Source organism: Mangifera indica, chromosome 17 (assembly GCF_011075055.1).
Source record: "Mangifera indica cultivar Alphonso chromosome 17, CATAS_Mindica_2.1, whole genome shotgun sequence".
In the NCBI taxonomy this organism is placed as follows: domain Eukaryota; kingdom Viridiplantae; phylum Streptophyta; class Magnoliopsida; order Sapindales; family Anacardiaceae; genus Mangifera; species Mangifera indica.
The window spans coordinates 9,814,500-9,886,588 of NC_058153.1; the positions used below are offsets into that span (position 1 = coordinate 9,814,500).

Here is a 72,089-nt window from a genome sequence, read left to right on the forward strand (position 1 = left end):
AAAAAACCGTAAAATTAAAAAAAAAATCTATTTCCTCCTATTATATATGATATGAATAATATTATACTTAAAAAATAAAATTTAGATTAATAAATATATATTAAGTAATAATAAATAATATAAATCTTTATAAATATATTAATACTTATTGATACTAAGAGTTTGTTACTTTGTAACACCGTGTAAGAGTAAAAAGTTGCGTGTTGCTTAGTTGAGTAAGTATAGGGTTAGAGCTCAAGTTAACTTGATTAGTTTGAATGTTACCAATTCAAGTTCAAACTTAATAATATCAGTGAATAATTGAATTATGTCTTGATAAATATTGGCTTAACATTTGAACTAAAATTCTATAGTTTATGTTATTTTATCTTTATCCCATGATGAAATTTGAAGCAGAAAAAGAATAAGTGAGCGACAATTAGAATTTCACTCTTTTTTGGTATCTATTAATATGTGAATAATTATGTTTTATATATATGTATAGGTGTTTGAGCTTCATTAGAATTTTAAACATGTAGAATATTTTTCAACACATACATGCATAGTTGGCATGTAAACATGCACAACCAACATGTTTCAAGCATTGCATGAGTGGACAGTCTTCTGTCCAACTGTGCATTCCTTTATTTATTATTTTTTTCTTTACATGGTGTTAGTCATGCCATGCATTTGCATGGCCATCACTATGACCACTAAGTGCATGGCTAACATATTAAGGTGCATGGGTGTGCACTTTTGTCAAGGCATAGTTAAATTGAGTCCTTTCAACTTGTTGGACAAACCTAATCCATTCACAATCTTTCTCTCTTTCCTAAGCATTGGGATTATCAATAAACAATTCAATTCTCTTAGTTCGCTTTAACTCTTATATGTATGTGACCTATAAGCTCTCTACCGACCAGTAGTATCCGAATTTGAGGCAAATTTAGACATAGACTAATATTTGACTCTAGCAAAGGATCATGACTATCTGAATAACAAAGTGTCAGCGAACATCTTTTAATCTTTTACAACATCACAGTTATATGCAATTCAATCATTTCGTAAACCAATATCTCTCGATGCTAAGATATAGAAATGTGTCTATTTCAATAATTTTTTGGTATGAATTGATATGCATCAATGACTAACATTCTTGTTAGAATATGCCCTAAAAACCAATCGCTTTGTTGGTTTTAAGGGTTGTATATCTTGCATATACATTATTAATAAATAAAGAGTTCTATCATACTTCACATGTTTTCTAAGTCACTTTTATATCTATGTTGTAGTTGTATATTACATCCATATTAGTTACATGCATACGACATATGAAAAGTCCCGATGAGTTTTAATAAACGTTATCAAATCGTTCCTTGCATAGACAATCTGTTTGGGCAATAGTATTGCATAGTGGGTGTGTGATAATCACCACAGTTTATCAATGGATGATATTAGACATGATAGATATACACATGGGTAAACAATGTAACCATTTGATGGTTAGAGAACTGATCAAAGGTTATTATATTATATTATTTATCGAACGTGACTACTGAATGATGATCACATGCACATTAATATATAGTCAATGATACATTGTAAATCATACTAGTATATAGATCCTTTGACTTGAGATATCACAGTTATGCTTTATTTTGGAACGTATGGTTCATACGGTGTATACCACGAGGCTAACCATGTCTCGTTCAGAAGTCGTTTTGATCATATGTTGCTTGAGCGAAAGGACAAATGATGATCATACAAGGATTCGTCAGCTCGACTGCTCCCAAGTTCTCATACGAATATCAAGAAACATGAAAATCTATAACACTGGTCAATGTAGATAAAAGACCACATAAAAAGATTTTCGATGTGACGCATTATAATGTATTACTAGATATTCGAAAAGATTAAATATTGGATTTTGACATTCTATGAATCCAAGTTTAATCGGGATGTAATAACAGAGGGAATGGACTATATGGTAAGTGTGAGTAAGAAAGGTTCATTTGACATTATGTGAAGTTTGTACTTCATTGTGATATAGGGGTCATGGGACATTGCTAGATGACACCACAATGATCAGTGGGAGCTTCGTTTTGTAACGAAAAATGAAGTATATCAGTTAACGACAATTTTAGGTTATATAGTGATATAATGAAACGTATTGTCTGGTATGAGGCTCACAATTACGTCACTATGGACCTTGAAGGTCACACCCATATTTCAAGGAAGAAAATGGTGTTATGAAGCTGAAAATATTTATCCATGGTTGGCTAGCACTTTCCGAGAATAAAATTGTACTTTTCGAATAAGATTCGAAAAAGGGGCAAAATTGTGATTTTGCACCTTTTAAATTGTTTAGAAAGTTGCATGAATAATTTTAGATACAAATTATTCAACATGTGTCAAATTATGACTTACTCTTAATTATCAACCAATGAGAATTAGACATATGAGTTAACTTGATAAATATCAAGTTTTAATGAAATAAATGTGAGAAAAAAATGAAGAAAAATATAGATTTTCTCTTCTTCTTCTTCTTTTGCAGGGAAAAGCACTATTTTTCTTCCATTTTTCTTCCTTAAAGGGTGCAAGTCAAGAGATCACTTATTTTAGTGATTCAAGCTTCAAAACTTCAAATCAACTTACAAGGTATAAGATAGTTTACATGTTTCTATGTTTTATTTCTTGAAACAACATGTAAATTTTATATTACCATTATTACATATGATGTGAACATGATCTAAAAATTCCAATTTTCTTGCCAAAATCCTTCAAATGGTATCAGAGCAAGAGTTTGATCCTTGAATGATAAGAACATGCCATAATTTTAGGTGTTTGGAAATGTTAGTGATCAAAACCTAAGATATAAATTTTGTTATGTGTGATTGGTTCAAACCAAGTGTACATATGTTATTAGGAATGTCTTAATAGCATTTGAGAAGCTTTAAATTGTTGAAATTGTGTTGGATAACTTTTGACATCATTAAAAAAAAAAAACCCTAATTTTAGAAATTTGGGTATTTTTGAAATTAATGGTTTAATCATGATTTATACATGATTGTCATGATATACATATGAATTTTAATCTTGACTTTACATGGGAATGTGTTTTTAAGAAACTTAGTTTGTGTGACTTGGTGAAGGGCATGAATTTTAATCTTGACTTTACATGGGAATGTGTTTGGTTGATGGAAATAACATTCAATGTTGATTGAATTGTTACTAGTTCATTAAACTAGTGTTTGACTTGGTTTGATTGAGAATTGAATTCTTGATAGCTTGGATTGGATAAATTACTTTATGAGTAACCATATTCATGCTTGAATAATTATTGCATGGTGAAATGGATTATGTTTGAGTGATGAATGATTCATATATGTCATGATTTGGTGAAATGCATGACACTTGTGAATTTGGCTCATATTAGGCATGTGTTATGTATTTATTTTACAACTTATCATTCTAAAATCTATTCATGTTTAAGTATGAATTGAAACATATTTAGTGAGATTTTGGTGAACTTGGTATGTGTTTTGGAAACATCAAGAGTTAGGGTTTCATAGTTGGTTTCAAGAAAAATACAATATAAAATTTTGGTTTAATTACTTTGTATACTTATTATGGTTTGATCTTGTAGACACCAAACATTGGATGTGTTTGTGTTTTAACAAATTTGAATAAAAAGTATAAAGTATGGTAAATTATTTGTTAAGTTTACCAAATTACAGATTTAATTTCTATGTTTGAATGTTTGACTATGGTGTTACAAATATTAATATGATGTCAAAATGTCATGTTATTATAGGTATATGTGATAGTATTAATGTGTGACATGTGTATGCTATATATAAGACATTGTGATATGATAAACATCATGCATCTAAATGCTTAATATTATGTATGCTAGATTGAAATGGACTTAACATATTGGATATGTTTGTTGTCTTAGATACATAAATAAAAACTCAAGTTTGCTAGTCTAGGATTAAGTTATAAGATATTGGATGTCTTATATGCAAGATCAACCTAATGTACATTTTAGATATGTGATATGCTAAGTTGTATGAAAATATGATTTCTTTTGATTATTGAATAATATAGTTGATATGTGTTCAATAGCATGCCTAAGTTTTATGTTTTATGTTATTATGTAATTTATTTATGGCATATAACACATAGTTTTGTGTTTTAGAGAACTAAAACTTTTAGGCATGAAATATTTTTACAATACCATTTAGGATATTAGAAAAGTTTTCAATGGCATAAATTGTAAGAATATGGTTTGGTAAAATGTCTTGGGTGATAAATACGTATCCAAAGATACATACTAGACTACCCAAGATATAAAATGAACCTAATTAATAATAATAAAATCTTTCCCAAATTTTCAATATCAAATTCGAGCCTTCCATTATAGGTTGATTAGGGTTATGTCATAAGGCTAGAAATTTTAGATTTCTATTATATGACGGATACTATGTCATATGACATAAAATTAGTCAATTGGTGTCTAGAGTACTATTTATGTCATTCCCTATATTCTATTATGTGTGGGAGTGATGGGGTATTATATCTGAAAAACACGATGAGTTGAATTTGACTAGTTTAGAGTGCTTAGATCTATTATGTGCGGTGCTCAAAGCCAGAGGCTCACATGAATCATAGCTTGCATTTAAAATGTAAAGGGAAATCGATTCCTACTTATTAAGCTTGACAGACTTAGATTTATTATGTGCAGTTTGTCAGGTTTGATAAGAACTTCATTCTCCACTAGAAAAGTGATCAAATGAACTTTTTGAATCTTATTCGAGGAAGTATAAGATTTGAATAAAATAGTGAGAGCTAATAAGATTAGGTTTATTGGTAATTTCTAATGAATTTGTTATTTCTTGCAGCATTCTTTCTTGTGATCTAGAATCTCAAAATGTCAACGACAAATAATATACTTCTGAAATTGATGGACTCGCATGTGCTTATTGGTCCCAATTTTAAAGTTTGGCTAAGAAATCTGACCATTGTTCTTAATCTTGAAAAGTTAGCTTATGTCTTGGAGGCACCTTTTATCAGCAATAGTAGACCCTAATGCCCTTGAGGAAGAGCAAAGGGCTTATGCTGAATGGGTAGATGCTGACTTAAGAGTTCGTAGTTATATGTTGGCATTAATGAACTCTGAACTTCAAACTCGGTTTGGGAATCTGAAGAGTGAGTATTAAATTATCACTACTTTAAGACAATTATATAGTGAAAATGCTGGAGTGAAGGAATATAATTTGATGACTTCACTATTCAGCATATAGCTTAAAGAAGGCATTTCCCCAGATGATCATGTTATTAAAATGATTAACAAGACTGAAGAGTTACAAATTATGGGCATAGATTTGCCGTATAATGTTTGGGTGAATTTGATTCTCCATTCACTCCCTCTAACTTTTAAGTCATTTATTACAAATTATAATCTCAATAGGATTGAGCGCACTCTCCCTGAGCTTCTCAATGATATTCAAGAATTTTACAATAATGAGAAGAAAGGGAAAACACCAGCTGAGTTGCTAGATACTTTTGCCACGAGAGGCAAACTCAAAAGCCTTGGTAGAGAGGTTCACAGATGGAATCTGGTGGACCAAAAGTACAAAGAAAGGGTTTTAATAAAACCAGTACCAAGCCTTTAAGAAAACCACTACCAGGCCTTCTAGAATGAAGTGTTCTGGCATCGGGGCATCATGTTCTTAGCCTTCACGACCATCTGTTCCACAGAAAGAAAAGAAGCAGGAGAAGAGCAATTGTTTTTATTACAATCAAGAGGGGTTTTGGAAGAGGAACTGCCCTCTATACCTTGATGATCTGAGAAAAAGCAAAGCAGATACGTATCAATGTTATGTAATTGAATTTGAATTAAATATTAATTCAAACATTGATTCCTAGATATTAGATTCGATTGCAACTTCGCATGTTTGTGCTTGTTTATAGCATTTGCAGAATAGTTCTGCCTTAAGACGTGATAAATCACACTAAGACTGGCTGATGGGACACGAGTTTTCGTAGAGGCTGTAGGTGTATGTAGTGTACAGTTACCTATTAGATATGTAATAACTTTGTATAAAACTTTGTATTTTGCTAATGCCACCAAGAATATCATCTCTATTCCAGTTTTGTGTAAAAATGGTTATCAATTTACATTTACTGGAAATGAATGTCTAATTTATTTTGGGAATAAATTAGCAGGAAATGCTATCAATACAAATGGTTTGTATATGATAGGACTTGATTTACATAGCACCATGTATTCCAAATCATCTAAAAGAACTAGAGAACATATAAATCCAATAGTTCTATGACATCACAGATTTGGTCATATTGGAGAGGATCAGATTCGACAATTAGGAGAAAATAGACTTTTAGGTTCATTAGGTTTAGAACCTTATCCTACTTGTGAATCTTGTCTTCGAGGAAAAATGATCAAGCTTCCATTTAAGAATAAAGGGGAGCGAGCTAAAACTATATTAGAGTTGATACACACTGATGTGTGTGGCCCCTTTAATGAAATGGCTCGAAGAGGTTTTTCATACTTCATTACCTTTATCAATGATTATTCTCGATATGGATATTTGTATTTAATGAAATACAAGTCTAAAGCTTTTGAAAAGTTCAGAGAGTTCCAAAAGGAAGTAGAAAACCAAACTGAAAAAAATATTAAAGCTTTACGTTCAGATTGTGAAGGTGAATACTTGAGTACAAAATTCCAAGAGTTCCTAAGAGACAAAAGAATACTATCTTAGTTGACTCCGCCATTCACACCACAGTATAATAGTGTGTTTGAACGAAGAAATCGTACTTTGTTAGATATGGTATGATCTATGATGAGTTTTACTGATTTGTCAATTTATTTATAGGGATATGCTATTCAAACAACACTACATGTGCTAAATAAAGCGCCATCAAAGTCCATTCGAAAGACACCATACCAATTATGGTATGACAAACTTTCAAGTGTAAACTACCTGTAAATCTGGGGATGTCCAGTATTTGTCAAAGTGGTTAGAACTGATAAACTGGAGTCTCAAGTAGAAAAGGGTCAGTTTATTGGGTATCCAAAAGAAAGTTTAGGATATTATTTCTACTTTCACTCTAATCAAAGAATTATGGTTAGTAGAAATGCATATTTTCTTAAGAAAGAGTTCTAAGAAGAAAGTGGTGCAGGAAGGAAAATTATGCTCGAAGAAGAGTTTAGACCGCTAGTAACCGAGCCTATTTAGGTAAATCCTCTAGGTATACAATCACCTATACCAACTACAACGACTCAAATAAAGTCTGCTAGAGTGTCTCGACCTCCCGAGAGATATGAATTTCTAACAGAAGGAGATTTTGAATCTCTTCTTATAGGAGAAACTGAGCATCTAGAGGATCCAAAAACTTATCAAGAGGCAATATTAGATATTGACTTCGACAGATGGCTAGAGGTAATGAATTCAGAAATTGAATCAATGAATGCTAATCAAGTGTAGACACTCATTGATCTACCTGATGGAATAGTTTCGATTGGATGTAAATGGATCTTCAAGGGGAAAATTGCTAAGGATGAAAAAGTTGAAACTTATAAAGTTCAATTGATAGCTAAAGGTTATACTCAAAAACAAGGGTTGGATTATAAGGAGACTTTTTCACCAGTCGCAATGCTTAAATCCATCAAAATCCTGCTAGCTATCGCAGTACACTATGATTATGAGATATGGCAGATGGATGTCAAAACTGTTTTTCTCAATGGGTATATTGAGAAAAATATCTATATGGAGCAACCAATCAGTTTTGTATCCACTACCGAGAGGCATAAAGTGTGCAAACTACATCGATCTATATATAGATTGAAACAAGCTTTAAGAAACTGAAATATCCAGTTTGATGAAACGATCCAAGTATTCAGTTTCATTAAAAATCTGGATGAGCCGTGTGTTTATAAATTGGATAGGGATAAAATTATCTTTTTCCTAGTCTTGTATGCAGATGACATATTATTAATAGGAAACGACATTGGCACTATGACTGAGGTTAAGCTATAGCTAGCGAAATCTTTCTCCATGAAGGATCTAGGAGAAGCAACTTATATTCTAGGTATTCGTATTTATAGAGATAGAGCGAAAGGATTAATAGGTTTATCTCAAAAGTTATACATAGAGAAAGTGTTAAAACGTTTTCATATGCAAAACTCTAAGAGAGGTCTTCTACCATTTCCTCATGGAACACATCTATCAAAAGATATGTGTCCAAAGACTAATAAGGAACGACAGTAAATGTGTGAGGTGTCATATGCTTCGGCAGTAAGTAGTCTCATGTATGCCATGTTATATTCACGATTAGACATTGCTTTTGCAGTTAGTGCAGTAAGCAAATATTAGTCAAATCCTAGAGAAAGATACTAGACGACAGTAAAAGCCATCCTGAAGTATTTAAGAAGGACCAAGAAGTTGATACTGGGTTATGGGGGTTCAGAGTTGATGCTCAAAGGATACTCAGATTCTGATTTTCAGTTAGATATAGATGATAGAAAGTCTACTTCTGCATTTATTTTTGTTTGTAATAGAGGCACAGTCAGTTGGAAAAATGCCAAATAGTCAACTAGTACAAACTCTACTACAAAAGCTGAGTATATTGTCACTTCAGAAGCTATGAAAGAGGTCGATTAGATGCATAAATTCGCCATGGAGTTGGGCGTGGTTCTGTAGATGAGTTAGCCAGTAATTATATTCTATGACAATACTAGTGCCATTACATAGGCAAAGGAACTAAGAGCGCATCAAAAGCAAAACATGCTTAACGAAAATATCACATCTTGAGAGAATTCGTTGGAGCTGGAGATATTGTCATTCAAAAGATTGCTTTATAAGACAATCTTGTAGATCTACTAACTAAAACACTGACGCCAAGACTGTTGGACCAACATCTAGAGAGGATGGGCATTAGGTACTACAACAATTGGCTTTAGTGCAAGTGGGAGTTCTTGTTAGAATATGCCCTAAAAACCAATCGCTTTGTTGGTTTTAAGAGTTGTATATCTTGCATATACATTATTAATAAAAGAAGAGTTATGTCATACTTCACATGTTTTCTGCATCACTTTTATATCTATGTTATAGTTGTATATTATATCCATATTAGCTACATGCATATGACATGTGAAAGGTCCCGATGAGTTTTAATAAACATCATTAATTCGTTCCCTGTATAGGCAATCTATTTGGGCAATAGTATTGCATAGTGGGTGTGTGCTATATCATTACAGTATATTAATTGATGATATTAGACATGATGGATATACACATAGGTAAACAATGAAACCATTTGATGGTTAGAGAACTGATTAAAGATTATTATATTATAATGTTTATCAAACATGACCGTTGAACGATGATCACATGGGCATTAATATGTAGTCAATGATACATCGTAAATCATACTAGTGTATAGATCATTTGACTTGAGATATTACAGTTATGCTTTGTTCCGAAATATATGATTCATACGGTATATACCACGAGGCTAACCATGTCTCGTTCAGAAGCCATTTTAATCATATGTTGCTTGAGTGAAAGGACAAGTGATGATCATACAGGGATCTGTCAGTCGACTGTTTCTGAGTTTCTATACGAATATCGAGAAACATGAAAATCTATGATACTGGTTAGTGTAGATAAAAGACCACATGAAGAGAGTTTCGATGTGACGCATTATGATGTATTACTAGATATTCAAAAAGATTAAATATTGGATTTTAAAATTCCATGAATCCAAGTTTAATCGGGATGTAATGACGGAGAGATTAGACTACATGGTAAGTGTGAGTAAGAAAGGTTCATTTGACATTATGTGAAACTTGTACTTCATTGTGATGTAGGGGTCATAGGACATTGTGAGATGACACCACATGATCAGTGAATGCTTCGTTTTGTAGCGAAAAATGAAGTATATCAGTTAACGACAGTTTTAGGTTATATAGTGTTATAATGAAACGTATCGTCTGGTATGATGCCCATAGTTACATCACTATGAACCTTGAAAGTCACACCCATATTTCAAGGAAGAAAATTGTGTTATAAAGCTGAAAATATTTATCCATGGTTGGCTAGTACTTTCCGAGGATAAAAATTGTGTTTTTTGAATAAGATTCGAAAAAGGGGCAAAATTATCATTTTGCACCTTTTAAATTGTTTAAAAAGTTGCATGAATAATTTTAGACACAAATTATTCAACATGTGTTAAATTATGACTTACTCTTAATTATCAACCAATGAGAATTAGAAATATGAGTTAACTTGATAAATATCAAGTTTTAATGAAATAAATATGAGAAAAAAATGAAGAAAAATATAGATTTTCTCTTCTTCTTCTTCTTTTGCCGGGAAAAGCACCATTTTTCTTCCTTGAAGGTGCAAGTCAAAAGATCACTTATTTTAGTGATTCAAGCTTCCAAACTTCAAATCAACTTACAAGATACAAGGTAATTTACATGTTTCTATATTTTATTTCTTGAAACAATATGTAAATTTTATATTACCATTGTTACATATGATGTGAAAATGATCTAAAAATTCCAATTTTTTTGTCAAAATCCTTAATGTTACAATCTTATCCCATTGTGGCCACATATTTAAGCTGTCATAAATATCATTCAATATTTTTATATGAGAAATCTTTCCTTGTGCGTAGGAGTGATAAATCTTTCATCAATTTATCTCATGATATAACTTATTACTATCTTTATAGTTACCCCAATTACAATAATATGATAGATAGCGTCAAATCATATATATCCTTACAAAAGACAGTGTGGTAATCTCAAGTCAAATTATCACATACACCCATGATGTTCAGAGGATTTATTTCATAGACACTAGAGTAATCATCCATATGAATATCCTTTGGTTGGGTCAGTCTAATGAATACATCTATAACGTACACCTATGAGTTGTATAAGACTATCTACAATAACTTTGACACATGAGAACTGTCGCCACTTTTGGTAGAGTTGCTTAACACTGTGATAATCTTATTATCATTACATATGTCCTCGTTTATTGTAATGTCAGAATTACAGACATTTCTAGAATGACCGATAAAAATGTACCTAGAGTTCTCACGATCAGTCATCTAATCCCCTTGTCACAATTCTATTATTTTAAGGATATGCTATTCATATGATTATATAAATAGACAACATATAAATTGAATAATAATAAATTTTTTTTAATTATTAATATAAAATTATATATACAAATATCAAATTTGATTGGTCCTAGAACACTGGCTGAGAGGGAGAAAGAAAAGAAAGAGGGTATGGAGGAAGAAGAGGAATAGTGTTTAGTTTGGGCGAGGGTGAGGATTGTGAGAGGAATGAATTATATTTTAGGAAGACTGTTTGATTTACAGCTTAAAAGTAGAGAAAAAAGAATTATATTTTATAAATCTTTGTCTGACCTTTTTACATATCAGTTTTCATTAAAACAAATGACGAACGTAAAATTAGATTTTTCATACTTTAAAAAATGGAAAATAATCATTTACCCATTTGAAGAGGACATTCTTTCCCCACTCAGCTTTATCTGTATAATATTTGCAATTCTTCGTATTGTGTTAATAAACTTCATGGCAAAAATATTCCTTACAGTAATAATGATAGAATAGGCACAATTTATTTAGGGTTAAATGGATATGTATTTGCATCAATTCAATTGTAATAGTGTTTCCTTAATCACAAGCACGATCTTTTAGTGGTGGCATTTTATTTTGATGATTTTAGGTAGAATTATTATGTTTTTAAGTGGATGATTTGACACATAAATAAATTAGTAATAAAAATTCGAAATTCGAAATTTGTTTTTTGGTATTTTTACATTCTTTATTTTTAAAAATTAAAATTTAATGGATTTATTATATTATTCAAATTTAAGCAAATCATTACCTTATTCATAAACTTTTTTCGTATTTTCAATAAGTTTTGACTCAAAGGAAGTGAATTTCATCAATTTGTTCATAATTTATTGAAAAAATATGAAAAAAATGACCAACAAATAATTTTAAAAAATTATATTTTGATGCTCAAATCAAACAAATATAATTAAAACATTGAGTTTAGTAAAAATAAACAAATAAAAAATAAAAAAAAGGACAAAGAGACATAAGAAAACCCTAGTGTTGATTGCATGTGCATGTGAAGTAGCTATCTAAGGTGGGCTCCATTTGGGAGATATGGGCCCAAACCACAACCCCTTCACGTGCAAGCACTATCTTGTCTCATGTGGGTCCACTTTACATGGTCAACTGGTCAGGTCCCTCTCTCTGTAACTTGAGGTCACAAATTTTCTTCACCTTAGAGCAAGATGGCATGAGAGAGGCACCGTTTACTGGTGATGGCAACTTGATTGCCTTGCCCATCCCCCTCCATCCATGTTGTTGTACTTGCCAAGCAAACGTATCCAATTGGGTGACTATAAATGGGTATCTTAAAGGTGTATTTAGTTTGACAAAATAAAAAATTATTTTGATAATATATTTTTTACATATTAATATTAGTTTGTTGGATTAATTAGATATCAATAAATTATGATAATTTTGTAATATTAATATGACAAAACAAATAATATATAAAAGATAATATCACCTTCTCATTATCTTGGTATTATGTACAAATTTCATTGATATATAATCCACATGATGTGTTGTGTCATATTCTCGCTACATTTAGTATAAGTGGACATGAATGCTCTCTGATTGAACGATTTACCGTAAAAAAACAATATTTATCAGATAGGTCATGAAATTGACCTACTTGGGGTTTGATTAAAAAAAAAATCTTTTTTAAGAGTTATGAAAGAAGAAAAAAACCCTTATCAGATATGAGTTAACGAAAATTTATCTAATTACCTACCAGTGATATTATAACTCTGAAGACTTATTAAGATTTGATATAATCCAGGGTGAATTTAAGCAAAATTCAGCTCAAATTCAATTTAAAATAATTAACTTTAGATTTAATTTGAGAAAGTTAAATTTAAATATTTAGATAATTTTAAAATAGATTGGTTTATAAAAACAAATTTAATCTTTAAACATAAACTTGATTCATTCAATTCAATCTCAAATTCAAATTAAAGTAACTTGAATCGAATCTAACCCTTCTTAACTTAATATGGATAAGATAAGAATCTCCATTAAGAGTTTTGAAATTAAAAAAATAATAAAATCATGTGTATCTGTTTTGAGTACATACTTGATGTATTTTAGTAAGTGATTGCGTGATTTTAAATTTAATAAAATTATACGTACCCACTTTGAGTACACAAATAGGTATACACTGAATGTGTGTTATTAAACAATTAGATGATTTTGAATTAATGATAAAATAACATTCAATCATATGAAAACATATCAGGTATGTACTCATTTTTATATTAAAAAACGTGTATACATAACATTACTCTTTTGAATTAAAGATAAAATAATATTAAATCATATGATGACATATCATATATGTATTTATTTATATACTTAAAAATAGATACGTATAATATTGTTAATAAGAAAATCATCTTCCAACTTTTATAACTCTTAGAATGAGAAGGTGAGCAAAAGACCCAACAAGAATTTGAACCACTCAACACTTGACCTTCAGTTTTTGTTTCTATCTGGCCAACCACGAGTACATTTTGCCTCCAATTTTTGTGAAATTGACCGACTCTAATTACTATATTAGACTCGGAAATCAGATCTAGATCAAAGATAAGATACCCAATCATTTATTTAGCTGAATATATTTTTTTAATTAATAAAACTATAGTTATATATTTTTGTATACAATTTAGATATTTAGGTAATGTATTATTATGTAATTGGATAACTTTTAATTAAAAATAAAATAATATCTAATTATAAAACAAATTATGCATTAAAAAAGGTGCACAAATATCACTGCTCTTTTTTAATATACAAAAGATAAAAAAAACCTTTTATACTATAGTGTTTCGGCGATGATGAATCCTCATAACTTTTGAAGATGAAACTTCTTAAGAAGGCGACTTTTGTCTCTTCAGTAGGGAGCAAATTGTTCTTGAAGCCCCAAATAATTGGTTTGGTGGATCTGGCTAAGACAAGGCTGTTGTTTCAACCAAACAACCGACAATGGCACATGCCAAATTAGGGACTGCAGCGGTCTCTCACAATTCAATGGCGTTGGTAGAGTCCTCCCGACAATAGTAATTTGGTCTTAAAACAAAAAGAGGAAGTGGTGGCTTGCAAGAGTTCTTGTGTTTCTATAAAATCAGATCGGTATTGTTGCACTACGAAGTTTGTTTGCAAATCCAAAAAATTGCTAGAAGACTTTTTTTTTTTCCTGACTTGTTTAAAGCAATTTGCCCCAGGGTATATAGCTATGTCTATGATAATTCTACAAAGCGTAAATATCATTTTGTTCTCCAAATAAATGAAATTATTATCTATATTTAGTCTATAAAATGTGTTAAGAATCGAGGATATTCCATAATTAGCTATGTTGATCAACTACTGATATTAGGGTGATTTGTTAAGAATCAAGGATATAGATATTATAGTGATTTGTTATGTATGATGATTTCCTATCGAGAATGAAGGACATTCCATAGTTAGTAATATGTTGACCAACTATTGCTAATTATGGTGATTTGATATTGATAATGATTTGATGATGATTTGTTGTTATTTTGGAGAAGATTTAATGGAATCTTTTAGAGAGATAATTAAATTATTGGGAGAGATTTTTTCCTTCAATTAGTTATTTGTTTCCTATGTTGTAATTAGCTAATATTTGTGCATATTTTCTTTCCTTTCAGTTGATCATTGGTTACACATTTTATATACAACTCTGTTATTAGCGAAGAATAAAATATGATCAAGATATACACTTCACAAAATTTTTCATGGTATTAGAGCGTGGTTAAAACCACAATTGCACAATCACGGCTTTGACAAAAATGGCTATTGATCCAATATCCAACAAAGGAGGAGCCAACAAGAAAAAGAAGCTTGCGCATTACATACTAAGCAATTCTGACAGACCAAGAGACCAACTAGTATCCTACTCCTTAAAGGGAAAGAATTACTCAACATAGTGGAAGAGCATTATTAACATATTGGAGTCCAAACATAAAATTGGTTTCGTAGATAGGAGACTACCAAAGCCATCTGTTGGTGACCTAAAAGAAAAGGATTGGATCACTTGCAATTCCATGGTCATGTCATGGATATTAAACTTTCTTAATGAGGAACTACACAAGAGTGTGGCTTATCATGACATGACATTAGGGATGTGGAAAGGACTTGAGGAGTGTTTTTCTCAAGGAAGCGACCTTCGCATTCAAGAAATCAAGAGAGACATTACTAATACTCGTTAGGGGGATATGGCAATTTCTTTTTATTATGCTAAAGTGAGAGGCTTGTGGGAATAACTTGCAAGATTTGTCAAGCCATATGTGAATGGATGCCAAGCATACACTTATGGTATAACTGCGAAAGAAAAAGAAGAAGAACGGCTCCACCAACTTCTCATGGGATTGAATAAGTCCCATAATGTAGTAAAATCTAATTTACTATGCAAAAATCCCTTACCATCACTATCTAATGCATATTCTTTCTTGGCATATGAGGAAATAGCAATAGGAAGACCTCCAATAGAGGTTGTTGCATTCTAGGTGAACTCTAATAGTTACAAAGGAAAAGAACCAAATAGAAGGCCCATATGTGAGCATTATAAGAAAATTTGACACACAAGGATGGTTGATTTGAGATCATTAAGTATCCACCTAGTTGGCAAAGTAAAATAAAGAAAGGGAGACCTGTAGCCAATATAGCCATCACAGAACACCAAAGCAAAGAAGATGTATAACAAACATCTTGGGTGAATCTAGTAAACCTGTCAAAAAGTGGTATGAAAAGCTAATGCCCCTATTTGGAGATGAGAAGCAAGAAAAGCATCGTGTAAACTTCATTGGTAATGTCTCTGAAAACACATTTAAACACAAAGATTGGATCTTAGATAGTGGAGCCTATGATCATGTTCTATGTAGCACGGAAACGGAAACGGAGAAACATGGAAACGCAGAAACGGAAACATGGAAACACATTTTTTTTAAAATATAGGAAACGGAAACGTGGAGAAACTTATAAATATAAAAAATATAAAAGTTTTTTTTATAAATACTAAATTTTTTATAACAAAAATACATAAACTTGTATAATATAAAAATAAATAATAAAAAAAAGAATGAAGAGAAAGAATAGTATAAAATAGAGTCATAGAACCTATTATAAATTGTTCTTGAGCAAGCACACATAGACATTTAAGAAAAAATAACAATACACACCAATCTATATGATATGTTTGGGAAGAGATAAGTAACACATTGAAAAGTAGAGAGGAGATGAATTCAATATGAGATTTAAAGACATTTTCTATTTGAAAATACAAAAAATATGTGTTTAATCGATTTCACTATTTTTCTTCTAAAAAAAACGTGTTTCAAAATTTTTTAAAAATTTTGAAATGACCCGAGACGTTTCCTACAAGTTTCAAAGAGTTTTGGAAACGAAAACGTTTCTGAAACGTGGAAACGCACCCCATTGTAAGTTTCCGTGCTACTTTGATCATGTTTTGTTAGAAGGTGGATTATTAAAATCTCATACAAAACCAGTGTCAACAATTCAAGTGGCACCGCTAAATGGAGAAAGGATAATTGTATATGGAATTGGAACAATAGAGATTAATAGGGACATTCACTTGAACCATGCTTTGTCAATTTCTAAGTTTAATTGCAATCTCATCTCAATTAGTAAATTAACTAAAGACCCTGCCACCAGGAGGACGATTGGAGTAGATAGGCTACAAGAGGGGGTTCTACTTGTTAGGGTAGTTACCCTAAAGCCAATGAGTTAGCATTTGTAATTGTAATTTTATATTCATTAATTAATAAAGGATTAATTTTTATTGGATTCATATGTGTGTACTTTTATATGTTTGTACGAATAACATGTTCATAGAATGGTAGAATTGTGATGAGGGGATTAGACAAGTAATCGTGAAAATTGTATAGACACATTAAGTGGCCATTTTGGAAATATTTATAATATCGACATTACAATGAACAAAGCACATGTAATGATGATAAGACTATCATAGTGTTGAATAAATCCACCAAAAGATGATAACAATTCTTACGTGTCGAAGCTATTCATAGACACCTTGGTGTAACACATGGATGCACATTATAAATGTGTTCATAGGACTGACCTTATTAGAGGATATCTATATGTATGGTTTCTCCATATAGATACGATAAGAATCTCCATTAAGAGTTTTAAAATAAGAAACAATAAAACCATAAAACCATACGTATTCATTTTGAGTACACACTTGATGTGTGTCACCAAGTGATTGGGGGATTTTGAATTTAATAAGATTATGCATATCTACTTTGAATACACAAATAGGTATATACTTAATAAGTGTTATCAAGTGATTAGAAGATTTTGAATTAATACAAAAAAAAAACCTTCAATCACATAATGACATATCATATATGTACGCATTTGTATATTTAAAATGTGCACACATAACATTCCTCTTTTGAATTAAAGATAAAATAATACTCAATCATATAATAACATATCATATATATACTTATTTGTGATGAAATACTACAAACATATATACGTGCACCTGGTTTCAAGTTTTGAGTTTCTGACGAAACTTGTTCGAACACAGTACGAGGTGTTGATATGAGTCATTTCCATGACCTTATTTGCCTATGTAGTGCATTCTTTTTGGGAGACATGATCTCTTTGTGTTTTAGGTTCCACGAGAAGAAAAAAATTTTTCTTTTATTATTAAAAAGTAGTGCTAACTTTTGGGGAGGTAGTTTGGACATTTAAATAGATGTTCAACTATCAATAACTCTCTTACACCAACTGCTCTTGGCAGTTAAAGTAAACCGGATTAAGTCAACCTGCCATAGATGAACTCATACCTAATATCTCTCACTCATATATGAGGAAAGACTCATACCTAATATGATAGTACTTTTATACTTACAAATGTATTGTGCGACCTCGTGAGCAACTTATACTTGGGAGCTAAATATTATGCATCTATTAGGAATAACATAGTCACTTCAACCTGAATAAAACTAAATAAAACATTAGTCTCGTAGCACTCAAGACTTACGCGATAATATTAGCTCCCTTTAATCCATTATTTATCATTGTATTATTTTCCTATGTATCTATGATCAAATCCATTCTTTAATATAAGTGACATGATCGACTGACTAATGGACACATATAATATATAAATCTTCCTTTTCTACTTGAAATTCTTAATCTAAACTTAACTATTTTTCTAGTTATGTTCCATAGACCAAATTGTATGTGGCCATAAGTGTCAAGCTAAGATAGTAATACTAAGAGTAAACATTGAACAACAACAAAAAGTCAAAGGGTACTAGCATGAGGTAATCCTTATAAAGTCTCATACAGTGAGGCAGTAAAAATTCATTCTTTCACTACTTTAACTAATCATCTTACTTATGCATATATGGTATGAATCATGTGCTTAGTGTGTATTTTCTCAAATGTTATTGCCAACACTATACAGATCTTAGTTCAGTGCCTAACCTGAGTTCTTAATCATCTTCAAACTGGCAAGTATTTATCCATATTAAAAACTCAGATCTGACATTTACAAATTGTTTGGATGCAGAGAATCTAAATTGGTCATTTTCAAATGTATCTATCCATAACCTCATCTTGATTGATCATTAAGACGACATTTTAATTTCAATAAATCTTTTATTGAAAAATTTGTCTCTCATTAGTATGCTCTTTCAACATCACTTTTCTTAAGAATAATGTCTCATCTTTGCATGCTTTCTTAGTGCTAAAGACAATTGCTCGTGTGAGTGAGTCAATCTCTAACTTGTGTTACATTACAATCTTATTAAGCTAAAAACAATGTGTATGCAGTGAAAACCCAAGAATTTTGGGATACAAGTTCAAATACAAAATAAACTTGAATTCATGGTTTTTAATGTTGTGTTACCAGTAAAATATATAAGCTTAACAACTTATCAATCATAGTCTATGCAATCCAAGAAAGTTAACATGTGCAAGATATATTTTTCTTGCAAAAATCTTTGTCAAAGGATTAGTGATCATACAATGAGTAGAATTATATTGTACACGCATTCCCTCTTGGAAATAAAGTCTTTTAAAACATTATGCATAGTATTGATATGTTTGGTTATCCTATAAAAAATTCAAGATCTTTTATTTCAATGGATAACTATTGCTCCGACAATATCGTCCTATTTACTCAGATTCATGAAGAACTTTCTTAATCAAATAGTTTCTTGCACAATTACTTAACAAACTATATACTCAACCTTCGTTATGGATAAGGCTAGCATCTTTATTTCTTATCGCTTCAAGATATAGACCCTTTTGAAATAAGAAAACATAACCGAAATTTGATTTGTGTTGGTCTAAATTACTTCCCTAATTGACATCTAAATAACTAATCAAACACAAATTCGATCCTTAATCACATAAACAATAATCCATAGAGTCTTTTAAATATATCAATACTCTATAGATAGTCTTTCAATGCTTTTTTCAATATTGACTTATATCGACTAACCAACCTAACAATAGAAACAAATGTCTAGGCATGTACGCACCATAACATACATAATCAATTTGATGACATGTGAATAGATAACTATTGACGTTTCTCTACTTCCATATTAAGTTTTGAGACATATCTCTCAGCTCAATAATTCTTCATTTGACACAAAAGTATTAATAAGTTCATAACTTACCATATTAGATTATTCTAGAATTTTTTAAATAGTATGCTCTTTTGACAAAGTTAAAAGTTTCTTTTAATAATCTCTCTAGATTTAATTCCTAATATTTAATCTGCTTACTTATATCTTGCAAGTCAAAAGTATAGACAACCATCCTTTGATAATAATCACTTACTTGAAATCATTTTTAGCTATTCATACATCATTACACACATTGATAGAATTACAAATTTATCGTCAGATTTCGTCATATAAACATGATGGTTTTGATTAATCATTTTAAAGTCATAAGATGTTAAGTCTTATAAAATTTCAAGTACTAGTATTTGGATGACAGTTTTAGGTCATTCAATGTTCTTGAAGTTTACACACACTTTATGTTTCAAACCTATAACAACGAGATCTATATCTCGTTTCACATAGATTTCTTTGTCAAGTTCTCTACAAATGAAAGTTGTCTTGACATTCATCTAGTGTACTTCTAATTTCAAATGTGTTACTATAGCTATAATCAAACATATTGAAGTAAATCTTATAAATGACGAGAACTTTATTCTTCATAATCTATACTTGACGAGAACTTTATTCTTCACAATCTATACTTACTCATTGGGTATAGTGATTTGCTATAAAGCAAAATTATATCTATTTATTGAGTCATCCATCCTCCAATTGATTCAGGGAACCCACTTATTCTCAATGGGTTTCTAACTTGATAATGAGTCAACCAAAACTTATAATTGGTTTGTTTTCAATTTATTTCATCTCTTCTTCCAATGTATCTTACCATTTTTCTTTATTTAGGCATGAGACAACTTCTTTTGTGATTTTAGGTTCTTCATCATCTTGGAGAATGGTTATGAAAACCTTGTTTTCAATTTAAAATATCATTAGAGAACTTTTGAATATCGACTCTTATGCAATTAAGGATCATCGCTCCCACTATTCGAAATCGATTTAAGCTTAATTTTAATGCTCCCACTAGGTTGAGATGGACGAAGTAAATAATTAAGGATCATTGCTCCTATTATCTAAAATAAATTTGATCTTAATTGCATTCACTCCTATAATCTGAAATAAGTGTTGGTATTATCTATTAAGACTCAACTAATGGTGGTTAAGATGTATCTATCCTTATTTTTCTCTCATCTATTAACAAAAAATATCTTCTATGAATGTAGTATCTCTTAATACAATTTCAATTAATCTTTCAACGGAATCCTCCCTAATGAATACATACCTTTTAGAGTACTTAACATATCTGATAAGGATACATTATTTTTTTCTTGGTCCCAACTTTTCAAACTCATGGGAAAAACTATGGATAACTACTGCTAACCACTAAGGTTGTAATTAAATAAAACAAGTTTTCTAACTGACCATAAGTCATAGGGATGGACACAACTGATTTAGTAAACATTCGGTTAAGTACACAAGTAGTAGTTAACATCATATCATCACAAAATGATGTTAATGTTTTGCTTACACCACGTTGACCTTACCAATTCTAATAAAGTTCAGTTACTCTTTTTCACTACACTATTTAGTTACAAAGTTCTTGGAATTATTAGTGGCTATACTATTCTTGTTTTATTATTTAGTTCCTCAGACTTTTCGGACAAATACTCAAGATTTTAGTTAATTCTTAAAACACTTATTTATTTTGTTTAATTGATTTTCAACCTCAATTATATAGTGTCTAAAACAGTATATTGCTTTTAACTCACAGGAAATCATGTAGACAAGACCAAATCGAGCATTGTCATCAACACAAGTAATGAAATATAAGATACCTTCTCAAGCTTTACATTTATAGGAAAACATATACCTAAGTATATAAATTGCAAAGGAAGTCAAACTCTTATAACTTTATCAAATGGTTTTCTAATAGTTTTTTCAGTTGGGCAATGCACACACATAGACAATTCTATTTATGTGAAAGTTCTTAATAAACTTTTATTGGGGAATTTATTCAATCCATCTTGGCCAAACGTGCCTTAATTTAGCATGTCATATATTTGCATTCATATATATATATAGGAGAAACAAACAATGAAAAAACTAATATTATCATAATAAAAGGTGACAAACACTGTATAACCATTCAAGTAATAAACTAAATCTATAGAAATCAAATCTATTACATTTTGATAGAGCACCCAGATAAATTCAAATTATATGCTAGTTTAAGAAGAACAAGTGTTTGACAAGGATTCGTTGAACATTTGGAGTATATTGGATTTTATATCGGTATAAGCAAGGTTTTTAGAATGGGATGGGGATAAAAACCGTTTTGAGTTTCGATTTTGGTCAAACCAATTGGATTGTTTGGACTAGTCAGTTGGATCAGAATTATAATTTTATATAAAAACTTTAAAAAATTATGTCTAATTAGTAATTACATGTGCTTTACACACTAAATTTTATGCTATATATACTTTTCAGTTTTAACAATTAACAAATTATATGCATTATTGAACATAAATCTAATAAGTAATAACCATTAACTTTGCATCAAAATAGAACATATATATTAAACAGATCCAATTCAACAAACATATGCATTATTGATTATTGAACACCCAAACAAAATACAAATCTAATATATGCATTAAATAAAATATAAAATCAACCAACCAATATAACCATTATTGAACAAATAATATTCAATTGACCATTTGACAAAACATATCAAAAACATAATTTGTTTAACATAAAGTTTAATAAATGAGTAATTGATCATTCTTCATTATCACTAATAATAAAAGATCCTATCATTGCTCCTGTTGCACCCTTCATCAGTTAGTTATTCATCTTCTACACCACCTTCTTGAATAACATTATCTACAAATTTTATAATTGAACATTTTATTTTTTTTCAACCTAAAATCAATAATTTATGTGAGCGTGTAAATATTTGTGTAAATGTCAAAAAAATGCTTTTACCAAGGAAATTATGTGACAAATCATAATTTGTTACATCATTAATGATGAGAATTAATCCCTCTCCATAAAACATTTAATCCAATTCATCTGTATTAAGTTCACCAGACTCTTTTTCCTCGTCTACTAATCAGTAGTCTATTTTATCGATACTTTCACAATCAATTAAATTAAAATTTAATTTCTTGTAACATAACCTAAATAGGTAAAATGATAAAAAGTAAATAATTAAAAGATTAAAAAAGCAATATACCAATAGTCATTAAGTAGGGTACAATCATATGTAAAGTTATAAATAATCATTTGACATAATAAAATAGTTTTAATAAAATATTTAAAAATGTAATTATGCATAATTGACAATTGTATTACCTATTTTGCAACTGTAAGTTATAATAAATAAAAACAAGATCATTTACATGTTGATGTTTTAATCTATTTCTCTTTTTAATATGTATTAGTTCAAACACACCCCAATTACGCTTACAATTTGAAAATGTTGAAGTTTGACTAAGAATTTTAATTACAAACTTTTGTAAATTAGGAGCATTTTACCCATATGTTCTCCATAATTCATCTGATACAAAATAACATGTAAATAATTATGTAATAGAATTACATAAATTAGAAAAATAATCGAGACATAAAAAACATATAAATCAAATTCATACCAGGGCACATGGTTTTGTATGTTTCAATAACAAGTTGACATGAGAAACTTCCCTCACAATCGTGAAGCATTCTACTCTCTTCCACTAACTTCGTTTCACTAACATTAAACATACATGTTTTATTCTTAACAACATTTAGGAAACCCTACAATACATCTGGTTTTGTACAAAAAGATTCACGATCATACTAAAAGGCAAAATTTAAGTAATACGTAGCTATATCAATACCTCAACGTAATATCTTATCCCACCTTAATTTGATTATTTGAGTATAAGACTTGTAGAATTTATTTTTATTCTTAAACAAATTTTTTATCCCAACCTAGCTTTATACATTCCATAATAGACATATCTTAATGAAGGTCTCTTATTTGAGTCCATAAAATGAAGCAAACGCATCAATAGTCCCATAACTTTTATAATTATACCCATTTTATTTTAAAAATCATTATTCAAAATTATAGTTACAACCTCTTAGCCCTGATTACTCTTCACATATCTAGAATAAATAAAAATTTGTCAATGGCCATCGCTTGCAAGTCATGTTTATGTTCAAAAAAGCTTTGCAATGTAATGAAAGTCATAGAAAACCAGGTTGCACTAGGTCGTATAATTTCTCTCCATCCTTTTCTCATCCTTAACCAAGCTATTAATAATGTATGATTATAAATAAACTGTCACAAGATATGCACATTTGGAAATTCTGACAATGTGATCCATTTCACCAATATCTTTCAAAATCAAATTGATACAATGTGCTGCACATGTTGACTAGGTAATATTTTGATATTTTTTATATAAAATTCTTCCAGTTGCTTTATAATTAGCTCTATTATTAGTTACAAATTAGACAATGCTCTTAGGCCCAACCCATAATACTATTTTCTCAAACAACCCAAATAATGTGTCCAACCTCTTTACAACAACAAATATATCGATTGATTTAATAAAACAAATCTCTTTTGAATAATACACTAGGAAATTTTTCAATGACCTACTAAAAATGTTTGTCCAAACATTAGCCATAAGTGTACAACCAACATCTTTCTAATTTTTTCTGTAACTATCAACAAGTAATTGAACTTCTTTATTTGAATCGTTTAACAAATTCACCTATGTTATCCATACCCAATTACATTTATGACATCTAACATAGGTTGAAAATAAATAAAATTTAATGCATTAAGAGCGATGCAAACATCATATAAGAACCTCAAAATAGCCATGTCAGCTCTCCATTTGGCATCTTTTTTAGCTAAAATACTCTTTACTAAAGGTTGAGACCCACTAGTAGTCGTTGCACCAAAAAATCACCAACACCAATTGATCTTTTTCTTTTTGAATTATTTGTCAGTCTATTTTCTTTTCTAGAAGACCCAATATTACCTTTATTTATGTTTATCGAAAGGAGACAATTCTTCAAATTCTTCATGTGCAATATCACCCTCAAATTGAGGTACATTAGCACCAAAAGGTTGCATGATTACGAAAATCTTGTCTTTCTTTATTTTTTACAATAATCTTATCTAATGCATTTATCATTTGATATCTAACATCATGAGGAACTTTTGTGTATGGACCAACATAGCCTTTTTTTTTGGGCCAAATGTTGGTTTATTCTATATATACCATCTTGAATTGCCTTACCACAATATAAACAATTCAAGATCTTCCTTCCATTCTCATCAATATTCTCAAAAAAATATGCCTAAGCAATATCACCTTTTACCCGAGATAGTGTTGAAAAAGCCCTAGCCTCGGATGATGACATACTTTTACTTTATCTATCTGTTGGACATGATAGCAAACCACCGTAAAAATATATGCCATATATATATATAGACACACATACACACATTGAGCATTAAAAATAGAAAACTTTTATAATTCGTATATGTTATGTTTGAAATGCGAAACATAATTTCTATGTATATGAGTAGTAAAGTAAATAATAAATACCACTTATGCAAATAAATGTATATATTTTATCATAATAACATAATTAGGTTTTTAAAATATAACTTTTAATTTTTAAATTTAATATCAACAATATTCATAATGTGAAAGTTGGAGACTCAAAAACTCATAATTAAGTTTATTATTCAGCATATATAACTTTATAGATTTGTAATAAACAACACTGTTCATAATTTGATTGATCACTACTCTAGCTTGTGGTAAGAAGATTGTCATATATTGGTTTATTTTATATATATATATATGGGGTGTTACAAAATACCAATATTCAACTTTCAAACTCTTGGAAACCAACTACATTACAAATGGAGTACATCTAAGTATATAATATAGATAAATAATAAAATTACACATTTATAGCATAAGATTACAAATTAATAATAACGTATTAAATTGACAATAACAATAAGTCAATTACAAATTAACAATAACAAATTGACTTATTATTAAGCACAAAATATCATAACACAAATTGACCTATTAAAACATATTAAGTTACAAAAACAAATAAATATGATGTTGATGTTGTTGGCTTGTTGTGCATCAATTAACCAAAAGAAAACAAATATAAAAAGCTTATTGTTACACCAATTGACCAACATAAAACAAATATAAAATATCTATTGTTACACCAATTGATCAAAGAAAACAAATATAAAAAATCTACTTTTTATTTTATCAGAATTTAGATTTCAGGCTATTAGTGTATGCATTTAAATGAAAAAAATTTAAACAAAGGTTACACAACCATACAACAACCTGCCTGTTATCGGTATTGTTGAAGTACAATTGTCAGTCACTATAGCATGAGAATTTGTCATCGTCAGCCGCAATCTCAGTATACAAAATCGTCGATAACAACAACAAATATAGTCATTCATATCCATTTTTGTCTGAACCTGTGATTGTCTTTGTCATCATCGTTGGCAAACATCTTCCAACCATTGTCTACAAAAGATCAACCATTGTGGTGAAGTTAGAACAAGTTGTCGACAACCGAAACTTCACACAACATGGGAGAAGAAAAAAAAGAAAAATGTTTACTTTTATATAAAAACTAAATAGTGAACCGCTAAACCAAGTTTGATTATGGACCAGCTGTTTGCCTATGGTCTAACCCGATTTTTACTCTAAAACGGTTTTACACTTTACACCAATCATCTACAATACTAGTTGCCTACATACATCCAATTCATCTTCTTTGGAATTCAACAAAATTCACTAAAAATTCTCTATCATGAGTTATTTGGTTGGTGACTTCTAAATCCATAATCTACATAAGATAATATTCAATAAATATCATAGTACGAAGAATAAAGTTTCATCTCTTTATGTAGAATGAGACAATATCATTTTCAGCTCTGCTCATTCATAGGCGAAATAACTTTTATTGTTTCTATTACAACAATTCATATTGTTTTCGTCTCTTTTTCCAATACATTTGTCACTCTCCTATTTCAATTCCTTGTTTTTGTTTTTTGAGCATTATATGACCTCCCTACCTTATTTGGATTTTGAAACTTGACTTTGTAATGTATGTATGAGTACTAGGTCTAGTTATCTTTAGGGCGTTTGTCCTTTAGTTCTATGTGGCAAGAACTACTAATAAAAGTCTTTATTTTCTTATTATGGGTCATATACACTTTTATACGCTTTCACTTTTGGGAAGAGATTGCTCTACTATATAAACCTATTGTTCATTTGTTAGGTTACACCTAGCTGACTTTAATTCCATAATTATATTTGATATTCTATCAAATTTAACGATTAAGTGCCCTTATTTGGGGAATACACTTCCTCCAAACTTTTCAATCAAAACCATACTTATGACATATGTAGTTGAGCATTACTAGTACTCATATACTAGATCATTATTCATTGAACGAGTCAAGATATCGCACAAAGTGAGTTTTGATTCTTACATGTATGATGTGCATCCACATCACGTTTGTGTAAGATACCATTTGGGTTTCTCTCCCTTAGTCAACCGTGACTCTATCTTAACTTTATTTATGGCCTCTAAAACCCTTTGCTTATCCAGGATATTATGCATTTTAAATGCCACATATTGGAATTATCCTTATTCAGTATCTTTCTCATTTAAATCAATTATCATGTCCTAAGATGTTATGGTTAACTAGATCGCAAAAACATATCAAAAATAAATCAATCAATGCAAACAAATACACATCAATTGTCACAATTACACATTAAAATTTTAAATATCTCACATAAGGTACAAAATCGAAAGTTCATTATGTTCCCAATCAATTTTCATGACTCAAATGTTTGATATTTTAAATTTCAATCTAATTATGCCAATATTAATTATGGATAAGAATTTTATTAAATTCTACAAGTCTCAGAATTCCTATGTTTAACATATATAAAATATATGATACAATAAATGCATCATTTGTTATGACTAGGAATAGTTCATCAACCTGTGTCATCCTCAGAGTCACTTTATCCATGAAAAAGTCTCTATGAAATTTGAGGTGGGTCAAATACTTTGCATTTTATTAATTTGGGAATAATGTTAAAGTAGTGAATTTTCTCTTGTACTTACTATGTATCACTCTTTAGTGAGCTACAATGTATCAACTTAGTCCTAAAAGTTTTTGAATTCTTGTCACAAACAAGATCATTAATTATGGGGCTAACAGTCATGCATGAATATTATTAGATTATGTACTATCTTTTTTCCAATTAAGAGAGTACGACTGATTATATATAGTCTCAACATGCACCATTAGATCATCAGATAATCATATCGTATACACAATATGATGGTTACTAGTTAACAAATTTGCATGAATTATCAACTTGTGTTTTGAAACACTAATATATGTTTTCGAAAACCAAAATAAGGTATTGCATGTTCTACTAGCCCCAGGACCCATGGAACATATTCCATGCACAGATTTGAGCATCACACAATTGCCATACTTTGAAAAAAGGTTTCATGTGCCAAAACACGTCAGAAAGAGTTGTCAGACACTGTCACGTGCCAAAATACGACCTTATATACCTTTATGTGCCAAGTCGACATTGCACAGGCCTTCACTTACCAAAGTAGTACATGCACATACATTCAAGCATGGGAAGTAAGCCACATGTTAGGAGACGATGCTCACACGGGTTGGTGATTGTATTTGATAGTTAACCTCTATTGATTGTTGTATTGATCAATAAAAAATGATCGGTCAAGCTTTGACTATTGACTGTCATTCAACTTGTGGATTGAGACCTGAGTTAGGTCACTTGATTGACCAAACAGGTTAACTTATTGACCGATAGTTTTTGACCAACCTATTAACCAACGAGTTAGACAATCGAGTTTTCCCAACCCGATTGCCACTTGAATTTACACAAAACCTTAATTATTTTGGGCATCAAATTGGCTGTCATCCAATGATGGGACTAGACGGCTTTTGTACCCCTTTGGTCGACCATTATTCTCAAACCAATAATGACCACAAACATCATCAGATTTTGGTGATATGGTGGCGAGAAAAACACATCGTCAGTCATGATTTTTTGCTCAATTTTCATCAATTTTTGCTTTAATTTGATACGATTTTTAATTTTAAAACGTGTAAAACAATTTTAGCCAACTATTCAACATGTTTCTTTTCACCAATTTCATGCAATTTTGGCAAAATTGAATTCTTACCTAAAATTTGAATTTAAACATAATTTCAATCACAAATCAAAATTCTAGATTATAACAATAACATGCCATATATTGAATTCTGTAAATACTGTAAACAAAAATACACATACTTGACTTCGAGTTTATGGTGAAACTCATTCGAACACAACATGAGGTGTTGACATCAAGCATTTCCACGACCCCATTTGCCAATGTACTATATTCTTTTAGGAGACATGATCTTTTTGTGTTTTAGGTTCAAGGAGAAGAAGGTATTTTTCTTCTGTTATTAAAAAATAGTGCTAACTTTTGAGGAGACAGTTTGGACATTTAAATAGATGTCCAACTGCCAATAACTCCCTTGGTAGCTAAAGCAAACCAGGTTGGGTCGACCCAAACATAATAAAACCATTGAGTACTTGACTTTTAGTTTCAATTTCAATTTATATCCAACCAACCTCAAGTACGCTTCACTTCCAATTTTTGTGAAATCGATTAGTTCTAATTACTAGAATAGACTTGAAAATAAGATATAGATCAAAGCTAAGATATCCAATCATCTATTTGACTGAGTATATTTTTTTAATTAATAAAACTATACATGTACACTTTTGGAATATAATTTAGGTATTTAGATGATGTATTATTATATGATTGGATAATTTTTAATTAGGCCAAAAGACTTGTTCCCACCCAAGGTATAACGAAAATCCAAAAACCCCCTCAAACTTTCGAAAACCCAAACATCTATTCATGAACAAAATTCTATTAAAAAACTTAGTTAAAGTTAAGGGCAAAACTATCATTTAATAAATAAATTTTAAAAACATAAAATTCATTATATTTTCCCCCATAAGTTTTTAAAACTAATAACTTCACCCTTACCTAAAGTTTTCAAACTTTGAAAAGTAACATTCCCTCTCCCTCAAACTTAGGGTTTTTTTCCTCCCCATTTTGGCCACCATCTCTAATGAACGATAACTGGTCCTTCTTGCTTTTAGCGATGCTTATCCTTTAATGATGCCTCTTAATTTGAAGCCCTCTCTTTCTAGAAAAAATTCAAACGTCCTTTGTTTGGATTGAAAAATCTAGACAAATGAGCCCATTGTCTGGACGACGATAATGAGACTAAGGCATTGTCGTTGTTTAGAAGATGAGCTCTTTTGTATGAATTTTTTGGTCTAGACATTATCCAAGGGCTTCAAACCAAGAGGCATTACCAGGAGAAAGAAAGAGTAATCTTCGTTCTTAGGAGATAGTGGTTGAAATGAGGAGGAAGAAAATCATAAGTTTTGGGGGGGAGGATGCTACTTTTCAAAGTTTGAAAACTTTAGGCAAAATTGTTAGGTTTTAAAACTTAGGGGTGAAAATTTAATGAATTTTATGTTTTAAATTTTGTTCATTAAATGATGGATTTGCCCATAACTTTAGTTGAATTTTTTAATAGAATTTTGCTCATGAGTGAGTGTGTAGGTTTTCGAAAGTTGAAAGGGTTTACTTTGGGTTTTCACTACACCTTGGGTGGGAATAAGTCTTTTGACATTTTAATTAAAGATAAAGTAACACCCATTCATAGCATAAATTATGTATAAAAAACTAAGCATAAATATCACTACTTTTTTTAAATATATAAAAGATTAAAAACCCTTTTATACGAAAGTGTTTCAATGGCAATGAATTCTCATAACTTTTGTGATGGTCTCTTGTAATGCAATGGAGTCAGTAGAATCCCTCTGGAAACAATAATTTGGTCTTGAAACGAAGAGGAAAAGTGGTGGCTTGCAAAAGTTCTTGTGTTTTTGCAAAATCAGATAGGTATTGTTGCATTGGGGAGTTTGTTTGTAAATCCAAAAAATTGGTAGTTGATTTTTTTTTTCAACTTGTTTAAAGCAATTTGCCCCAGGGCATATAACTATGTCTATGATGATTCTACAAAGCATGCATATCATTTTGTTCTCCAAATGGATGAAATAGTTATCTATATTTAGTACATATCATGAATAATTTTTAGGGAAATTAATTAATTTGCTCAAAATTTATGGGTCAAAGGCGAATTTGCCCAAACTTTTATGCTTTAAATGAAAATGCCATTTTTTCCATTAAAGACGAAATTGCCTTTTTAGTACAGACAAAGAAAACAATGACTTTTTCCTTTCCCAGCCATATGAATCTTGTAGTTTTCTCCATGAAATTGTAGATGCACCAGTTGACTTCCTTTGACAAATTTTGTGACTTTTCTAATGACCAAAATGAGTGAAAAGGTTAGTAAAACAATCCTTATAATGCTTTTATACATTTTAGTGTAAGATTTAGATGATTCAATAAAGTATTTGGGTGTTTAGACTTATGGTTTTGATTTGAAACATTTGATGAAATCGTTTGATTCGTTGGTGTTTTGGATTAATTTTCTTAGGGCTTCTGTATTAGAGTAGATGCAGAGTTGATTATTGATGGAATGAGATTTGAAAAATGAAGTTTGAGAGGTCAAATTTGACCACATGAATTTGACTCTCACTATGTAAATTCTTTGTTCACCACATGAATTTGCATAGTGAGATTTCTTAGAGATAGGGAGGTATTGGGTAGCTTTCAAACTTTTTGGACCACATGAATTCGTGTGGTTGGGGACCAAAGTGCAAGTTTTTAAACAATGCCACATAGGTACAACATGTGATAGGGAAAAGTGAGAATTTTCAAAATAGCTTAACACACGAATTCTTGTGGTGGGGAGTAAAGTGTAGTTTTTTGAAGTTTTTCCACCACACGAATTCACGTGGTGGTGGTTGGGGGTAGAATGATGGTTTCAAATTTTGGGTGTTTCATAAAGTTTTTCCACCACACGAGCATAAGTCAATTCTATACAATGAGTTGAGTCACGTTTTCCAATAGAAACCTTTCTGATGCAATAAAGTTGGTTTTATTGTGTTATCTTCATATGGGTTATTAGAGAGTGATTTGAGGAAAAAAATCTCCCAAAAGGTATTACAATTGGCTTATCATCTTGATGGATTCAATGCATACCTATAGAGACTACGGATGTGGCATATGATGTATCATTCGATTTGTGACAATATCACTTGAACGTGTATGGAGACTGGCCTTATGAAGAATAAGGAAAACTTTATGAAACAATATGGTATTATAGGGTTCTCGCCAGCTTTTCAAGTAATTGTATCATTTTGTAATTAAAAAAAAAATTGTGATTAAAATAGAAACCATTTAATACGACTATAATTTTTTAGAGTAACACATTTAATTTAAAATTGCAATTTTGGATATACAAGATGTTAGACACACTATATCGATGGGTGGATATCATGTTAATTTTAAGATTTCCATGTATGTTGAAATGACACATGAGAGATATCTTGAGATGAGAGGCTATCCAAACTATCTTCACTAGAGATATAGTAAGTAATACTTTGTTATTGATTAAAATATGAATAAGGTAACAAAGTTTAGTTAAACAAAATTTGCGTAATTTTAATTTAATGAATAAAATGATGTTAATTTCCCGCTAGTTTTATTTTTGATTGAGAAAGTCGTAGACTAGTATGATGACATCGTTCGATACATGAGAATGTCAAATATACAATCTTCTTCATTGACATCCTAATCCTCCTCATCAAGAGAAGCATCATCTGCTCCTCTTGAAGTTGCTTCTCTAGTCGTTGCTCCTACTCTTGTTGAGTCTCTTATTCAACCCTCTGTCATGGAGCCCACCTCAGTCAATGCCCCTGTTGTGACCCTTGCCATTAAATAGATATCACCGGAGTCCCCTGTTATGCCCTTTGCCTCCGACATACTTTAGATGATCCCCATATCACTGTACAAGATTTCTCTTTGTGTTACTTTGATGTTGTATTGGCTCGATGGGATAATTTTTTCTTAGATTGGATGACTTATCTAGAGGATAAAATGACATATATGGAGGATAAGATTACATATATGGAGGACACACTGACTTATCTCCAAACAAATACTGTCGTGCAGGTTAAAAAGTTAATGAAAAATTTTTAAACAGTTTAATTTAACATGAAAACATGTAAACCCTATATTAATTGTATATGTTGTTACAGTTTCCTTATAAAGATGATGAAAGACCCATATTTACTTCTCCACCCATACTCGAGGTAAGTACTAAATTATTAAAGCATTTTGGACGTGATATTTGAGAAACACTTTGATTACCTATTAACTTGTGATTGTTGATATTATGACAACATCTATTTTTTGATGAGAGACCATTGAAGGACGATCCCATATTAACTTTTGTTCTGATAGTTAAAGTCAGTACAACATCGATTGAATACATAATAATATTTTTTAAACAATTTGATTAATCAATATATTTATAAATTTTAATAAAGTTACAAGATGTTGGTGATGAAGGATTATGTATGAGGGTTCCCCATTAACACATTATTTGATGTTTGAGGTAAGACGACGTTGTCTGTATATGTTATATTGGAATTCAATATTTGATTACCTATTAACTCATAATTTTTGATATTGTGACAGTGTCCCAAAGTTAATGAAGCCCTAGCAAAAGGGAATCCTATATTAACTTTCTTTGATGGTTGAGATAAGTTATTGGTCATTTGATTAGTTCTAGGTAAATCATATGTGGTCATTCACTTTTTATAAGTCGTTATTATAAGATATCTGATTATTCTATCTCAACACCCTAAGCAAGGGTAAAAAGGTGGTTGATATTGCCTCTCAAGGTAACGAGGTGATTGATATTTCCTTTCAAAGGAACGAGGTGGTTCATATCCCATCACATAAGGAGGTAATCATGGTATACAAATTTCATAAACGTTTTCAGTCTATTTTAATAAATGAAAAGTCTATTATTTATTTATTGTTTATAAACTCCAACTTGTCCAAACATTTGATGTAGTCAATTTGACCTCTCTTGAGAATTCTTCAGCCATGACTCTTGCTTTACATAAGGTATTTAAATAGATTTGGAAACCTCATGAGTTAATATAATTTTAAATGACATATTATTGTTTTTGGATAGTATTTTTGCACATTTCATGGTCAACTTGTAAAAAAGAGACCACTCGTTTATAACTTGTACACAAACCCATTGAAACCAAAAATCCAACAAACCAGGCCTGTAGTGCGATTATTGACAACCAAATAAGAGAAAAATTTTAAGAAATGGTATGATGAATCTAACCTTTTTTAGAAAAGAGAGGTGTACAACATTGAGATAATGACTAAAATTTCTTTTTAGGGTACAGTTATGGACATATTAAGTGTTATCCGATGAGATGAGTTGACTTTATCTATTAATTTAGTTTGTTAATATAAATCACCATTGAGTTGTGTTTATCATGTTATATTATCTGCTTTTACAACACGTGGATTTTGTTGTTTGGGACAACTATATGATGACAACATGACATTGTGAAGAAGGTCCGTCAGAACTGGATGACAGTCATGACTTGTTTTGTTACACATCTTTCACATGAGCATGGTGCGTGGATGAATGATCAGGATAATTACAAGTTTCCTATACTTTTCACAAGATTGGTCGATACGGATTATCCCCCCCGACTTATATTTGTAACCATAGGGTGTGGTGGATGAGGTACGAATTCAATAATCAATTACCTTGAAAGGATTAATTAATTAATAACCATTCAATTAAGGTATCTTAAATGTATTTTGTCAATATGTGTAGATTTTTATCCTTATAAACTTTGACAATGCATATTAAGTGGTAGGCATTGTGGATTTTAAAGAGTGGAAGATCATAGTTTATAACTCGTTATAAAGTTTTACTACTAACCCAGAGATGTTTAGTATGAAGATGTTGGGTAATACATCTACAATTTTGCACTTGCTAATGGTAACTGTAATAGACGCCCCTATTAGGTGATTGTGGTGTGTTCATGTTATGCTACATCGTATGTCTAAAATTGGTTGACCTTTATCCTTTAAGGCTGAAGACTTAATACACTTACACAAGTGCTTAGCCACATGGTTATTTTTTTAGGACATTAATTGACTTATATGTTATATGTGTTTGTATCTGTATATATTTCTAAGAATTTACTTATAGGTTATATGCATTAGTATGTTTATATGTTTGTGTATGCAATTATATGTATTTGTCCATGCATAAAGTTACTATAACCGATCGACCAAGTCAACAACAAATGACACAAAATAGATATATGAAATCAATATTGACATATATAACAAGTACAATCACAAATTTTATAGATAAATTAACAAGTAAAATCATAAGTTTTATAGATAAAATTAACAAGTACAATTACAAATTTTATATCTAGAGTAACAAGTACAATCACAAATTTTATATCTAAATAAACAAGTATAATCACAAATTTTATAGCTAAAATGACAAGAACAAGTTTAAGTTTTTATGTAATTATCTTTGGTCTTTGTCCTTTATTGCAAAACTTGATGGTACAAAGCTAAGTGTCAGAATAAGAATATTACAATTATATCGGGTATGCCTAAGTTTCTTATATCGATTATAAATTTGTTGTTCAATAGCCTTATGTTACGAAAGACTTCTGTTTTTATTGGTTGGATGACATGCACAATGATGATGGACGAATGGTAGATGCATAATACGTGTCTCCTCTATATGCAACCACACTAATTGATCCCTTAATGGATTGACAGTCTTCGCATAAGCTATACGGTAAAATGCAGTGTTGTAATGGGAATACACTCATTGAACACAAGTGGTGAGTTTCATATATCTTGCAACGACGATGACATGTGTCTAGGGAATCTATGATAGTTGAAATTTTCGACACGTGTATGTCCACTCCTCAAGGTCCACCACACTTTCATATTGGTCATTATCCAAAACCTCGTATCATTGAGATGTAATAGGACAAACCTCTAAGTTCGAAAACTTTCACACATGCTTGACAATCTTCTCCTCTGCCCAAAGTGTTATCGTGTTGGCGCAAGCATTTGCAATTAATATAAATATGAACATATATGTTAAACTATAATTAAGTGTAAGTATACATAAACACACTAATAACTTGTTATATTATTGAATATATACTTGCATGATTTTTACTTTTGTAAAACCATCAATGTAATGTACCTTTTATGAACTTAGCAAGCACAGTAATGAGCAAACCCCAAACATGTATGACAAGCGTATTGAATGACTTTGCAATATTGGTAGTCATTATATTGTACTTATGACTTGGGAAATATGCCCTTGCCTATTGATTATAACTTACCTCACACATGTACACTATTACATTAGGGTGTATATAGGGCAATGACTTCATTATTTCTCAAAATTCATACTCTGTATATGTATTAGCTATCTCCAATACACCCATATGACTTTTGTGTTCTTCTTGTACTTGGATTGCATGTTATAGTGAAGGTGATGACAACAATATCTATGATGCATATCTAGGAAGACTATAACCATTTTTACCATCCAATGCAACAGTTATAAATAATTGGTCCAGATATCTACCCTTTAAGAAGACAACATCAATACAAATTGTTGGATGAATATGTTGTTGAATACACGGATACTACAATCCAATGCCATGTAAAAGTACTTAAATTGTTCTTACTCATTCATTAGGATATACGTCATAGTACTCAGATTATAATGCACTAAATTGTAACAATATTATGATAGAAATGGCTTTTCTAGTATGCCCCTCAATGCTTGAAGTGTCTAATTTCTCGCTCTACCATACTTGTGCATATGATATATCAATTTTATACCAGTCAACGATGTCCACAATGTTCTTCTTAGGTCAATACACACGATCAACCAATATAAATCTTGTCTTCAAAATTTGGCCTCAAGCTCAAACCCCAACTTGCTTATGATGTGACATTATCTGATCTCTAGGACGTGTGCTGGCTATCTAAACGACGTAGTCCCACGCTGTTTACCCATGCGCACCAATTACATTACTTATGACAACATTTAACCTTCCATCTAATTATGTCTCACTTGCGCACTTTAAACTAATATCCCTTTTCAAGAGCATCTCGAGTTTTGCATCAAAACATGTTGTTTACTTGAGAATAGTATACCAATTTTTGGAGAATTACTATCTTTTCGCATTCCTTAGCTTGTGGATATGGATGGCTGGTTAGAAATTTTAGGTAACTAATGAAATGCATCAATACGAACATTCTCGACATCAAGATTTGCATGAGGGAAACTACTTGTACCTCAAGTATCGTAATTAACATATGTCTTCTCCTCAAACTCCAATTACCCACTGGAAATATCATGCATAACCTTCCCATCAAATTCACTCTAATCTAGAAATTTTTCTTCATTGTCACAAGCAAATTCTTCTATATTATACAATACATCAACCTAGACATCATTTAAATATGCAAAATCTTCCTCAAAAAATTATTGTTTCGGATGGATCCTGATAGTTTGAACCCCTCATAAACCAATCTCATGATCTTGTGGACAATTACTCAGCTCACCTCCTTATAAACCATTATCTGCCTGTTAAACCTCATAACCATTGCCATCAAGTGTAGTTTTTACAAAAACTGAAACATATTCTTCAAAGAGGTTAGTTAGACCATTAAAAATCTCAATATTTTCATCATTTGAGATTTCAATAGGGATGTTGTCATCAAGATGTCTTGGTCTCATGTTTATCTGATTGTTGTTTACCTTTCGATCTATGTTACACTTTTCTCTTACTATTTGAATTAATCTCTCAAATGTTGTATGTTTTGGAATTTTAATCAATTTCCTATTCCCTCCAATATATTTCATTATGTTGTCACCTTTTTCTATCCATTCACCTCCCCCTCCCCTCTTCCCTCCCATATCTAATTGAAGTATATCCTGCTATTTCGATCAATCTTATAATGATCAATATTGATAACCAAATTAATTTGAAAATAACATAAGAAATTGTACAAATATAATCAACAAAAATAACATGACCAAAAATACTATTTAAAGATTTAAGTTACATTATTTTAAGAAGTTTGAGTTTCATGATTTTATTTATATTGTACGATTACACTTATTCTATAATTTTACTACATATTGTAACTGTTGATATACTATGAATAATTTAATACCAATTTTATAAAATATCACTAACACCTTTGATTGTAAAATATCATTTCACCCCTTAATTTTATAATTATAAAATACCTCCTATATTTTTTACCATTTTAATTTTTAGACATAATTTTAATTTATTATATAAGACACCACATATAATTGCATTATCAATAAAAGTAATAACAATTGGAGTTATAATACGTATAAATATTTTGATATCACAAACTTTTTTCCTTTTGCTCGAAATCACGATCATGAATTTTTTTCTCTCTTTTGAAATTTCGCTCAGATAATGAGTAAAAATTATATATATAAAGGCATTATAGAGTTTTGATTTATATATAATAAATGAATAATAGTTTTGGTATATTTTTGAATATTTAGGGTAATTTCGTTTACTCCTTCATAATTTGGGTATTTTTGTTTAAGCCAAAAAATTGTAAGGCAAATTTTTTTTTTTGGAATATTCCTAATTTTCAAAGTTCAAGATTGAATAAAGCTGTAATATTTTGATAAATTAATATGATTCGGTTGGCTGACAGAAATGAACTTTGATGAACACTATTGGAAGGATTTGGAACCACTGAGTAGGTAGTTACGTATTGGTCTTGGTGAGTTCTAGTTTTTTAAATCTTAGAAATGTATGCTGGCGTATATGTTTGGGCATAAAACCCACTCCTAGTTGAGGATTACTTTATTTTGAGTTGGTAAAAATTTATTTAATTATCTTCTGAAAAGGTATTTGATCTCCTAAGACATAATATAAAGGGATTATCGATATTTCAACAATCTCATAAGGATATATTTTCTTTCATTAAAACTCATAAAGATTATTGACATTTACTCTAATAAGAATGAATAAACCCTTTCTGGGATTTAAATGGTAAACATATGTTTAGCGAAAAAGGCAAAATCCATGTTTTCTGAATAACACTAATTTGTATATTTTACAATTAAAATTTACTTTCATAATTAAGTTGAAGTTTGTGAGTAGAAACAGATTCGAATCAAGTGAATTTAAACAAAAATTAGTTTGAACTTAAGCTTGTAAACAGTAATATTGGATGATGTAAACAGTAAATGTTGAAAACAAAAAAGAATTGTCTAATAAAAGAAAAAATAAAAATAAGATAAATAGAAGAAAAAAGTAATTAAGAAAAAAGAAAAAGGATAGATGACACGGCAATATCAGGCATAAGAACTGTTCCTGAACATGATGAGCATTGAATAGCTAGCCAAGCCTGAGTCCGTTCGGATCGGCCCAAATCTCCTGCTGTTTGTGAGGATTATTGATTATTCTAAATCAGTAAATTGAGCTGAACCTGCTTCCATAAAGCCGTGGCCCAATTTTAAATTTCTTCTTGCCCAATGTTTGATAAAATAATAAATTGACATATATTGAATAAAGCAAAATGAATTAGTGTACAATAATCCCTTTTGAAAGTTACATTATAAGGAAGCCAGATCTGCTGGATCTTCTACTCATTCACCTAAAGCTCTTTAATTCATGTCAGCAGAATCTTTAGTCATTGTGAGAGAAATAAAATAAAGTTTCTTTATAGGAACTCCTCCAAATCTATATCTGTTGGCACTTGATATCCAAAAAACATGGAGAAATCATTCAACTCATCCGAATCAGAAGTAAGCTTTGGCATCCTCCAGCTCTTTGCGACTTCAGAGCCATGCCCATTAGTGAGTAACTCCAAAACCTGAGAAGAAATAAACACTAGTCATTTTCTGATCCGGGCATCAGATTGATTTTACAAAATGCGAACGTTTGTATCAGAGAATTTTCATACCTCGCTCATTGATGGGCGCTGAATTGATGATTGTCGCACGCAATAGGCTGAAGCTAGCACTAGTCTATGCAGTTGATCCGAATCATAATTATTTTCCAGGCTCGGATCAATCAGTTCTGTGATATTTCCGGATTCTATGAAGGGCTTTGCCTGCATATGTTTAGAGCATTTGAGTATCAAAATGACTGGAAATCGAAGGTTTTTTGGAAGTTTGTTTACCCATAAGAGAAGATTTTGCTGTGATGAATCGACAGGTTTTCGCCCTGTAATGATCTCCAGGAGGAGGACTCCGAAGGCAAAAACATCAGTTTTCTCATCTACGATTCCGTGCATAAAGTATTCTGGAGCCAAGTACCCAAATGTCCCCTCAATTGGGATCACAGCATGGTGAGTCCATTTGTTTGGAAGCCATTTTGCAAGTCCAAAATCAGTAATCTGAAGACATAAAACAAACTCTGATTACATTCAGAACTCTCTGCCGTTAGCATAATTTGGCCAACAGATTGCAGCGAGTAGTTTAAATAATCACCTGGGGCTCGTAATCCGGTCCAAGAAGGACATTGGAGGCTTTTATGTCGCGATGAATTATACGGTGCTTACAACATTTGTGAAGATAATGAAGACCCCTGGCAACTCCCAGGGCAATCTTGTATCTCACAGGCCAATCCAGGGACTTGGTTCTTTTTCCTGAGGATTATTTTACTTTTAGAACCGGTTTCAATATTTGAAATTGTAAAAACAACTTTTAACCATTGATTTTACAATAGTTCGTATTCTTTTTTTTTTCTAATTTTTAATAAACATGAACTCATTTCTATTAAACAGAAGCATTCCAATAAACAAGACCTTTTCGCCGTTTGAGAGCAGAGGAGGGCCGCATTTGAGCCAAGTATTATTACTTGACCTTGAGCTTTACAAGCTCGGGAGTTATAGGTTCGAGTTTGAGGTAGAAACAACCAACTTGAGTTTGATCCGAAAAATCACAATTGAATCTTATAATTTATATATTTATTAATTTCTCTTGTATTCAAAGTTGGATGTTAAGATTTTAGGAATGCAAGTGCCAAGTTTTAAATTTTAGGAGTTTATTGATATTATACTCGAACCAAGTAGACAACTCGCAATCCGAGCAACAGGGAGCTCAACCTCAGATCAACAATAATCAAGCTGAGCCTGGCTCAACGTAAGCCGAGCTGCAGCAACTTGACTTATTTTTAGCCCTACAGCAGAGTGGTTAATTTTTTTTTCTTACCATGTATTGCAGATTCCAGATTGCCATTTTGAGAGAAGTTGAATATGAGATAGAGTCCATTTTCTATGCAGCAACCGACTAAAGTTGCGGTATTGGGGTGACATACATGCCCAATTATGCCCAATTCCATGAGAAATTCTTTCTCTTTGTTTGCATTTTTGTTGTCCTTGGCCAGCCTCTTCACAGCAATGGTTCTTCCATCGGAAAGATTGCCTTTGTATACTTCCGAATACCCACCTTGACCGACCATATTATCTAATAATCCGAACAAGATAATGTGTTTAAATATGCTCGACTGAAACAGTGTTAGTATCATAGATTCCCTAGTTTTTGAATTACCTGGGTGGAAGTTGTTGGTGGCTTTCGAGATCTCCATGAAGCTGAAACACTTCAACAAAGGCTGATGCCTTTCCTTGTTGGACAAACTTCTATTTCTTCTTCTCCAAGGTGAGTTCAGAATTGAAGTGATGAGTCTGTAAGGAGACACTAAATTGTTTTTGTTGAATTGGCCTTTGAACTTGGGAGTCTGCAGAGGAGGAGACTGGCTGATGGTGCTCGAGTCCTCAGCGCTAAATGTATCGTCTTCTGTGCTGTTAGATTCTTCCTCCAGTTGATCGAAAACAGTGATCGGTGATGGAATCTTGCTCCTTGTTTTTTCAAAGACAATGTGCTCCTTTTCATTATTAGTGATCTTGCTCAAGTGGTTTGAGTCCAACTGATGAGTTTCTGTTTTGAAAATTAAAGATCAGAGCCCTTCCAATTTCCTGTCCTCATTCGAATTCTATCAATTAAAGTAGTTTGGGAATAAACAAACCTGCAGAATTTGAAGAATCCAGGCTAGAATTTTTGTTTTCTTCAACACATTTCCCCACTGACACTATTGTGCAGCCTTCCGGGGCATTTTCCAAACAATACCTTGTAATTTGCTGTGAAAATCTACAAAACGAAATAAAAAAATGGGGCAGTTAATTATGATAGGCCAAAATCCTGAAGAATTAAGAACTGAATTTGCATAGAGATGTTGGTTTCTTACTTATTTGGTGAACGGTTTCTTGAGCCATGAAGCAGAAGAAAATCAGCTGAAATAAATTCTGCTTCCTGAATTAGACCTCTTCCGAAACTGGAGCTAAATCCCACTTTAGCCTCCAAATTTATCTGATAAATTTTCAATGTTATATAATAAGATAAGTCGATCATACACTTAGTATATGCATATAATGTACCTGTTTCGACTGGCAGGTGTTGGCGAAGTCACCTAGAATAGAAATGACATAGGCTTTCGCTTGACGAATCTGATATCGCCTTTTCGAAATCGATCCAAGCTTCTTTGATTCTTCACCAACTGTTTTCACAATCAATGCAGAAGCATAAGACATTACACAGTTAAAATGTAAGCAAAATTGGGTCCATACCCAAAAAAAAAAAAAATGTTTACTTACCGAGAACATGAATGGCAACAATACTGTCATTTGGATGAGCCAGAACTGTGACTGCCCAAGAGAGAAGCTCTTTACTTTCATCTGGGTCTAAAGAAATAGCTACGAGAATTTTAGAAGAAGAAGCAGTTGAAGAAAACATTGTTTGAATATTAGCTGATCTCAACTGAATTGAAAATTAATGTATGATTGAAAAAGAAACTCAATTTATTGAAAATATATAGTGAATAAGAAACAGCATGATTGAGGTAAGTAGGAGAGTGAGGCCGCTTTATCTGTAGCTTTCATTGAATTATTCTTGCTAAAGAAGGTTTATAAAAATTGAATAGAGAAGAAGTGTGATTTTGTACTAGAATTTAAGCGTTTTTGTATATGTATTTGTGTTTTCCTCTTGCAATTTTGTACTAGAATTTAAGTGTTGTGGTTGGTTGCTTTGGGGAAGAAGCAAAGGTGAAGTGGCATGCATTTGATTTGTCTTACTACAGAAGAAACAACTTAAAAAAACAGTTCTTTGTAGAATTTGGTAGGAAGCACTCAAAGCGTGTCTCTCCCTTTATAATTAATTCGAATTGAACTGAAATCTAAATAAACGTCTAACTTGACTTTGACTCGATTCTAAAATTCAAGATCAATTAGTTTACTCTATTAGTTATAAGTTTGTTGGAGAAGCCATTGAAAAACTATCAGAGATGAGATAGAAGAAAAACTCAAAAGAGAATTAATATTGAAGAAGATAAAGAGTTATTAGAAAAGCTCTAGAGAAAATTAATCAGTCGATGAATTTTTGATGACTTGATTGAATCAATATTTAAGTTAAGGTTATTCTTACTTGAACTTGGCTTATTCGAGCCTAACATTGATCAGAAGTCAAGCAGCAAAAATAGAATCCACACTTGCTCAAAGTAACACTTAAATTTTCATACATTCCAGTGCTTGAGATTTTGTCCAAGTATATAAAATTGAATAGAAACTGAAAATGCCACTTAACTACTTTGAGTTTATCATTTATTGGAAGATTTTTTTTTTCAATGAAAGTTTAAAATACTCTAGTATGTTAATTTTTTAATTAATAAAATCAATTTAATATTTTAACAGAATCGCTAGCTTAAAGTTGTTTATTTTCCTTTAAAATTTTGCTAATTTTTATTGCAATAAATAAGTCAAAATTAAGGTAATTTTAGACTTAAAAAATTAATTAATTGACAAGTAAGATGGATTAAATTTGGACATATCCCAAATAAGACATAGTTTAAAATCAGATCGAATATAAAAAAGTTAATTTAATATAGATAAATTGATATCCAAACTCGATTAAAAAATAATTTTATTTTGAATTCAATCTAAACTTATTCAAATTCTAATATTTAGATTGATTCAAACTTTTTTTATTTTATAAATGAATCAATTTTTTTATTTAAATTTAATTTATTCAATTTAAACTTAAATAATTCAAATTGAGTTTAACCCTATTAGTAAGTGATCATGGGGACTTAAGAGATACTCTCAAATTCTATTGGACCGCATGAGGTAAACCTCATGGACCAAAATAATTTCATAGTCATCATTTTTGTTTGGATTGGCCATGTTTGTCTTGGACTACACATCTTGCAAACGTGGGAAGAAAGAAAGTTTATTCAAAAGAATTTATTTATATTAGAAGGCAAGTACAACTAGAATTAAATTATTAATAATTATTGTCTCAATTAATGATGCATTATTTGTTTCAAAGATTTCTACTTTATTATTAATATTCTTTTTCTGAATTAATTTCATCTTAAAACCCTTTGTATTTGTTTGAAAGATTCTTAAATAATTTTTTATTATAAGCTGATATTTAATTAGTGCCATATTTGACACTTATAAGATATTTGGTAAAAAACAGTCCTATATAAACTTAGTATTTAGATGATACGTTATTAAATAATTAAGTATTATATTATTTTTAATTTAAAATTATTTAATTACCTAATTAGATATTAAAAATGAGATGTGTATAATTTTATTATTTAATAAAAATATGCTTAATATAACCAAATATACCATATAGGTCAACCATGAAATTAAAAAACATAATAATTTATACTTATTTTATAAATTTTATTTCAAATATTCTTGTTACCATCCATGATTGATGACTCTCCCTAACATAAGTTTCCTTTTTTCATGGAATAATGTTAAATAATGTGGATTGCTATTTGGACCACCATAAGAATTTAAGACAAAAACTCAATGTCCAATCCAATTGCTATTGGTAATTAAACAAATATATAAAACCAAACCTCTCTCAGAAATCAGCATTCAAAGTTTTAAACTTTTATTCGTGAAAGTTTTTAACAAAAGTTTTGATTTATTATGATATAAGTTATCAAACTATTTTGTATTCAATGTGATGATGTATTGCTGGAGTGTATCATCATCGACTGTGTTAAGAAAAAATATGGTTGAAGGGAATATATACTAAAGAGAAGGGTATTATTGGAATAAACGATGAATTTGCTTAAAAATATAACTACATTAAAAGTTTGCCTAAAAACATTTAAACGACAATTTTTTTATCTCTTTTAGTTAATATCTCTAAGTTTTACAAGGAGGGAGAAGGAAAGAGGAACATGAACCTTTTTTTGGGTAAGAAAGATAGAACACATCTATTGAATCTTTGGAACTATAAGCACTAGCATTCATTTTGAAATTTCTCACTCTCATAAGCATCATCTTAAGCTCACACAAAATACATTTTTTGGATTTTTTCCTTTGAACACATTGTAAAAAAATTGTAAATAACATTATAGTAGACATAAGTTTTGCTTAAATAAACAAACTATGTTAAAAAAAAAAAACACTGTTTTCTTCTTTTACTTTTTGTTTTTGTTTGCACAAACACTTTTTGTAGCACTTTGATTCTGCCTTTAACATAATATCTTTGGGTATTTACATAATTAATTTGGTGTAACTTTTCACATTAACAGTTTCAAAGGTTTTTATTATTTTCGAAAGTTTCATGTGTTGTATTTATAAACTATTTTAAAATAATTTATATTTATAGGGGTGAATGTGATTTATGAGAAACTATAATTAGAGTTATTCATTTATGGAAACAATAGAAGAGAAATTATGCGATATTTTTCAAGTAATTTGAATGAAGCATGGCATGTGGTAAAGTGGTGGTTTGATTGCTTGGGCGAGCCGAGGTCATATTTATCAGGCCAGTGTGACGCGCCCACGTTATGATTAATATTAGGCCAACTAGCTTGTGAGCCCAAATCTGAATATCTAGTTTGATTTGGGCCATTATTAATTTTTTGAGAACTTCAAAATTAAAATGATAAATGATTTGTGATAGAAGAAATTAATTAACAAATTTTATTTACACATTAGGGATGACAACCGGGAGAAATGAGGAACGGATCTTAATCTCTGTCTCCTTCTCCAAGAAGAAAAATCCTCTCTCTGTATTCTCTAAACACAACATAAATATATTAAATAATAAAATTAATTAAAATTAAGATAAACTAATTCACTATTTCAAATCTCATAAATATCATATATTAAACACTTTAATATACATAACAAAAATATAAATAAATTTGAATCATATAAATAATCTAAATTATAAGAATATGTTAGTATTTTAAGAAAATATATTGATATAAAAAAAGCGGAGATAAGGATGAAGATGGAGACTGGCGTGGGGCTAGTAAGAGATAAATGTATCTCTATCCTTGATTGTAAGAATATTTTTTGTCTCTATCTCCATCCCAATCCTCTTTCTCTTTTTTGTTTTATCAGAGAATCCTCTCTCTATTAAAATTGGACAGACTCAGAGACTTTAAATTCAGACTGAAATTACCATTTTTGTTGCACATTGTGTAGGAAGAGCATAGATTCATAAAGGAAGAAAAGGATGAAGAAACGTTGAGGATAAAGTTCATCAAATGCGGTCATTCTTAAAGTTGAACTGCAACATAGGTATATATAATCTCCTTCACTGAAAAGGGTGCGTAGTTTATTGGAAAACCTAAACCCTTAAATTACTACATCTAGGATTGAAGGCTACATAATATATATATATATATATATATATATATATATATATTTAATGAGTATAGCGTTTTTTTTCGGGGATGAAGCCAACAATGAAAAGTAGGGGGTTAGAGTTATAAATTAATAAAATTTAATGGGTTCAAGGGGTATATTAACCAAATGTAAGAGGATTGATATCAAAGATGAAGTATTTTCTTCGATAAAATCTCTTTAAATTAACCAAAAAAATAGATGAAATATTTGATTTACAATAAAACTATGTGTACAAAAATGATATGTCATCATGTGATGGTGTTATTTTATCTTTAATTTAAAATTATTTAATTATATAATAATAAGTTATTATTTATGTATAAAATTATGAGTAATACTATATGTACTCACTTTGGGTACACAAATGTATACACACTCATATGTGTCATCATATGATTGGTTATTGTTTTATTCTTAATTCAAAATCATCCAATCACATGATGACACATATAAATATGTACATATTTATGTACCCAAAATGGGTACACATAGTTTTATTGTAAAATTATATACATTGTTTGTGCATATATTTTAACTTATATTTTGGAGAAAAATTTTGAAACTTAAAGCCTTATTGACCCATTCCCCCGAGTCAGGGGCGAACCCGGGCTTTGTGAGAATAGACTCAAGCCCACCCTCAAATTAGAAACAATTGGAAAAAAATTACTTAAGCTTACCCTTGAACTGGAAAATTTTGAAGATAATTCCACATTTAACTGCAAACAAGTTTGAGCAAAATAATATATTTAGAGATATGTTATTAGGCCCACCACAAAAGGCCGTGAAATTAAAATTAAAGGATATACTTGTCTTAATATGAAATACAATTTTAAACCTAGTGTATAATTGAATTAGATCATCACCCAAATACCACATTTTCATAAGAAAACCAAAAGCCATGTCAATTGAAATCACTAGAGCTAATTTTAGATATCGGATTTCTTCTTTCCTATCTTTAACTTGATTTTGACAACCATACCTCACGATCTCATTTTCACCGACAAGGTTTTAATCTTCTAAAAAATGATGTTAAATTAAATAATTGATATTCAAATATTTAAATATATTATTATGATTTGATTTTTTTTATTAGTACACAATGAGATGTGTGAATCTTTAATTTAGACAATTAAGTTTTGCTTTAGTGATTGGATTTAAAGTTATTAAACCTAAAGATTGACTACTTATTTGGTAAATTAATAAATCTTTTTGTACATCTTTATATATTTTACTTGTATTATTATTATAATTGAGCTCTAAATTTGTGTTGAATATTTTGCGTGGATTATGACTAATATAAACACTTTTAATTATATTAAATATTTACATTGAAAAGGTTTTTCCACCTAAAAAATTACGAGTTATTGTATTCCTATTCAAAAACCCTTAGATGGCTAACATGATCTTAGAGGGGGGTGAATAGGATCTTTAAAAAATAATGCACAAATTTAATAATAATCACACAATTATCAAACTAAAAGTAAAGAGATAAGGGAAAGAAATTGCTCAATGTTTATAGTAGTTTAGAGCTTTCTCTTGCAAACTTCCTATGTCCATTTCCTCAAGCAATCAGCTTGAAGTTTCACTATCATTTGAAACTTGTACACTTGGTTTGTTCGGAATTGCACCAAATACAATAGTTATACGAGATTTCGCTCACAAGAGTATGAGTATAAGTTTTTGTGTTTAAAAGGCCTCACAAAGGTTGACTACACAAATTAAGTACAATAAGTCTCTCAAAGAATGGAGTTCGAGCATATTGAGAGAATGAGAATGCTTGAGCTTTGAAGAATTGAGCTTAAAGAATGTATCAATATGTTGTCCAACTTTTTCCAACTTCAAATATGCTCAATTTATAGGCAAATGTGGATAAAGCCATTAGATTTGAAAAACCATCCATTGACTTCCAAAAGTGATGTTTTTCTTTTAAAATAAGTGAGTGAACAGTCGTCACTTTTCCCATGAATTGTCATTCCTAGTGTCCAAATTTTCTTTTTGGCATAGGTTTATCTCGGTCAAACCATCCAACAGTTGACTTTATTTCTTGTGCCATGACTAAATAGTCATTTGTCTCTTTATAGTTCTATGCCTCTAAAATTTTAGAGTTGCGAACGAAGGCATTAACGGTTTGAAGAATGAGTTGTTTAACACCTAGAATTTTCACTAGGAATGGGCGTCACACTCTAATGGATGGTTGTCACTACTTTGTTAACTTTAAATCCATTGACCTTGTTTTGACCACGAACAAGTGCAATGAACATGAACCATCCTCATTAGTCTTTGTAATTCTAAATGAACGATCATCACTAATCTTAATGAATGGTCATCACTCCAAGTGTTGACTTTTTCCTACATTGACTCCATTCAAAAGATGAACGTGTATGAGTGATGAGCATCCTTTTTCATTCATTGCTTGAAAATGGTCATGAACAGACGTCACTCAATTCGGAATAGATGTTCGTGATTTTTTGTTTTATCTAAAAATGCCCTTTTTGATTCTATATTTACTAATTACCTAGCTTCCTATGATTCTCATTCACCTTTTCTTAAAGGGTTACTTAAGTTACTCTTTGTCTTCTCAAACTTAGGAAGGTTAGTTGTAACTAGGAAACCTCCATCGACCAAACAATTTATTATTAAATGATTTCATAAACTTATAAATAATTCAATAAAACTATGTGTATAATGTTAGAAATTTCCTGATGTGAACTACTATTAATTATGGTTTTAATTTAATAAAATTGGGTTATTGAATAGTTTAATGCCAGCTTACAGATAGACTTGAGTGTTCAATAAGGATAAGTCTAATACATTTTAAAGTTATGATCTAAGTGGATAACATAAGTATGGACCTTGAGATTTATTGGACCTTGATGGGAGGTCAGTTAATCTACTATAAATTGGCTAGGTCTCTACTCCAAAATCTAATGCAGTGTGATTGTAGTGTAGCTTACCTATACAAAGCTATCATTTAGTGAGGTTTCTGGAGTAGAAAACCAAGTCACTTCGAGAGGTGATCTCAACAGGTAATTTAAGCAGTTGTATGAATTCAATTTGCATGGTGATCTAAATATTCCTAAAACTTTAAAATTTGATTTAGTATTTTATAATCTATGTGTTGATCTTGTGAATTATAATTGTATGATTTTATGTTTGTTTGTGCATAATAAATCTTATACGTGGTATTAGAGCAAGTACGTATTAGGTTATCAAATTTGAATTTTCAGAATTGAAATAACATTTTGCTAATTCAAAGTTAGGGTTTTAAATTTCAAAATTAAGGATTGAAATTTTGAAGTTGTGTTTCATTCAATTTTAATATTAGGGTTTAATTGAAATCCTGTTAAGGTTTAAAGCTTTTGAGATTAGGGTTTCCTAATTAAAAATTGCTAATTAGGGAATTTAGGGTTTAATTTGTTTTTGAAATCAGGTTTCAAATTGAATTTTTAAAATCTAAAATTAGAATTAGATAATCTCTGATTTTATATTTGGAACATCAAATTTTAATTTGGTGTGTTCGATTTCTGATTAAGAAATTGTTTTTCGATCAAAATTTGACTTAAAATTTGTGGTACAAGGCTTTTAATTCTGACTAATTATCAACAAAATTAGAGGTGATTGAACCTCTCTTAGTGTGGGTCATGCCATCACGCCTCTCTTTTTTCAATTGAAACTACCAATCAACGATGAGATTGAGTAGATAAGCCATAAATACTACCTATTTTGCTTTTCTCTGATGAGATTTCAAGGTGTAGAGACCAAATAAACTAAAGACAACATGTTGTTGAGGTCTATTATTGGTCAGAATCATTAATCCTTAATGAAATTTTAGGTAATCGACAGTGAAATGATTGAATTTGGCGAGTTAGGGTTTCAAGAGATGGCAAGTCAATAGCAGGGTGGGAAAACCCATGTACCTGCCCACTAATTCAAATGGGTTAAGTCAACCCTGTAGAGTCAAAAGGGCCAAACTTGGCCCAATGATCCAACCCATGTATGATTAATGATCCAGTGCATGATACCATGTGCATTAAAAAAAGGCTTATAATGCACGTGGGAGCGCATCGAGGCTCATCACATAGACATGCCACACGTGGTAAAGGACTAACAACATATGAAGTGATTTTGGAGGCATGTGAGGGTGCGTGTAAGTGTCCTTGAGGTGCGTGAAGTGCTTAAAACCTCTTCTAGTGGCACATGAGACGTGTAAAATGGTTTTTGTTGTGTTAACAATCCTTAGAGACAAATATAGGCTCATGGTGGGTGAAAGTAACCTATAGAGTCTTCTAAAAACATGTCAATGCATGTAAATAGGAAATTATACTGAGTGATTGCACATAATGGTGTGTAATCATTTCCTAATAGGTGAGTGTACATGCATAAAAAGACCATAATAGTGTGTGAATGTCTTATGAGAGTGTGTAATAAAGTTTTAAAGTTTTCCTAGGGTGCATGTGAGAGTATGAAGGTAAGTTAAATACGTTAGAGTGTGCAAAAATCTAAGATACATGTGAAACACAATAATGACATATGATTGTAAGTAGTTTAAAGGTTAAAAATACATGTTGGAACTTGTGAAAGACAAGCAACAATCCATGATATGTATGAAAGACTTATGGTAGCACGTGAATGGCTTGTGGTGGCATATAAAGACATTAGACATCTAGTAAGTCTCCATTTGAAAGTGAATTGAATTTTAGGTGAAGTATTATGACATAAAGTATCCTCCTAACATTAGGATTATTGTTCATTAGGTTAGATGTAACAATTTAAGGAGGATTGTCAGAGATAAAAAAAATTATGTTTTATGAAATCTTGTTTTGGGTATTTAGTAGTATTGGAATATTTTGTGAGTTTTCATGATGTTAATCATTAAAAGGGTACATTGTAGAGGCCCATAAAATTTTCCTTTTAGTAATTATACATTTTTGGTATTTAATGCATGAGGTTAATTTTGGAAATACATTGATCATGAAAAACTCAATACACCTAAAGGTGGTTGGGCTTATTCAATTGACATGTGTTTTCATATTAAATAGAAGAGGAAAAATGGTCTACAAAGTTTTATTTGCCCAAAGGTGATATTTCTTTCAAAAACCATATATTCTGAAGGTCATCATATGACTTTAGCTTTATGTTTGGGATCCTAATATCATGTCATTTTTCTACCCAAAGTAATTTAATGATGATGCACCAAGAATCCCTATAAGATGTGGCTTGTACTATTTTAAAACTACCTTAATTATTGCTTAATACATATTTGTTGCAATACTTAATTAAGATTTTCAAAGATCATTTAGTGTTGTATCTTATGAAATCTTAATTTTGGCTATACTATTTAGTCTCAGTAGAAGTTATTATAAGTTGTCAGAATGTTTAATCACCAAAACGATGTATTCATTGAAGCTTGCGAAATTTCTATATTTGGTGAAAAAGACATTCTTCAATTGACACATATAATTTTTTACCCAAAAGTGGTTATTGTGTGTTAAAATTAATAGTTGTATAAGGTGTTTGTAGAATTACATTGGTCGTAAAATATTCAATTCACCTAAAGGTGATTGTGATTTTTTAATTGACATTTGTTTTTTTTATTGGTGTGAAAAGGAGTAGTAAACTAGGGGGTTTATCTGTCTAAAGGTAATAGACTTTTCAAAAACTAGTTGTTCTTCTTATTTTAACCTTATGCTCGAGGGCTCTAATTGCATATCGTATTCTGCCCAAAGATGATTATATGATGATGCACCTGGAACTTTGGTTGATGATAGGTTATAAGGTTTTCAAGTTATTTATTATCAATGATATTGCTTATTGTATTCTATCTCTGATAAACTCTATTATTGTGAACAATAATAATAAAGCCACAATTGAGGTCCTAATTAGCTCTAACTTTAAAGAGTTAAAGATAAAGTTTGAATTTGCTCTGTTGATTAAAGATATATATTTAGCCAAAAGAGTTGATGAGCCATCGAAGCTCAAGATGAAAGCTCGATTGAATGAATGGATTTCTATGTTGAGTGGGAGAAATCCATCAATTTAAGGTTGCTTGTCATAAAGAGTCTTTTTTCGATTACCTCATTGGAGGTTTACTTAACCCATAAGTATTAAGAGGGTTGTCACTAAAATTTGCCAAACACTTGAAGATAATATTGAAATTATTGGTTTAATGAGTTATATGACTTGGATAAGGTATGTTAGTCTTGAAGGAGCCAAATATTGATGAGTATATATTAAAGTTTAAAAGGCACCATAAAATCCTCTTTTAACTTCAGTCAAATCAAGACTAGTAATGGTTTATAATCATATATAAGATATTATTAATCTGATTCCTAAATGTTCTTGAACAAGAGAAGCATAAAGTGAAGAAGTTTTAATGCTAGGCTTAGTTGATTAAATGATGCTCGATTATAAAGGAAGAACAACAATAAAAAGTATTAGTTTTAATTGCCCAAATAAGGTTAAGGTTTTTGGATGTGAAGTTGGTCAATAGATAAAACTAGGTCAGTGGGGGTCCATATTTAGGTTTCGAAATTGTGTGGATATTTAAATTATCAATATGCTCATAATGGACATTTTGCCAAGATTTTGGGATTCCAAAATGGCATAGCTATAAAACTCAATCATAGTTTTAAAACCATGATGAGAAGCAATCATGATTGAGTATTCTTGGGGTAAAGTATACAAGAAGACATAGTATGTTCTAAATAAATTTCCTGGTAAATCTATGTCACAAATTTCTTCAAAGTTTTGGAGTATTCTAAAAGAAGGAACTTATTACCCTAATTAAGCTACTAAAATGATTAACTTGAATATGGAAAAGGTCTTAGGCTTTGAGACTTTCAAAAGTGATACTTAATAGATTCGTCTAATTTTTAAAATGCCTATAAAGTATATAGGTGTTATGGCTAAAATAATGATGAGAGTCAATGAGGTTTACAGAGACCTATGAAATCTAAGATCACCTTAGAGAATGTTCCTACTAAAGAATGATAACTAATCTTATAGTAGATAAGCCAAATGCAATTGACATAGTTGTAGAAACCTTGATGAAAAAAATCTACTATATAAGGATGATTTATTATCACTAAGTATTGTTTTGTGTATCTCATTAAAAAAGATTTTGTTATTAGTCAAACTATTGTTTAAAGCTTTTATGAATTATCAATTTGAAAGGTAGTTTTAAAGTTATGAGAAAATATAAAGTCTATGATTGATAATAAAGTATGAGACCCTATGACTTTGGAAGCCTTTTTAGATTAGAGTTATAAAAGGTGAATGTCAAAACTGTTTTTCTGAATGAAAGCCTTAGTAAGGGAGTCTGTATGGTGCAATCAAGTTTATCAACAACATAAAAGATGAAACTTTTAGTATGTGATCTTAAGGAGTCTATCTTTGGTTAAAATAGACTTGACAATGGTGCTTTAATTTTAATAAAATGCACGTTTCATTACCTCATAAAGAATAAATTAAACAAATATAAGAATATAAAGATCAGTAGGAGCAAATTTATTTTTATGGTATAGTTCAATATGTTGATAGTGGCGATATGAATTTGTTCCATAAGATTAAGTTAATTTTATCCAAGACTTATGATGTGAAGAATCTTGAAGATACATCATTTGTTTTTGGTATTGAGATCCACTGTGAAAAGACTCATGAATTTAGTGGCTTATCTTAAATGCATACTTGAAGCATGTGCTTAAAAGGCTTAACACGAAAAATTGTAAGGCAAGTGATATTCCTATTATGAAATGAGATAAGCTTGACATCAAACATTGAGCAAAAAATGAGGTTGAACGGGAATCCATGTGAAATGTCCTTTATAATGGTGCTATTTAAAGCTTGATGAATACACAAGTAATTTTTGCATTTAAGGTTCTTAATTTATACCTCTCAAATCCAAGTTTTGATTATTGAGTTGTGATTTAAGAGGTAATATGATGCTTGCAAAAGATCAAAATTTTGTTGGTTGTAAAGATAAGCTAAAGTTCATTTTTAGATATAGTATTATACTCACTGAATTGGCTATATTTGGAAAAGTACTAAGTAGTTGTTAGTCACAACATCAATCATAGACATTCAATTTGTAGCTTACCATAGGGCAGTTTTTAAGCATGAGGTTGATGAATTACTTAGTTGAATTATTTGGTGTAGATTTTATATACCATGATAGTAATGCAATTAGGTAAAAACCCACTGGTAGATTGAGACATACAAAATAAAATATATTATAGTCAAAAACCTCATAAAAAAAATAAGACATTAGGTTAAAGTACAAAATACAAAGTTGATAAAAGTTAAACCCCTAACTAAAGGAATAAGACTTGTAGCCCATAAAGTCATGTTGAAAACATGAGGGTATTTAGGGTCTTTTGATATCTAGGGTTAGTGAGAGATTTTATTATTATTGTTTTTATTAACATATATATTTATATTTCGATCATGATCATATACTTGTTTGTCTATGGATGAATGCGTATATATACGGTTAAAATATAACATGTGCCTCAAGATAAGGTTCTCTTGAGTATGTTAGTTATATGTGTATGTTTCACGAGTCTCGAGCAAAGTTAAAACATATAGGCATTTTTGGAAGCAAAAGAATTTCTCTTGTTTCTTTTCAAATATAAGGTTAAAGAGAAATCATAAAGAGAACTGACAAAGATATAACACATGTTGTAATCACTTTGTTGGGTGTTATTTCTGTTATACTCTTAGATTTGATTTGTGTTTATTTGATTATTAATAATTGTGATTAAGAACAATCTTATATTGATAGAGGATATAAGTAATGTTTTGGTTCATTATTGATGGACATATTAACTGGATTATTTATTAAAATGTAATTTATTTTTGGACTATTTTGTTTTCTAAAATAGTGGTCAATTAAAGTTAAAAATGTTAATTACCTGAGAGTAAAAAATTGTTTTTTCTTAAAATAAAATAAAAATAATTAATGTTGCCCAAGTGGGAGGATGTTAGAAATTTCCTATTGTGGGCTAACATTAATTATAGTTTTGGTTTAATAAAATCGAATAATTGAATAGTCTAATGTTGATTTACAGATGGGTTTGAGTGATTAATAAAGATAAACTCAATGCACTTAAAAGTTATAATCTAGATATACAATATAAGTGTGGGTCTTGAATTTTATTAGACCTCAATGGGGGGTCAATTAATCTGCTACAAATTGGCTATGTCCTTGCTCCAAAACCTAATGTAGTATGATTGCAATATAGTATACTCATATAAAGATGTCATTCAGGAAAGTTTTTAGAGTAGAAGACCAAGTCACGTCGAGAGATAATCTCGACAAGTAATTTAAGTAGTTGTATGAATTTAATTTGCATGGCGATCCAAATATTCTTAAAACCCTAAAATTTAATTCACTATTTTATAATCTATGCGTTAATCTTGTGAATTATAAATGTATGATATTATGTTTGTTAGTGCATAATAAATCTTACATATAAACGATTTATAAAAAATTTTGTATAAATTATGACAAGTCATCATTTGATTGAATATTGTTTTATCTCTAATTTAAAATCATTTAATTATATAATAACATATCATAGTTTGTGTATAAATTTATGTATATTGTTTGTGTATAAAACACTACTCTAGATAATTTATGAGTGTACGAGTATTTTATAGCTATAACAAATGTTAGAGGGTGATAAAATGCCCACATTTTATGCTAATAACTTTCACTAAATGGGTATGTACTTAATGTAAAAATAATGGATTTATTAGGTGGACATGTTAATCAAGTAATGTAACTTTTGGCGACAGAAAAGTCATTCCTAATCGTAATTAGTGATGAGTTCACAATTTTGGGTGATGAAAATCTTTGTTGCCAAAGCTCTTATTTCTTGTAGTAAGTGAAACCTCAATGGACGGTAAAAATTCTAAGAGAAACCATAAGGAGTAAACCATAATTTTAGGCAAAGTCATGATACAATAGATCATAAGAGGTATGACTGAGATTACAACAAATGTTAAGAAGGCCATCTGAATACATATTATACATATTAATTACTTCACAAAAAGGAGCATATGTTTTACTTGAAATCCCAAATGATTTATGGATTTCTCTTTGGTTGGCAAATACATTGATTAGCTATGTATTTAATACTTATATATATTATACATATAATTTAATTTAAAATATCAAACGTTTTGTTTCACTTAAAATGATTGATGCCATCGCCATCGCCAACCCCACCCCCACCAACACCTCTACCTTTTAGAGAATGGCAACAACTGCTTATGATAGATGACCTTAAAGTGGAGGTGAAAACGGTTTTTGAGTTTTCTTTTCAAGAGAGTTTGAAATATTTTGAAATTAAAAGTGCCAAAATTTGAGAGAGCAGAGTTGGTTCAATACAGCGAACCAGAGAAGCTCAGGAAAGAAGTGTAAAGAAAGAATTATTGTTTTCTATTATTTGTATATACAATTTTTACATGCAATGACTTATATACTGTAAACTCTAATCTATCTTTGGTAACATAATATGAATTATGCAAAAAAGGTTGTGCTTTGAATGGAAGAGAATAATTTGCTAATCAATGTGAAATATGATTTCCGGGGATGTGATTTCTAATAATCTGGGATATGATTTCTAGGGATAATATAGGATTTCCAGGGATGTGATATGATATGATTTCCAATACTCCGCCTCAAGCTTGTAGTTTGTAGATGTCATAAACTCCAAGCTTGAGTAAAAGGTAAAAATGTTGTCTTGATCCCAAGGGTTTGGTGAATATATTAGCAAATTGTTTTGTGGTTTAAATATGGTAAGGCTTTATTAATCTTTCCTTTATCTTGTCTTTCACAAAGTGACAGTCGATCTCTATATGCTTAGTTCTTTCATGAAAGACTGGATTGGTATAGATATCCTTTGCTACTTTATTGTCACAATAAAGTCCAACTGATTCTGAAATTATCACGCCTAGATCTTCTAACAGACCACGAATACATATTATTTAACAAGTAGTTTTTATCATTGCTTGGTATTCTACTTCAACTGAAGAGAGAGAGACAGTGGATTGTTTCTTTGTTTTCCATGAGATAAATGAATCCTCAAGTTTTACACAGAAGTTTGTCAATGATTTTCTTGTCATAGGACATGTACCCCAATTTGTGTCGCAATAAGTTGTTACTTTTAGGATCTTATCTCAAAGGAACAATAACCCTAGACTCGGACATCTTTCAGGTATTTAGTTACCTTTAAAGTTGTATCCATGTGAGACTATTTTGGTGCATTCATAAATTGACTAAGAATCTGAACAGCATAACTAATGTCTAGTCTAGTAATTATGAGATAGATCAGTCGTCCCACTAGTTGTTGATATTTGAGATGATTCTATAGTGGTGAGTCTTCTGTTGTTTTGCTGTTATGATCATACTCTTGACTGGTGAGTTTAATATTTTGTTCTACTAGGATGATACTTGGTTTACAAGCAGATAATCTAGTGTTTGCTATTAATTCAAAGGCATACTTCCTTTGGCTGAAGATAATTCCATCTGCAGATCGGGCAATTTTAATTCCCAAAAAATATTTTAGAGATCCTAAATCTTTTATCTTGAATGATTTATGAAGGTGAGTTTTCAGCTTCTCGATGGCGATGGTATTATTCCCAATTATAAGGATATCATCCATATAAACCACGAGACATATGAATGAATTTTCTTGTCTTCTTGTGAACAAGGCATAATCGTGTCTTGACTGTTTGAAACCTAACTTGATTAATGCCTCTATAATTTTGGTGTTCCATTATCGGGATACTTGTTTCAGGCCATGTAAGGACTTTCATAGTCGACATACAAGATTCTCCCCTTGTTTGTAAACTCTTGGTGAAACATCTATATATATTTCTTCATCTAAGTCCTTATAAAGGAAAACATTGTAAATATCCATCTAATGAAGAGACCAATCATGAGAAGCTATAATAGTAAGAAGTGTGCAAATAGTAACATGTTTAATAATAGGAGAAAAGGTCTCTTGGTAATCAAGTCCTTCTTGTTAAGTAAACTCTTTTGCAACTAATCGAGCTTTATAACGTTCAATGGAACCATTAGCCTGATGTTTTATTTTGAAGACCCATTTGTAACCTATGGGTTTCCTATGAGATAGTTATGGTACTAAATCTCAGGTTTTGTTGAGGTACAGAGCTTCTAGTTCTTCTACTATTGCCTGATACTAATGAGATAATTGAACTGTTTCTGAATATGAATTAGGTTCACGATGTTCAGAGATGTGACTAATACAGGCTTTGTGCCCTGGAGATAACCTGTCATAATTGATATATGAAGAAATAACATATGGTTAAGATGAAACAACACAAACATAATCAGTGCTCCAAATAGGAGGTTTTTTTATTCGTGATGAATGTCTCAAAAGAACTTGTGTAGAATCATCAAAAGTAACTAGAACATCCATGGACGATGAAGTTGGATCTAGAATAGGTAAAGGTGAATCAGTACCTTAAGTAGAGTCAAATCCTATCAATATACCGCAAGTGTTGCGAGATGATGGAATTACATCATACTCTTGTTTAAGGAATTCAATGTGAGTCATTGGTGGTGAACTGGTGGATGTCATGTCCTTAATCTCATTAGCAAAAGGAAAAACATCTTCATGAAATGTGACGTCTCTATTGATGAAGAATTTGTCTACAGTCATATCATATAGGCGATATCCCTTTTGTAGTGGAAGATATCGTATGAATACATAGCTAGTTGCTCGGGTGTCAAATTTGTCTGCTTACTATAGTTTAGTGGAGTAGCAGAGACACTTAAACACTCTTAAGTTCCTGATGTTTGGTTTCTTGTTAAAGAGAAGTTTATAAGGTGTTTTGTCACCCAGAACCTTGGTTAGCATTCTATTGATCAGATAGGTTGTCATGATCACATAATCTCACTAGAACTTCGGTAGAATTTTGGATTGGTGTTTGAGGGCACAGGCTACTTCTAATAGATGTCTATGTTTTCATTCCATAGTACCATTTTATTGTGGTATGTAAGGGTAGAAACTTTCATGTAGAATTCCTTGAGAGTCAAGGTAGGAAGTAGTGGTATGGTTAAAAAAATATTTTGCATTGTCTATTCGAATTCACTGGATTTTTGTGTGGAATTGAGTTTGGACCATAAATACAAATTTCAAGAAAAAAGAATATGTTTGGGCCTTTGAGTTCATGAGGTACAACCATGTGGCACGTGAGAAGTCATCTACTATGGTAAGAAAATATTTGGATCCATTATAATTAAGAGTACTATAAGGTCCCCAAATGTCTAAATGTATCAATTGGAATGGTTTTGTGGTTGTAGAAGTGCTTGTAGGAAAGGTAGTGTGAGTTTGTTTAGCAAGGGGGTAAATGAGACACTTTGGATATGAGATAGTACTCGAATGCCCTAATCTTTGATAGGAAATGAATGACACTTTATTAATTTGATTTGTATTACAGTAGGGAGAAGTAATACAATTTTTATTTAATAAAGGAAATGTCTTAGGTTTGGTGTCCAATAGCATAACCTATGTTGTTCTTTACCCAAACCTATCAGATTACCAGTCGAATGATCCTAAAATATGCATATAGTAGGTAAAAACGTTACTACACATTTGTTGTATGTGCATATTTTGGAAACTGAGATGAGGTTGAAATGGAATATGGGTATACAAAAGGCATTTTTTAGTATAAGTTTATCTAATTGGACATTTCCTATTTGTGTGGCTTGAGATGTGGTCCCATTAGGTAATTTAAGAGGTGTTAGAGGAGACATATTTTATGTTGGTATAGAATTTTGGGAAACATATTATATGGTCACTAGCTCCTAAATTTATTATCTAAACATCTGGAGAAATAAAAGTATTTAAGCACGAAATCGTATGTGTGTAGGAAGTAAGGATGTCATTGCCCTTTGGTATCTGATTTGAAAGTTGAATCAGCTGATCATATTGTTCAGATGAAAGTCCTGTTGTAGATTTTAAACTGGTTGAAATAGCTTGATTTGTTGTGGGCCTTTTTGCCTTTGTTTTGCTGGATCCATAACGACCATGCAGCTTCCAGCAAGTATCCTTGGTGTGATTATGTCGTTTGTAATAGTCACAATATAATTCTTTTTTTGTTTAGAAGGTTAATTGTAATTATTGAAACTGTTTAGGGTTTGATGAAAATTGTTAAAAGTTTGGGTTCCAATCTGATTTTGTGTTGTGGGCAAATATGAGTCATTGGATCACTTGACTTCATCCTGTCCATTCACCTTGCCATATATAAATTAAATGCTTGAGGTGGCCTTAATTCATTTTTTTCTCCTCTAGCCGCCTGCTTCCTTTAATAAACCTTGAGGGTAATAGCTCTCTTCTCTTCATCATGCCTAATGCTCCTCTAACTTTCATCTTGAAAGGTAAGATGATATGCTCGTGGTAGTGATGATGCTTCTACAAAGGTAAGTATATGAGTTTTGAAAGTGACAAATCCCTTATTCAGCCTTATTAGGAACTGAGTCAGCTTTTCCTGTTTCTTTACGCATTGGATTTGTCTGAAAACTTCTAGAGGTGCAATGATTGACTCTTCGATGGCGTCCAACTCGTTCCATGCAGTCGAGAGTTTATTGAAATAGTTTATGACACTCTAATTTTCTTGTCGGATCTTGGCAAAGGTTTGTCGAACACTATAGATCTTTGCAAGATCTAAAGGTCCATACATATCTTTGATAAATCCCCATAGCTTATCGGCGTCTTTTGTAGGTGGTAGGCAAGTTATGATTTCCTCAATCAAATAGTTACTAATCCAAGCTCGAACAAGGGTATTACATTATACCCAAAATCGGGCAAGGTCAGGTTTAGACAACATGGGTATAGTGTCATCAACGAATCCAATCTTGTCCTTTGCAATGAGTGCCCTTCTAAAATCTCTAGCTTATTGTGCATAATTCTGGACTCCAGTTAAAGTTTGTTTTATCAAAATGAGTTCTGGTCCATCTGATCGCGAAACATAAAGAACATCTCTAGGCTCTAGTTTATTTTTGTTATAGGAATCAGGCAAAAAGTTGGCATATATTATGAACTAGGATTTGGTTTGGAACCTTGGTTCACCATTGATGTTTCAGCACTGGATCTTGGTGATATAGGATCAATGAATGTTGTTTTGATTGATTTCATCTAATCCGAATTTTCTTTGTGCAGGTTAATGGGACACAAGTGAGGTTTCCTTGTATTGGAACTGAACAGAAGATTAAAAAGAGAGCAATTCAAAACCTTGGTCTGATACCATGCCAAAATCTGAGAGAGCAGAATTGGTTCAATACAGCGAACCAGATAAGCTTAGGAAAGAAGTGTAAAGAAAGAATTATTGTTTTCTATTACTTGTATATACAATCTTTACATGCAATGACTTATATACTGTAAACTCTAATCTATCTTTGGTAACATAATATGAATTGTACAAAAAAGGTTGTGCTTTGAATGAAAGAGAATAATCTGCTAATCAATATGAAATATGATTTTTGGGGATGTGATTTCTATTACTCTGGGATATGATTTCCAAGGATAATGTAGGATTTCCAGGGATGTGACATAATATGATTTCTAATAAAAAGAAAAATTGGGGCTACACAGTAGGTTGATAAATAGATAAGCTTGAGGCTGCTTGTTTTGAAAGTATTTGCACCTACTGTAGTGATTTTAGTTTTTAAGTTGACGTGTGTTCAAGTTATTCATGTCAATTGTGTTGCCCCATAGTATTCTGGCATTATTGTTAACAAATTTTGAATTTCTCTGTCAATGAAATCTATATTTTGTGAGTATTATGACTGGAGTTATTTACAACAAAATTAAGATAATCCATATAAACTTTTTTTTTTGGTGATCATCAAATATATAATATTTATTTATTTATTTATCGATTTACTTTTTAAAATTATTTCAAGGAAATGGGCTTGCCCACCAAGACCCAAGTGTGTAAAGAAACCCAAATAGAGAAAAGTGACTTTTCCTATTCATAAAATTAATTTGTGTTATGTATGGTGAATTTCTCCACCACATGAAAGACTTTGGCTAAAAAATAAAGTAAACATATTAAATGCATTGCATATTAATTTTAGAAAATATAGCCATTTTTATTAATATGAGGGGAGGCAAGGATGACTATAAGTCCAAACCCCTCTCCCCCTCTTTTTGCATTTTGAGCATCCGAAAAAATCAATCTCTCATTTTCTTTTGCTTTTATTTCTTCCTTGTTCCATTATAAATCTCTCTCAAATCTTCTTCCTCGTATATTTATTTCTATTATATTTATAATATGTTATTAGTACGATCAGTTTAGGTATATCATAATCTTTCTATTATATCGTTATGCTGCTTATATATTACAAATACGGATATCTCAGTTATCTTTTAATTTTGATTGTTCTTCTATTTAATTTTTCATTTATAATTGTATCCTATTTGCTATTCCAAGTTTGCAAAATTGTAAATATGGACTTGAAGTCCCGAAACTCTTGAATCTGGATTTGAAGTCCTAAAACTCTTGAATCTGGATTTGAAGTCCTAAAGTTTACAAAATTATGAATCTGGACCTTTAGTCTTGAATATCATGAATATGGATCTGAAATCATGAATATCATTTATAACCTGAAGCTTACAAAATCATGAATTTGAACCTGAAGCATAAATCTCATTTATCACTTGAAGTTTACAAAAACATAAATCTGAACCAGAAGTTCTGAATATTATTTGAAATTTATTTTTGTTATAGTACTTGTATAATAGTTATTATAATAATTATATCTAATTTGTAACTTGAAGTTTATAAAATCGTGAGAATATATCTATATGGGCCCGAAGTCCCAAGTTTCATCAAAGTCTATATTTTATACTAACTATATCATATTTGCAACTCGAAGTTTGCATAAATTGTGAAAAATATGGACTTGAAGTCCAAAATATAATTAGAATATAAATTATAATATTTTGAATACTAATTACAAAATCAGAAGTTTTGTAAAAATGTGATAATATATAAACTCGAAGTTTCTAAAAGTTAGTCCCAATATTTTTCCTATAAAATCAGCTATTTTGTAAATATGAGATAATATTAGAACTTGAAGTTTCAAAGATTAACTCATATATATTGTCTACAAAATCAGAAGTTTTGTAAATATGACAATAGTTAAACCTAAAGTTCCTAAAATTGGATGGATAATATTAAATAAGCTTTTTACAACTCTCTACCTTCAAATTTATAAGCCTTGAAAAATTGATTAAATAAAATATACTAGAAGGACAAATATAAAGCCATTATTTTTTGGCATCATATCCTTGAAGGATTACAAGCCAAAATATAGATATAATGATAAATCCATTAAATTTGTAGAGAAATTTGAAAGACAAATTTGAACATCAAATTCAATAATACTCTCAAAGGCTTTGTAATTTAATATAACTTTGTGATATTCAGAATCTTTTCCTCATTGAGATAATGTGAAAGAAAATATCTCCATCTTTTATTTTTTTAATATACTCCTGTAGCAACAATATCGAGAAAAGAAATTCTGAATTAATATTTTCTCCTTAAGAAAAAACCATCAAACTCACGCCACAAATATTGCATCATTCCCTAAAGTGAACGCAACTATCAAAAGTAGTTATCATGGGTATGAGTAACTCGCCCCATAAGTATTACATCGTTCCCTAAAGTGAACACAATTACCAAAAGTGGTTATCATGGATGTGAGAAATAATTTTTGATTCAAAGATGGTTATAATAAAAAATACTAGTCATACCACTAGAAATGGAGTAAGACTGAAACGAAATAAATTATAATGCAGAGTAAACCACAAAACAGTAGATGTGGTTATAAATTTCATTATTGTGTACCTGTAATACACACAAACATTGGGTGAATTTATATTAAACACCCATAAGAGTTTACTTTTTCGTAAGTTAGATCTTGTCGATCTAATGAATCTTGATGTTTCAAATCCTCTTTCAAATAATAAAATATGAGACATTCGAATAGTGACATGAATGCTTAAGATTTTTATAATTAAATCTATCATATATATCTCTTCTGGAGTCATGAATATTATTTTGTATTTTATTATCATATTTTCTTCCTTTCAATATTTTGTATACATTATGACTAACGTAATTTCTAAATGAAAGGAAATGAACTCCAAAATTGAAGCATTGATTTCAAAAGTTGATAAAGGATACGTGTTTGGTGGATAGTGCAACAACGTATCAATTCTCAAGGAAAAGAAATTTTTCTTAACTTTAGCATTGATTGAAGCTAAAGTAAATAATATATCAGGATCAATTAATCTAATTGAAGGCTTTGTAAGAGCCACAATTGTATTGAAAAATATAACTAAATTAAGCATTAATGATGCATTATATTTAAGTAGATCTAGAAGAAATCTGCATAGTTTTAAAGATATACGAAAAAATGGTTATCATATTGAAACCAAGAGTGAAAATAGTGCATAATTTATCTATATAACTGGTAACGCCTCCGGAAGAAAGCTTATACTAAAAAAATTATTTGCTTTATCATCTAGATTGTATTATACAATCATAAAGACAATTGAAATCTATATAGTATCGAACTAGAAGTTCTTTGATCCAAAAACATTTATGCTTTGACATAATCATTTAGGCCACCTAGGATCTACAATGATGTGTACGATTATTGAAAATTCACATGGACATACATTAAGAATCATAAAATTTTATTGTCTAGTGAAAAGTTTTGCACTGTCTGTTCTCAAGACAAATTAATAATAAGACCATCTATCTTCAAAATTAGAGTTGAATATTTATCATTCCTATAAAGGATTTAAGGGGACATATGTGGACCCATTTATCTACCAAGTGAGCCATTTCATTATTTTATGGCTTTAACTGATGCATCTGTATGATAGTCTCATGTTTATTTATTGTCTACTCAAAATGTTACATTTGCTAAACTGTTAGCACAAATTATAAAATTAAAGGCATATTTCGTAGATTATTCGATCAAGTCAATACAACTAGATAATGTTAGTGAATTTACATCTAAAACATTTGATGATTATTGCATGTCTATGAGGATTGAGGTTTAACATCCAGTTCTGCATGTCCATACACAGAATAGATTAGCTGATCTTATTAATGGCTATAGACAATTGCACGTACTTTATTATTAAGAACTCAATTACCTACTTCTATGTGAGGACATGTTATATTACATGTTGCAGCGTTAATTCGCTTGCGATCTTCTTCTTATCATCAATATTCTCCTCTACAATTGGTCATTAGTTACCAATCTAATATATCTCATTTGAAAATATCTGGTTGTATTGTATATGTCTTTATTACATCTCCTTAATGCACAAAAATGAGACCCCAACGTTGTTTGGAAATTTATATTAGATATAATTCACCATCCATTATTCGGTATCTGGAATCATTAATAAATGATCTTTTTATTGCACGATTTACAGATTATCACTTTAATGAGACAACATTCCCATCTTTAGGGGAAAAGAAAACGCCTCTTGAAGTTAGGCATAAACTTACTTAATATGTACCCCTACATCTCATTTAGATCCTCGCACATCCCAAAATGAAACTAAAGTATAGAGGATAGTGCATTTACAAAATATTGTCAACCAAATGTCTAATGCATTTATAGATACGACAAAAGCGACAAGATCACATGTTTTATCTACTAATGCACTAGTAAGAATTAATGTGACTGTTAAATAGTCTATTCAAATCGTGACTGATCAATCTACCTCATGCCATAAGCATAGTAGACCTATTGGATCAAATTACATTGTTCCTCGACAAAGAATGGCAAATAATCAAACTGATATCAATCATGATGATCCTAAAATGAATAAAAATCCATACTTTCTAATATTTCTCTAGAAAAGGTTAGGGTCCCTAAAGAAACTCAAGCCTCTGAAGTGGTACAAAATCCTAAAAAAAAAGGAGAATAAGAATACTTAAATATCCTTAAATTATGCTCATACATGAGAGATATGGAACCATGAAAAAGTTATAGTTGATGATATATTCTCATTTGTAGTAGCTACTGAAATTATGAATGATGATGATTTTGAACCAATACTGTGGCTGAGTACAAACAAAGACATGTTGGCCTAAATGAGAAGAAACAATTAGGGTATAATTAGTTTCTCTAGCAAAACGTCAAGTGTTTAGGCTTGTAGTTCCAACACCTCAAGACATACAATCCGTTGGACATAAATGGGTATTTGTGAGAAAAAGAAATGAGAAAAATGAAATTGCTAGATATAAAGCTAGACTTGTAACATAAGGCTTTTCCCAAAGGCCGAGTATAGACTTTGATGAAATATATGCACCTGTGATTGATGTAGTTACTGTTTATTTGTATGGAAACTTAAATACTGAAATTTATATAAAACTTCTTGAAGGATATAAATTACTTGAAGCAAAAGGGGTCAATTCAAGAGGCATATACTCAATTAAATTACAAAGATCATTGTACGAATTAAAACAATTCAAATGAAGGTAATGTAATCGTCTCAGTGAATATTTGAAAAAAATGGCTATGTAAATGACCTTATATACCCATGTGTCTATATAAAAATGTCAAAAATTGATAACATGAATTTAATTGAGACTCTTGAAAAGCTCTTAAAAACGATTAAATATCTGAAAAAAGAATTTGAAATAAAAGATTTGGTCTTAGCCTATAGATAGAAAACAATTCAAATAGAATACTTATCCATCAATCAACGTATATTCAAAAATTATTAAAACACTTTAATATGGATAAGGTTTATCCTTTGAGCATCTCAATGGTTGTTCGGTCTCTTGATCTAAAAAAAAACCTATTTCATTCTAAAGAAAAAGATGAAAAGATGCTCAGTCCTGAAGTATCGTATCTTAATGCCATTGGAGTCTTATTATATTTGGCTTAATGCATTAGACCAGACATATCCTTCTTAGTTAATTTATTGGCTCGATTTAGCTTCACATCGACCTATCGCCACTAAAATGGAATCAAATATATACTTCGTTACCTCTGTGGAACTAGAGATTTGAGATTATTCTATTTTGTCAAATCCCTTAAAAATCTTAATTTGGTTAGACATACAGATGTTGGTTATCTTTTCGACCCTATAAAGCTAGTTCACAGATGGGATATGTTTTTACTTATAATAATACAACAATATTATGGCGCTCCACCAAACAAACCTTGGTTGCAACATTGTCAAATCATTCAGAGATTTTAGCTCTCTATGAAGCCAGCCAAGAATGCATATGGTTATGGTCTGTCATCTGTCATATCCGAAATACATGTAGTTTTCCTTCTACAACAGACACTTTTTTAACATTATATGAAGACAATGCAACATATATTGTCCAAATTAGAGGTGGATACATCAAAGAAGATATAACCAAACATATCTCACTGAAGTTCTTTTACACTCATGAGCTTGAGCAGAGTAGAAAGATTGTGTCAAACAAATAAGCTCCAGTGAGAATCTTGCAGACTTGTTCACTAAGACACTATCGATATCAACATTTGAGAAGTTAATATATAACATTGATATGCGGTGGCTCAATAAACAACTAAATTAATCTCACTATAAAAAGGGGGAGTATTCATCAGATAAATTTTTGAAGTTTATCACATATTTAACAAAATGTGCACTGTACTTTTTTTCCCTTCACTAGATTTTGTCCCACTGAATTTTTTTAGTAAGGTTTTTAATAAGGCAGTTTAAACATATCCAACGCCAACTTATAAGACATTAAATAATTATGTTTATTTATTTTGGTTTTTATCCTATTGGGTTTTTTCTTAACAAAGTTAATATAATTATCTGTAAGTGATAAAAATTCAAAGAAGAGTGTTATATACAATGAATTTCTCCACCACATGAAAAACTTTGGCTAAAAAGTAATGTAAACACATTAAATGCATTGCATATTAACTTTAGAAAATATAGTCATTTTTCTTGATTTGTTGGGGAGGCAAGAATGCCTATAAATACCCGCCCTCCCTTTGTATGTTGAACATCCGGAAAAATCAATCACTCACTTTCTTTTGCTTTTATTTCTGTCTTGTTCAATTATAAATCTCTCTCAAATCTTCTTCCTCAAATATTTATTTCTATTATATTTATAATAATTTGGATATTATGCAGATTTTTATATTATATAGCCTTATATGGTTAATACAATCCTTTAACATATATTTTTATGTGTAATTATTCCTTTTTGATGAAGTTTTAACATTACCAATAATTTGTAAGGATTTTTATTTAAATTATGTTGTCCTTTCCAAACATATATCATATCTTCCTTTGCAAATATATGACTTGCATTTTTGAATAACAACAATATTTATGTCTTGATTAGAGAATAAAGAAAAACTAAAATGAGAAGCTAATAGTAATAAATTGGTGTCTTATATACAGACATAACATTGCAAAATATTTATGACATGTTTAATACAAAGCTTTATAATAGTCAAAGAACAAAAATATATTTGAAATACAATAAGTATTTTCCCCCAAAAATGCAAAATTTAATTTCATATCAAATTTAATAGTAATAAACAATATTATTATAATTATATTTCATAAATATTTAATTATTTATGTGTTTTCCGATCTTTGTGTGGATCTTGCATTGTTGGAATCTCCAAGGCTCCGAAAACTCCATAAGTACTTTCATCACGATCCTCAGGACCAATATCTTCGTCGCTAGTTTGATCCATAGCCAGCAATTCTTCCTTGTATTTAACACTTTCGATTCTCATCTGCATCACTTTGCCACGAGGATCATACCCTTCAAGCATATTCACAACTTCCTTCATGTTTGGCCGCTTCTCGGGCTCCGACTGCACACACAGGGCTGCAACATTAATGGCTTGTATCAACTGGTTTTCATCGAAGTTTCCTCGGAGCTTTGGATCAACAAGGTCCCTGAATCTTCCTTTTAGAATGAGGGGCTCTGCCCATTCTGTTATGGTTCTTTTGACTCCTCCAGGGAGCTTTTCGATTGGTTTTCTTCCTGTCAGGATTTCTAGAAGAAGAATTCCGAAGCTGTAAACGTCGCAACTCTCGGAAACTTTGCCCCACATGGCGTATTCTGGTGCTAGGTAGCCTAATGTGCCCTTCACTCTGGTGGTCATATGGCTGACGCCTTCAGGAATCAGCTTTGCGAATCCAAAATCTGCAACCAGTGGTTCGAAATCAGAATCCAGGAGAACGTTGCTGGCTTTTATATCTCTGTGAATGATGTGGGGAGTCACCTCGTGGTGCAAATACCTGATAACAAAAAATTAATAACAGTGAAAATTAGATGAATGATTTGATTGATTTAACAGGGGTTGTGTAATGAATCTTACAGGAGGCCTTCAGCGGAGCCAAGCACGATTTTCATCCTTCTTTTCCAATCTAATCGAACCTCTTTGGCAAATTGACCATGGAGATGAGAGAGCAAGCTGAGATTAGGCATGTAATCGTAAACAATGAGGCGTTGATCAGTCCCAGCAAAGTAGCCTCTTAGACCCAACAAATTCTTGTGCCTAACCCTTCCCAGAACTTCAACTTCCACCGCAAATTCCATCTCGGCTTTTGAATTCATAGCTTTCAATTTCTTCACTGCAATCTGCATTGAAGAATGGTAGAATTGTTAATATTAGTGCGTTATGGAAGAAGCTACTGTAGTCGAATCTATTTTCTATCATGTTAACTTGTTTGTAGGTTTCATTTACGTTAGTGCCTAGAAAGAATTATATAAACTTGAGTCAAGAAGTTGTTAAGACAGTCATCAGTTCCAGGCTGTCACATATCTTTTAAATACTAAAGGTGGATCCCATCCTATATAGTCTAGTTCGGCCAAGCCGATTTTGAGTACAAGATTAGAGTTTGGTTTGAGATCAATTCATTCATTTATTTGATATTACTATTTATCTCTTTGATAATATTATTTATTTTTCTGATAATACTATTTATTCTATCAGTAATCTTTTGATAATACTATTCATTAGTTCAATCATAGCTTAAATCAACCTAAACCTAGTTTGGGCGGATCCAATGCATAGTCTCAATAGTTGTTTAAAATGCAAATCCTCTCCGACATTTGTAAAGAAAAATGACGAACCAAAATATGGTGAACCAAAAAATGAACCCAAGAAAAGTAAATACAAAATCAAGAAAAGAAATCAATGACAGCAGAGTCATTGTCAAATTCCTCCCTTTTTTTTTTAACTTATCCTCTACTCCCAATCAAACAGCAGGGACAAAAACTGCAGATCTGAGCATCATTTACAAATTGTGATGTTTTCAAATCTCTCGATTCTTAAAAAAAAAAAAAAGTAAAGTGAATAATCTATGATGAGTTCATTGATTAATTACCTGAAGCCCATCAGAAGTTTTTCCCCAGTAAACACTGCCAAAACCACCTTCTCCAAGCTTGTTATCTTCACTAAAGCCATTAGTAGCGGTATGCAACTCCTTGTAAGAAAATATCCTCCATGTAGCATTATTTGCTGCAGTAATTGTCGTTATCCTGCAACATATATATTCACACCAATTGAAGATAGACAAAATTTAGCTAAATTTAGAGCAAAATTTAGACAAGATTTCCAGGTTTAGCTCTACGCGCTTACCCCTCTTCAAGCTTCTCTGAACCACAGCAACTGGAGGCTGATCCCATAGTATTGCACTACAGGATGGTTTTCAAAATCCTGTTCAGGTTTCTGGCTGAAGTTTCTTCTTTTAAACTAGAGTACTAATGTTACAGTCCTTTTCATACGTAGTCCCAAGCCGCCCTTGGCCGGCTTTAGTTTGGTGGAACCTTTGGCAAAATTGAACTGAGGGGAAAGTATTGAAATTAATATAAATATATATGTTAATGATTTCGGTATTAATATAAGAGCAATAGCTATGTATTAACGAACAGAGTACCAATAGATTAACATATAATATTACTCCCAAAATCGATGATCGATCATATAATACTAGTGTCATTTAATGAGTTTGGCTAAGAAGGCTTCAAATAATTACGGATGATGTTAAAATAGAAAACTTATTATTGGTGGTTAATAAAATAAGAAATAAATACATGCTATGGTTGATAGTTTTGAAACTAAATGGTTATGCTTGGAATTGCTGTAAAAACCCAAAGAATAAGAAGAGCAAAGGACTATGTCCCATCCATGTTATAGTCTAATCTCAAAATCTCCCCCACAACAGTTCAAAAACCCAAATACTCATCTATGGTCTAACTTTTGTTAGAATTTTCTATTTGAAGTAAAGATAAAACTGTTATGTT

At 30.8% G+C, this 72,089-nt stretch overlaps 2 protein-coding genes across 2 annotated transcripts; both read right to left on the bottom strand.

The window, feature by feature from the left end:
• Positions 1 to 39,579: 39,579 nt before the first annotated feature.
• On the bottom strand, positions 39,580 to 42,828 carry LOC123200918 (probable receptor-like serine/threonine-protein kinase At5g57670). Its single transcript, XM_044616301.1, has 10 exons — positions 42,690 to 42,828; positions 42,474 to 42,592; positions 42,284 to 42,405; positions 42,065 to 42,186; positions 41,590 to 41,976; positions 41,251 to 41,505; positions 40,528 to 40,685; positions 40,218 to 40,433; positions 39,999 to 40,148; positions 39,580 to 39,908 (listed from the first exon to the last, which is right to left on the bottom strand). The coding sequence occupies exons 1-10, from the start codon at positions 42,826 to 42,828 to the stop codon at positions 39,756 to 39,758; spliced, it is 1,821 nt and encodes a 606-aa protein (XP_044472236.1). The 3' UTR covers positions 39,580 to 39,755.
• A 26,571-nt stretch (positions 42,829 to 69,399) lies between these two features.
• Positions 69,400 to 71,471, bottom strand: LOC123200919 (PTI1-like tyrosine-protein kinase At3g15890). Its single transcript, XM_044616302.1, has 4 exons — positions 71,425 to 71,471; positions 71,171 to 71,324; positions 70,159 to 70,421; positions 69,400 to 70,078 (listed from the first exon to the last, which is right to left on the bottom strand). The coding sequence occupies exons 1-4, from the start codon at positions 71,469 to 71,471 to the stop codon at positions 69,400 to 69,402; spliced, it is 1,143 nt and encodes a 380-aa protein (XP_044472237.1).
• Between the last annotated feature and the right edge of the window lie 618 nt (positions 71,472 to 72,089).

Excerpts from the sequence above, each read along its gene's own strand:
- LOC123200918 (XM_044616301.1), bottom strand. The coding sequence starts at position 42,828 with ATGTTTTCTTCAACTGCTTCTTCTTCTAAAATTCTCGTAGCTATTTCT. Across the intron at positions 40,686-41,250 it reads TCTGGAATCTGCAATACATG|GAAAAAGAACCAAGTCCCTG; the intron begins GTAAGAAAAAAA and ends AATAATCCTCAG. Across the intron at positions 40,434-40,527 it reads GACCGGATTACGAGCCCCAG|ATTACTGATTTTGGACTTGC; the intron begins GTGATTATTTAA and ends TTATGTCTTCAG.
- LOC123200919 (XM_044616302.1), bottom strand. The coding sequence starts at position 71,471 with ATGGGATCAGCCTCCAGTTGCTGTGGTTCAGAGAAGCTTGAAGAGGG. Across the intron at positions 70,422-71,170 it reads AAACTTCTGATGGGCTTCAG|ATTGCAGTGAAGAAATTGAA; the intron begins GTAATTAATCAA and ends TCTTCAATGCAG. Across the intron at positions 70,079-70,158 it reads GGCTCCGCTGAAGGCCTCCT|GTATTTGCACCACGAGGTGA; the intron begins GTAAGATTCATT and ends TTTTGTTATCAG.